The sequence below is a fragment of the Panthera tigris genome, chromosome A1 (genome assembly GCF_018350195.1).
Source record: "Panthera tigris isolate Pti1 chromosome A1, P.tigris_Pti1_mat1.1, whole genome shotgun sequence".
In the NCBI taxonomy this organism is placed as follows: Eukaryota; Metazoa; Chordata; class Mammalia; order Carnivora; family Felidae; genus Panthera; species Panthera tigris.
The window spans coordinates 219,026,345-219,098,433 of NC_056660.1; positions in this window are offsets into that span (position 1 = coordinate 219,026,345).

The following is a 72,089-nucleotide window of genomic DNA, read 5'->3' on the forward strand; positions in this document are numbered from 1 at the left end:
AGTGACAAAAAATGAATGATTATTGAATTTTTTATCAGGGTGTAAGAATTTAGTCAAGATTCCAAATATTTATCTTTTTTTTGAAAATATTTATTTATTTTTGAGAGACAAGAGAGCATGTGCACACGATGGAGGAACAGAGAGAGAGGGACACAGAAGATTAGAAGCCGATATGGGGCTCCAATTCATGACTTGTGAGATCATGATCTGAGCTGAAGTCGGATGCTTAAAACAACTTACCTTAATTATAAATGCTACACTAAATCTTGCATATATGTCTTCTCCTAAAAAATTAGGTTAATTTAGGAAATGTTAAGATAATATTCATAGAAAATTGACACATGTATTTTATTTTATTTTTTTTTTTTAGTTCTGCAAAACTATTAGTCCAGTTACAGATAACTCAGAGGGAAATTGTCTATCATAAAAGCCATGACAACCATGGCAAGTTTGTATTTCTTAAATGAAAATTAAAAAATTCTATCTCCATCAATATACTTTCTATCAATCTAGACAGCACGTGTAAAAAAGTCATGAAAATTCGTGATTCTCCAAGGGCTATCTTAACTGCAGGGATTGTGGGAAGTGTACAGTTTTTTTTTTTTTTCTTGAGATTTTCTTGGCATAAAAGATAGTAAAGTCATTTTGTTCTTTTCAACAATATTACTCCATTTCTACTTATAGCACAGCACATTAGCTTGTCAGGAAAAATCATCACCTAGCATATCCAAATATGTTTATAACATTTTTATGGGCTCCTTCTAATGGATGCATGTCATCAAGAAAAACTATTTTGATATCATTTTTATGCAGCACAATGATGTTTCATAGTCTATGTGAGATTTTCCATTTACAAGGGTTAGAGAAATTTACATATAAAGTGGGATAGTCCAAAAAGTGCCACATCATTAAGTTAAAGCATAGCACAACATACCCATTAGTTTAAGATTCTGTTGCATTTCTTTAGTTAAGCAATTTCTGCATGCTATCATATTTCCACAGATAAGCACAGGAAAACAAGAAGCCATAAAACTGATTATTTGAGATACACTGGTTTGTTTTGTAGGGTATTGTTTAGTTTTCATTAATGTTCGTAGGCCTCTTATTGTCTATCTCTAAAAGCTTCTCTATTTTCAGTGCTTTCCTGTCATGTTAGTAATGGGAACAGCACCTTGTTGGAACATATGGCACTCTGGGAAAGATATATTCTTCTCCAATGTGTCATCACCTTGAATGTTCACTAGACAATGTTGTGATCTTTCACTTTACTCAGAATATAAAAATGTTCATATGAGAACTGACCTCGGGATGACATTGGACTCAGTCTTTTTATTGCTTCAGCACAACAGTTAACCTGGATAACAGGGCATCTATGTGTTCCTTTTCCATTATTTACAAAATATTTGCATTTTGAAATGACCACTGTGAATAATTTACTCAAGCATGTCTTTCGTGTCACAGGTCCTTTAAGAGCTCAAGGAAGCATACAAGAAATGCTCATGGTGTTTGTATCAAACAATATGAAACCCAAGATTCTCAGTTGGGTCTCCAGAGTCTCACACTCCGTGCTCCTGAGATCAGTCTGGTCACTTTTATTCCTCATGCTCTCTCTCAATGAGCAAGATATTGGGGGAAATATCATTCTATGTACATGTGCCCTTCAGTTTTCCTGGTTCACTTTAACTATTACCTTCTTAAATTACTGTCATATATGCTTTAAATTGTTGAATTCCTTTGTCTAATGGTGTTATACAATATTTTCCTATTAATGGGACATATCCTATTTCTTACCCCCTTGTTCAACATTTGTTATTCTCCATCCTCCTTCTCTTCTTTTTTAACTCTTTCCCTTCTTTCCAACCCCATCCCACTGAGACTTTATTTCATACCTAAGATGTCATGGCTGTCCCACATTTTCTTTACGTATAACTGTTTTTATGCAATTAGATCCTCAGTGTGAAAGTCTTCTGTTTAAATGGCTAGATAGTGAATGTAGGCTCAGATTTGGGATTCCCTGAATAATTTCTTTACTCTATCAATTGTATTAATTTTTTTAAACGTTTATTTATTTTTGAGACAGAGAGAGACAGAGCATGAATGGGGGAGGGGCAGAGAGAGAGGGAGACACAGAATCCAAAACAGGCTCCAGGCTCTGAGCTGTCAGCACAGAGCCTGACGTGGGGCTTGAACTCACGGACCGCAAGATCATGACCTGAGCCGAAGTCAGCCGCTTAAACGACTGAGACACCCAGGCACCCCAATTGTATTAATTTTTAATGTATTCGTTAATATGTAACAGCACAGCTGATTAAGAGTGGCTCAAATTTCAACATGTGGCTTTTTTCTCATGATTTTAGTTGGATACTGCAGCTCTAAACACTGCATCCATTTTTGAGGCAGGGAGAATTGGGGAGAAGAATTGAGGGGGATAAAACACACAATGACACCTGTATCAAGAAAACAAACATATTTCTCAGAAATCTCTAGCAGATGTGGCTTATGCTTTATTCTGCAGGACTATGCCATAAAGTCACTGTGGCTGCAAAGGATGAGATGAGACATTAAAACATGACTCTCTAGAAAATATTCAGTGACTGTTGTTGAAAATGAATTTATAGGCAACCAGTACTAATGGTTATTGGACTGGTGCCCTAAGTATATGGATCTTAGAAGGAACATATAAATGTTGTTTAAGTCAGTAAAACATAAATATTATTATTATTCTCATATCAAATGATCCTAGCCTATGTCTTAACTACGTCTGCTCATTCAGAATATGTGGACAATTTACCATGACATTTCTCATTCTTCTTTTCCTTTTTTTTAAGTTTATTTATTTATTTTGAGAGAGGCAGGTAAGGGCAAAGAGAGAGGAAGAGAGAATCCCCGGCAGGCTTGTCAGCACAGGGCCCAATATGGAGCTTGAACTCATGAACCATGAGATCTGACCTGAACTGAAATCAAGAGTCACACTTAACCAGCTGAGCTACCCAGGTGCCCCTCATTCTTCTGTTTCTTAATCATGCAAGTCTATTTTTTAAAATTCCCTACTCATAAATTTAAAGATTGCCAAATTGAAGACAACTAATGAAGGTTTTATACGTGAGTGAATGTAAGAATGAATGGATCAGAGAATAAGTGAGTAAACTAATGAAATAGTAGGATTCACCTATATTTCCATAGTAGTTTCTATTCATATAAAATCAATTAAAAGAGTGGAGTCCAGCATTGGAATAGAAACCAATAAAAGGCACCATAGTAGGTGAGTGCTATTTATGGAAAAGCTGAGACTTGCCACTAGACTTCTATGACTATGCTTTATAAGAATAGATAAACAAGTATGAATTTAGTGCCTCTTTTTTCCCATTCTCCTTCTCCTCTTAGTGGTGTGTATCTCAATTTAATGACTCTCTCAACCTGCTAATATTGTATGTTCACATAATGGATATTCCACTCTGGTGACTAAACAACATTCCTCATCCTTCTAACTCAGTATCTCCTCTTCCTATTATTATTCCTTTTACACAAGAGAAGTCTGAGGGGCAGAACGCTTAAATGACTTGTCCAACGTATCCAGCTAGTAAGTTTTCTAGCTAGAATCCAAAGTAGGCTATCTAGTTCTGAATATCTCTTCTCAATCACTACCTCACTTTTCAACTTTTCTTTTTACCACTATGCCCTGTGAAGCTACAAGCGATGACTATAGGACAAGTATTTCTTTTAAATGGTGGAAAATATTATTTGCATCTAGGAAGGAAGGTATGAGTTCAAGAAACATACTTAGGAGCCATCAATATATAAGTCCCTGGGAAAATCACTGTAACAGAGGAGAATACTGAGAGAATAAACACAGGGAATACACAAGAAATATTAAGGAGAAAATCCTGGACTCTTCCTCCACTAAAGAGTAAGCAGATGCAGAAGAGACAGTGATTGAACTGAGATGGAAGAGAATAGATAAAGAAGAGAGTAGTGCTCTGTATTTCAAAATATGAGTGTTTCAAGCAGAGGTGATTGATATTCAAGAAACAATTATTAAAGCTTAAAAATGCATTTCTTAAAATGGAGAATACTATGAAATCAGGGTAGACAAATATTTATTAAACAGAACATAGAAAGCAATAATTATAAAAGAAAAGAAAGCAAAAATCATAAAAGAAAAGATGGGATTATTAGCACATCACTAAAATGGGTTACTTTTGTTGAACAAAAATTGCATGAAGACAAGGATCAAGGCAGAAAAAGAGAAAGTGTTTGCAATGCAAATACCTGAGTGAGATCTTTTATCTAGAGTTTTTTTTTTATCTCCTAACTTAATAAGACACTGAACAAATAACCTAATATAAATAAAATGAGTCAATGAGGTTGTCAAATGGCATGCAAAAATAAGAAAAAGTGATTCCAGAGCAGTACTTATTCAGTAAGTACATATCAGATAAAAAGAAGAACAAACATACACACTGGAATTATAATTAAACAGTGGCAATACCACATATTGGACAGAATATGAAGCCACAGGAACTCATAATTTTCTTGATGGAAGTGGAAATTCATACAATGGCTTTGGAAAACTCTTTGACACACTCTGTTAAAACTAAATATATGCCTATTTTATGACCCAGCATTTACACTTGTAGGTAAGTGCTCAAAAATATGATTGCCAGTGTCCACCAAAAACAAATGTGGAACTTTTTCATAGTATCTTATTCATAATAGTCAAAAAGCAAAAACAACCCAATTGTCCATTATTGATATAATGTGTCATTAAATTATGATAGATTCATACAATGCAACACCTTACAAAGACACTAAAACAAAGAAACAAACAATGAACTGTTGTTATACAAACAACATTGAAAAAGAAGTAAGCACAAAATAATATATACCCTATATCATTCATAAGAAATTAAAAAATAGTCAAAATGTATTCATAGTGTTAGAACCTACTTTGTTGGGAGACAATCGACTGAGAAAAACTTAAAAGATGCTGGAAATATTGGGGCATCTGGATGGCTCAGTTGGTTAAGCATCTGACTTCAGCTCAGGTCATGATCTCAAGGTTCATGGATTCAAGCCCCTAGTTGGGCTTTACGCTGACAGCTCAGAGCCTAGAGCCTGCTTCAGATTCTGTGTCTCCTTCTCTTTCTGCCCCTTTACCGCTTGTGTTCTGTCTCTATCTCAAAAATGAATAAATGTAACAAAAAAATTCAAATATGCGGAGATATCTTGAGATGGGTGATGGTAAAATAGGTGTCTATTAATATAACAAGTCATCTAGCTATACAATTATATTAAGGCATTTTATTGTCTCTATCTCCCAAGCTTTTTAATAAATAGAGCATAGATCATGAGTTATCAGTTTTTCTTCCTTCTAATATATGTATCTAATGATAAAAATTTTATGTTTTTTACAGTAAATCGGGCAAAACCAGCAGCTTGTAACAGATACTTCAGGTTACAATTCCTAATTAAGGCTATTATTCTCTTCAGTGTATTTTAAAACAATATTTAATATATTCCTTGCTAAGACATCTATTTTTCAAATACCATATGTTGTTTAATATAATTAAAAATAGCAGTGACTAGTGAGTTAACAGTTAAAACCTAGGGGGGGAAAGTGGTTTGAAAACATGCCTACTTTGCAATCATTTTAAATATAAATGCCAGTATTTGATTCTAACTTTAAAACATCGTAGTGCACATATTTGAATACGGTGGATACTTTTTACCTCATGGCAATTTCAATTGCTTTTGAATGTATCCGTAATTTAAATATTTGAAGAAAAGTACACGTTTCATTTTCTGCTCAGCAAACCTCTAAAATCCACAATATGATCTAACACTATGATGTCAATATTTCACAGATAGAGCATAAAGTCCCAAAAATACAAGTAAAACTGTGGCATTATATAAAAATAAATTAAATGATCAACAATTCAAAATATGTTAGGACATGTAGAGATGGGACTGTCCAAAAATCTACATAATACACCCAACTCAAAAATTGTTTAACATGTTCTATTTGGTATAACTACTTAAAGAAGACGTTTATATTGTAGATGATACACAATCATAAGCAAGAGTAAAAACAGGCCGGAGATAACCACACGCTCTAATAATTTATTTTTCTGAACAAATAAAAACACAATATCTTTATTTAGTTTTATACCTAACAATCTTTCCATGTGTTTAGTCCGGTGCAGAGCATAAAAATAGTGTGGGTGAACAAATAGTGTGGGTAATAGCAAACACTTAAGTAGGGTTATCAATAATAGGATATTTGAATGTGGGTGAGTAGTTAAAAGATTAAAGATAAAATAGACTTTATTAGAAAATGACTAAATCAAACAATCACTCATCTGCAAAGCTACCGATAGCAGTTAAATTAAACTGGCAGAATTTTAACTTAAACAGCAAGATGTATTAAATTAAGAAATGATTTTCAGGGCACCTGGGGGATTTAGTTGGTTAAGCATCTGACTTAGGCTCAGGTCATGATCTCGCAGTTCATGGGTTCGAGTTCCGCATTGGACTCTGTGCTGCCAGCTCAGAGTCTGGAGCCTGCTTTGGATCCTGTGTCTCCCTCTTTCTCTGTTCCTCCCTCGCTCACTCTCTCTCTCTCTCTCTTTCTCTCTCTCTCTCTCTCTCTCTCTCTCAAAAAAGAAACTATTTTCAAAATTGGACATGGAATACAAAACAAAATAGTAGTTATTTCTGGGTAGTGTAATTACGGGGAGTTTTAATTTTTCTTGTTTTTAATATATACTTTCCAGTTGTTTACATGGAACATAAATGCCTCCAAGACCAAAGAGCATCATGACCATGTGGACAATAACCATTGAAAAAACAATGGCAGCACAAAAATATCTGTCCCAATGGGCAATCCTAAAGACTCTTTCAAATATATAGAATTTAGTAGTAAAATATAACCTAATAGGAACGGAGATTATAAAGCAGTGAGAAACAGAAGGTCTATAGGTAGATGCTGTCATTGTGATATCTCTGTGGCGCTTTCTGTGCTGCGTTACCACCAGTGCTCAGTGACGTCAGTGCCAGCAGCAAGCAGGTTAGAAGCACCTGTAGGCCTGTTTGACACACTTATTATTCAGTACTGAATGTTTTTTAAGCATTAAGATATTGAGATGTGGGTGATGCTAGAGAGCAAGAATATCCTGTCCCTTTCAAGCTCCTTCTAGCAGCTGGACTAAGAATCAAACTGACATGGGACAGGTTAACAGGGGAAAATACACATTTAATTTCTTACTTACCAAATGGAATCCATATAAACAGGGAACTACCCAGACAGGCAAAATGAGGTACATACATCATTTCGAACTAAGAAGAAGGGGGTAGAGGCCTGGGACTTCAAAGGGAAGGAATGCAATTCACAGGAAGATGAAAAAACTGATAAACAAATATTTTCTGGGTCACTCAGGAACAATGGGGTGGAGAGGACTCTGTCATATAGGCCTTACTACGATCTGCCCTGTCTGCTACACCTAGCTCAGAGTATAATGTAGTTCTCCGTGGTGATAGCTGTCTTCCTGGAGCAGGTATTCTATTTAAATCCTTTGTAGCCAGTCGTGAGGAAAGTAGAGAGCTTTTCCTGAATCTGTTGGTGTTTGATTGCTTTTTAACTCAAAATAATCTTGACGCCACGGGGCCCATTTTGGGGTGGCCTGCCGTTGGCCCCTCCAGTGACTTGTTACCTTATCTTCTAGGGAGAATTTAGTGTTCTTATAAGCTGAAAACATAATAGAGATTTGTACCATGGTATTTTATTCTCTAAAAAAGATTCAAATGGGAATTGTAGAATTTATTAAATGAAATTAAGAGTTCGATATGTCATTTTAAAAGCAGGCTAGGGGCGCCTGGGTGGCTCAGTCGGTTGAGGGTCCGACTTCAACTCAGGTCATGATCTCACAGTCTGTGAGTTTGGGCCCCACTTCGGGCTCTGTGCTGACAACGCAGAGACTGGAGCCTGTTTCGGATTCTGTCTCCCTCTCTCCCTGTCCCTCCCCTGCTCACACTCTGTACCTCTCTCTCGAAAATAAATATTAAAAATTAAAAAATAAAAAATAAAAGCAGGTTAGACCCAGCAGAAGACGTCATTGCACTGAATGTGCAGAAATAAAGGGAAATGACAATGGATAGTACAGAAAAAAAATAAATAAATAAAGGTGTGTGTGTGTGTGTGTGTGTGTGTGTGTGTGTGTGTGTGTGTGGTGGTGGTGGTGGTTGTAAGAAACATGAGGAAGCAGGAAAAAAAGTGTCTAAAATACATATAATGTAAGTGAAAATACTTGAAGAATCACTAGCTAAACATTTTCTGAAACTCATGATAGACATTAACCCACAGACTGCTGAAGCACAATAAACCCCTGTGAGCATTTATTAAAAGAAAATCATACTTAATGCATCATAATAAAGCTACTGAAATCCAAATACATGAAAAAGAAAATACTGTGCATAAAAAACACTTATTTTTTAGTTGGGACACAGAAAATGTGAGAATAGGAAGATATAAAACATATATTGTGCAAATAACAGTCAAAATAAAGCTTTGTATATGTACTACTGTTTGACTAAGTAGGCTTTAGGTTAAGAAAAATATTAGTGTTACAGGGGGCTGGAGTGTATTTATATTTAATTTTGTAATATAAAGAATCTACCACAATGCCAAAATTATGCAAAATGCTCAGTATTTTGTGTATCTATGCCTGAGCATTGTACATAGACTAAAGCAAAAATTGTCTAGCTTTATGAACCTGCTCACTTTCTTTATTTTACTGAAAAGTAACCAGTAACATATTTGGGACAGAATTTCCAGTTCTACTGTTAACAGTAATCTAAAGCAATCTGCTGCACCAAGGACACAGGTATACACTTACATATATACTTAAATAGCATTTATAATTACTCCCAACAGCAAAGCCCTAGAAACAAAATGACTAGCAATATAAGTTGGATTAAGAAAATTCTGTAGTTTTAATATAGATGTACAATGGAGAACTATAAAGCAATATAAAAGACTATGGTAGATGTATATATAGTAATGTTAAAAATGAAAATGTGTATTAGATAAATTAGGCACAGTTGTAGAGAAATATTCAGTGTATAGCCTTGCATATCTAAAATACATCTGCAATTTTGTATGTATGGGTCTGACTCTATATATAATGTGTACATGCATATGGAAATGTATGTAAAATGTTGCAGTTATATAACTGAGCAGTTGGATTGCTTGGGAATGGTAAAGAAAGAATATTTTTTCTCCTTTATTCCTTTTGCATCTTTGTGTAATTTTGGTTTGCTGTGTGTGTGTGTGTGTGTGTGTGTGTGTGTGTGTTTCAAAGAGCATCTTTACTTTCATAGAAAATTAAAAATGTGTTCATTTTTTATAAGATTACCAATGTGTGCATACATACACACAGTGAAACAGTGTTCACAACAGTTGCAGTACCAGGATTAGTATAATTTTAGAATTACAATGAATTGGTTTATCCATTTTGGATAGAATACTACACGAAGCATATGTTACTATTTCCTAGAGCATTATGAAATTAGGACTGTACTTTGCCAAAATATGCCAGATGGCCATGATATATGCCAGTTGCTCATAGTGACTACTGTGCCACATTTCAAGCTTGGAGTAAGGCTGTAATATGGTACAAAATATCACCAATTCCCAAGAGCAGATTGTTAGAAGACACGGCCGATGTGATCCAAGCATCTCCACCACCCACATTTTCCTGGTTGTTTAAAATAATAATAAAATAATAAAGCAATTCTATTCCTTACAAGGCATAAGAATCATTTAACATGCCTTCTATAGCCTCAATGGAGGGTATAGAATTGTCTCTTAGATGACATTTTATTCATAACACTTTGTGGGTGCTTATGAAATTTGAAGTGATCTTCCATAAGAAAGCTTACTTATGTGATCTATTTGGATTCTAGTTCTCATCCTTAGAAGAATCATCCCAACTTAAATTTAAAAATTAATGTAAAATCATTTTTAAATGCTCTACTTCCTACTTCCATATGAAATAAACAAATCGTTTACATATAAAAATTTAAAAGCTATTTAATGAATAAAGTGCACAAAAATGTAGGAGAAATAATTTTTCCTAACGCCCCCCCCCCCGCCCCACCTGTTCTTAGATATCTAGTCCAAGAGATACTTGTAAGACCTTCTCCCCCAAGATGCTCCTGATTCAGGACATCATTCTTGCTGACCTACACCTTCAACTGTACGTTTTCCATGGTAAATCATAGGGATACAAAAATTGCACAGCATTGGGGCCCCTGAGTGGCTCAGTAGGTTGAGCATCTGACTTTAGCTCAGGTCAGGATCTCGCATGATCTGTCAGTCAGTACAGAGCCTGCTTGGCATCCTCTGTCCTCTTCTCTCTCTGCCCCTCCCCTACTTGATCTCTCTCTCTCCCAAAAATAAACAAACACTAAACAAATTAAAAAAAAAAAACTGCAAAGCATCAACTGAAAAAAAAAATCCAGGCTGGCACAACACTTCTCTGAACCTTACCACTCTCACTTATTTTATACCCAGGCTTCTTTTTCTTCTCAGACTCTACTTTCGCATCCCAAACCTCAAGACTATACCAGTGAAGTTTTTCTCTCACGTTCCTTAGGCTTGTGTATTGGTACGAAGGTGTATCTCTTTTAGATTTTTGATCGTGAAAAGTTTGAGTTTACTTAACACTGCTTGCTTACTTTTGCTGGCTTTATATATATTCAAACAGTATATTTTTTATAGCCAAGTCTCTTGCAAACTATCAAATGATATTTTTAAAAATAAAATATAGTTTTCAAATAATTAAATAGTTACTATTTTACTTTTCCATTTTCCTAAGTGAAGTACTAATAAAAATTTAAAGAATTTTCCATAAACTGAAATATATGGTTTAAATTATTTCATATTAGGTAAAATATTAATATCAGGACTCCATGGATGTGTCATTAGGTTCATAAGACATTTATCATCAAGGCTTTAGGAAATCTTTGATTTTCTTTTCTTTTCTCTCTCTCTCTCTCTTTCTCTTTCAATCTCATTTTTGGTCATGGGCTGGGTGGTAGCTTATGGTCATCTGCCTTTATTTTATATTTAAAAATTGTATCTTTAAATAAATTCTATTAACACTGATAAAATATATATCAGTGTCTCTTTAGGTTTCTTTTTATTTTTTTTTTATTTTACCAGTTTCATTGGGAAATGATTTATATAACTCTATAAGTTAAAGTTCCATACAGGATATAAATATATATGTATATATATGTATATATGTGGATATGTACATATGTACATATATGTATATATGTAAATTGTGAAATGATTACCTCAGTTTATTTCTCTTAAATCATATTTAGCTAATCTTAAGGACACTTTATTCATGTTTTTGTATTAAAAATCTCATATAAAACTGATAGCTTTAATATTTATACTTCACTAATTTAACACAATTTTATTATGCCCATATTTTGCTAACAATACATAACCAATTCATAAAGTATTGTTTAATAACTTCTAACTTTTGTTCTTCTGTTTTGAAAGTATTCTTCATCACTGGCTAAATTTTTATAAATAGAGAAATAGAGAAAAGAGCTTCACCATACAGACAACCAGATCCTTTTCTTCATATTCTATCCCTATGATAGATGGTTAAATTTTTATTTTAGTGTCAATATCAGCTTTTGACATGATAACACACTATCATAAAAAAATCATGTTTTTAAAATAATTTTTGAAACATTATTTGTGAATACTTTTAAAGCATATCAATTGATTTCAACCTTTTTCTATTTTTTTCACTTAACTTTAGGTTTTTTTTTCCAAGAGTTTTATTTTATAACTGTAATATACTGAAGTTAGATTAATTGGTAAATGTAGATATATGCCTTTAAAATATTTCCAGGGGCGCCTGGGTGGCTCAGTCAGTTGAGCGTCCGACTTCGACCCAGGTCATGATCTCATGGTCTGTGGGTTCGAGCCGCGTCAGGCTCTGTGCTGACAGCTGGGAGCCTGAAGCCTGCCTCAGATTCTGTGTCTCCCTGTCTCTCTCTCTGCCCCTGCCTGCTTGTGCTCTGTCTCTGTCTCTCAAAAACAAATAAACATTATTTTTTAAAAATATTTCCAAATTGCTATACAAAGAAATAAAATTATCTTACTTAAATTATTTTAAAAATAATTTATAAATATTATAAATATTAAAAACATAAAAGTAGCCATAGGAAAATATACAACTCATTAGAATAAAATATAAAATACTATGTATGTAACTAAAAGTAATACTTAAAGTACCAGTTCAGTATCAAAAATCTGTATTTCAAACCTCACTTCTCCATTTACCAGGTTGTGGGCAGGTTGCTTATTATTCTTTATGCTTTTTTTCTTATATGAAATATGAAAAATAACTTTATATTAATCAAAGTATTAACTTAAGAAGTAATAACTTATTAATAAAAATTCTAATTATAGCAATGGCATGTATTTTGTTCTGAAATATTGTTTTATTTTCAATGAAAATTTGCTAAATGTCATTTAAGTACAAGGTGTAATTTTTCAAGTTATAATTTGAAAAATAACAATTTCTAAAATTTAGTCTTGAGACTTTGCTTGAAAATGCAAACTTCAGAAAGATTCACTCACAAAATGTATAACTCTTCTGAATCCATAACACTGAAAATGGAATTTGTAAAACTATTTTATTTTATTGGTTGGGTTCATTGAATTGTGGATGAATTTTGGCTAATGGCATGTGGATTTCAGCAAAAATTTCAACTCTGTCCATGCAAGCTGAGTAACCAACAGACCCTAAATTCAGAATAGTCTACCAGTACCCTCTGCAAACCTTGAGGTCTGTCCTCAAGGCACCACTGAACCAAAGATGAATAAGAGCTATAAGCACATGTGTAGATAGATACAAAAGTAAGACAGTCCACAAAGCTTGTGAAAGTGTGAAGGTTTCATGAAGGAAGTGAAATCTGAGCTCATTCTGGAAAGAACTGCTGTCTCACAGTAAAGAGTGAGTACATGAGAAGTAGCATTATGAAAGGCATGGAAAGAAACATGAAATCACAAGTCAACTTGTGTTTGGGGATACAAAGATGAGTACAAGAAACAATGCATAACGACCCCACAGAGATATTAAGAGGCAGGAATCAGGAAAAGACTTCCTAGTCATACAAAGGAGATTATATAAAATATTGAATTTTAAAAGAAAGCTCTTAGATTTTAAAATAGAACATGCTTGGGGTGCCTGGGTGGCTCAGTTAGTTAAGCGTCTGACTTTGGCTCAGGTCATGATATCAAAGTTTAGGAGTTTGAGCCCCACGTTGGGCTCTGTGCTGACAGCTCAGAGCCTGGAGCCTGCTTCAGATTCTGTGCCTCCTCCTCTCTCTGCCCCTCCCCTGCTCATGCTCTGTCTCTCAATAATAAATAAACGTTAAAAAATTTGTTTCAAATAAAATAAAATAAAATAGAAGATTCTTTTTTTTTTTCTTAATAAAGCTTTGGAACAGCAGCTTAGGTAATTAATTTATATTGAATGTGATTAAGATTGGGACACTTTATTAGTATTTCATGTAGCCAAATCATGAGGGCCAAAATTTTTGGTAATGTTTAATGTAAAGAGAAAAAATGTCTTTACATTTTTTCTGATGGGAATCAGCATTATGAGTTCTTTTGTAAAAGAAGGTAATTAGGGGGAAAACTGGGTGACTCAGTGGGTAAGTGTTGAACTTCTGCTCAAGTCATGATCTCCTGGTTAGTGAGTTCCAGCCCCCCTAGTTGGGCTCTGTGTTGACAGCTCAGAGCCTGAAGCCTGCTTCAGATTCTGTGTCTCCCTCTCTCTCTGTTCCTTCCATTGTTTCAACTCTCTCTCTCTCTGTCTTGAAAAATGACTAACATAAAAAAAAAAAAAAAAAGAAAAAGAAGAAGGTAATTAGAATCTAGAATGTAGTCACACACAACTACCCAAATTCTTGCTTTAATGATTGGTTGGACTGAATTAATCTAAATTAAAGAATGGAGAGAGAGAGAGTAGGATTTGAAAGAAGCAGATGAGCTGACATTTGATCCCTGTGTATCAATGTATCTTTACAAGACACTAGTGGAGACACAGATGACTCTGAAGCTCCTAGAGAAAGAGGTCAGCTACTGAATTAGTGAACAATCAATACATAAGCATAGTAGAAATTATTAGACAAGATAAAACTGCAGAAGATAAACAGGTACAATGAGAAGTGTGCTAAATGCTTTTGAGAAAATACAGGATTATTTACATATTAAAACTGCTTAATTGCAATTCAAAATCCATCATAATTAATTCAGATCTACAGGGAAGTTGACTATTTGTGTGATTCCACATTAAGATTTTAATTATTTTAAGGCATCCAATACAATGCTATTAATGAAATGTTTAACAACAGAAATTTCAGTAATGTGAGGCAGCCAGTAGAGGGGGTCACATTTCAGTGTAAACCAGAGACCTCTGGCTTTATATAAATATTCACATTTGATCAACTTTTCCAGAAATAAGACTATGTAATGCAATTTTGTTTTGTTTTGTTTTGTTTTTACTTTTTTAATGTTTATTTTTGAGAGAGACAGGGGCGGGAGGGGGAGGATGACTGGGGGAGGGGCAGAGAGAGAGTGAAACAGAATCTGAAGCAGGCTCCAGGCTCTGAGCTATTAACACAGAGCCTGACAGGGGGCTCCAACTCACAAACAAGGAGATCATGACCTAAGTTGAAGTTGAACCCTTAACCTACAGAGCCACCCAGGCCCCCAGAGGTAATTCAGTTTTCACTAAAACATAACTCATTCCTACAATGCCCTGGGCGTTACTAAACATTTGGAATCTTTTTTTTTTTTCTTTTTTTAAATAAAAGGCAATTTTTGAGCCAAGAAAATATTAAAATTAGAAAAAAAATCATTTAACTTTTTGATATAGAAGACTTGCAGAGTAAATGCAATTCTTAAGAACATAAAAAATCACTCCATTTTGTAACAATCAACTTGTTCTCTGTCCCTTGAATATATTCAGTGTGAGACATCGCATGGTGTCAGTGTTTCCGAGCAGATCCCAGCAGACTGTGAGAAACACGGGAACTCTTGTCAATCTCTTCATAATAAATATTTCAAAGTCGGTATAATGTAGAATTAATGTTTTTGGCCTAAACGGTATACATTCATCTCCCAGATCAAAAGAGAGACACATCTATTTAACTGGAAATTCAGAGTTCTTATTCCAGCAAATCCCGAACATCTGACCTGTTCTCTCTGTTTGGAATCACACTGGAGAATCCCGTGGCATGAAAATTGGCCCAAGCCCTAAATAAACACTCTTATTCTACAATATTGCATTTTTCCTTTTGGAAGAATTTTACAGAACCGGCAAAATTAAGCAAAAGAAAAAAAGTAAAAATAAAAGTTAGTAAAGTCCCTCTTAAATCTAAGTTTCTTCTCGATTACAATCTCCTTTCATTGGCGAAGAGTTTCACATAATAAAATATTTTAAGGAAAATAGAGACATCGACATATAGTAAATTAATGTTTTTGAGACATTAAAACAAATAAAGGTACTCGGTATATGTTCTAAAATATCTGCTATATCCAAGAGGGCGGAATTAAAGATACTAGATTCTATCAAAAATAGAGATTTCATCATTGCGGCTTTCATGTACTCTGATCTAGCTTAGGGCAGTGAGAGATTCTTCTAAGACCAAGCTGAAATCTGTCTCCTGTAACATTTACCCTATATCCTTATTCTACTTTTTAAGCTACTTCGTGTTACCCATTCAAATACTTTATTTGTCCTGAATAAAAATGAGCCTATTTCTTTTTAAGCACAGAAAGACTTAGTACATTTTCTCAAGCTTAGTTGAAGAAATGGTATTATAATGCTCAGACTCATGTATCATTTGCAAATAAGTAAAATGACATCATTTACTTCTTGGCCACAAACTGCGTATCTGTTTTTCCTTCAACAATATGAATTCCTGTGCAATCTGGAGTAAGGGCTGTGCCCAAGTAGAGTGGACATGGTTTCCTCTTGGAGCAAGAACAACAACAAAAAGTCATTTTGGCTTGCTTTACTACGTTTGTGTGAAAGTGAGTGCTTGCTTCTTTCAGAATGATGGTGGATTTTCAGAATGGGAAACTGGAAATAATTAAAACTGGATTTCATTTTTGTTTGCTTTTAATGTTTACCATACATTGAAAAAATCCTTCTCAAGTACAAAGATTCTAATATATATATATATATATATATATTCTAATATATAATATAATATATTCCATTCTAATATATATTATATATATTATATATATATATTAGAGAGAGAGAGAGAGGACTTTGAGTATAGATTTGTTGTGTTTCCTTACATGTATATAACTCATTTGTGTGTGTTGTGCATTTCAGATTTCCTCTCTAAATAATTTGTAATGAAGCCCATGCTCTCATTCTATACTCAAAAATAAAAACCATCACTTCCAGTAAGATATTTGTTAATATTACTATTACCCATCTATTTAAAAATCATATTTTATAGCTTTTGTTACAAAAGAGAAAAAGAGAAGTTTACATAAGGAGCCATAAGATCTGAGAGTCCTTATTATCTTCTAATTTATTTTAATAAATATATTTAAAATACTGAATAGAAATAATTTAGCTCTATCAAAAAAAAGTTTGTGATCTCGTAAGATACACACACACACACACACACACACACACACACACACTTGAAAAAATGTCCTCCCTCCCTATATACTTACATACAGTAAAATGTACATTTTTCCTTTACAGAGCTTTTTATGGGTGAAAAGTTAAAAATGTATGTTATGCACTTTATAACCTACCTTCTTCCCCAACTTAATATTTTGAGAGTCATTTACGTTATCATGAGTTACAGTAGTCTATGCAATTCTTATTCTGTGTATTATTCAATTGTAAGAGGACCACTCTGATTATACCTGCTATAAGCATTCAATTACAAGTATTTTGTAAGACTATGTTTTTATTTCTCTGGGGTAAATACCTAAATGTGTACTTGCTGGGACACATGTTAACTGAATGTTTAATATATAAATAACAGAATTCTAGTTAGTCCACATTCTCAGAAATATGTTATCCTCATTCTTTTTCAATTTTATCCACTCAAGTGGGTAAATTTGTATCTTTGTTGCTTTTAATTGCATTTCCCTAATGATTTTGAAGATATTTTCATGGATTTGTTGGCCATTGGTCGTGTGTGTGTGTGTGTGTGTGTGTGAGCAAGTGTGTGTGTGGTAGCAAGAGGACTATTGCTGACACTTGATCTGCAGGAATGTTCTTCGTGTGTTTCATTCCTTGGTCGCAGGTTGTTACCTCACACCCCTGCGTTGATCAATACTCAGCTCAACATTCATGTGCCCCTCTGTAGACCTCCCTCGTTCTCTTTGTGTGCAGGCCTTTTCCTCTGAGCACTCCACTCTGTACAATCTCACTGCCTTCATCTCCTTAGTCTCCCAGCTTTGTTTCAATTTATAGACTCCATAGTGTCTGCCTGGGGTCACCATCCCCAAGCCAAGATCTAGAGACTCTCCAGGCAGGAATTTTGGGCAACTGAGGTGCTAACATGTGTTGTTTGTTTCTAGTCTCTTGGGATGTCCAATGTACTGTTTTGTACCCTAAAAATTATTGTTCCATTTATTTCATTTGTTTTGTGGGTTGCTACATGTGGGTGAGTAAATCTGGTCATTATTACTTCATCTTGGCCAAGAATGGAAGTGTCTGAATTTTAATTTTATTTAATTTTAATTAATTTATACTTAAATTCATATAACCCTATGACTAATGTCAACAGAACTTCACATACAGCAAAGTTCTAGATGCTCTGAGAGTACTGTATAGTTCACTCAATTTGACCACACAGCACATTTTATCTTCCTCCTGGAAAGTCCTAGGGAGGAAGTCCTGCAGTAAAGGAGACGGCTCAAATCAGCACTCACCATACTTTCTTTCACTCTAGAAACATTTCATTGTGTGATAGCTATTAACATCTTGTGGATGCTGTGTTCTGCTGAACAGTTTTGGGAAATGTTGCTTAGAGAAATTTTATATTTATATCTTTCTATATAGAGAAACTTTATATTAACACACTTACCTTCAGTGTGAAGAAAGGATTTTGCCCCAGTGTATTAAGAACAGACATCCTCGTTTTACTTATTTTGTGTAATCGGGATTTCTTCGGAATTCTCACTGCAGGAGTAGCTTTCCTGAGGGAATTAAAACTGATAAAAACTCCATATTTTGGAAGCCTTGAGATCCATGTTGCACATCTTCTGCACTTTATATGTTATCTGATGAAAAAGTGAATAAATATGTCATTTTCTCATTAAAAATAGTCCCTAAATATGTCCACTGAAGGATTCAAAATGTTGCCTAACCTAGAATCAGTGGGCTACCCTGGTATTCATACTGTAGTATTGAAACTATAATTTTCACTAAAAGGAACCAGGATAAACTGAAGATAAAATAATTACAGATCAGAGAAAGCAATTTAGTACATAAGCATGGGATATCTTGTTATGCAATACTGTTCCTCCCTTACTCACATCTATGTACAACTCATACTTCATTGTGAATTGTGATTTCAAAGTAGTAAAGAAAAATAATTACTGAAGAAAAAAATAACTGGCCATCCCATTAGCAGTGCTGAGTTGTGACCAACAGCCTTCAATTGTGTATCTTTTGTTGTTTCATATTAGCTATTTTAGTCTTCAGAGCATTAGCAGGCTGCACTCTATTCTTTAATTACCTTAATTTTACCTGCAACTGTGCCACCATACTTCTTCCCCAAACCCTAAATTTCTACCTGGATGTTGGTTTGAGAAATAAAGAAAAATCCTCAGGCATATGTATAAAAGTAGAATATTTTTATGCTAACATCATTAGCTCAAAGGAGAACATGCAATGTCAACACGTAAGAACAAAAAATATTTTTTCCTAGTAACAAAGTTTATTGAAACAGAAGTAAAAGGGGGTGCCTGGGTGGCTCAGTCGGTTAAGCGTCCGACTTCGGCTCACGGCATGATCTCGTGGTTCGCGAGTGCGAGCCCCACATAGGGCTCTGTGCTGACAGTTTGGAGCCTGGAACCTGCTTTGGATTCTGTGTCTCCTTCTCTCTCTGTCCCTCCCCCACTTGAGCGCTCTCTCTCTCTCTCTCTCTCTCAAAAATAAATAAAACTTAAAAAATTATTTTAAAAGAAGTAAAATGGGTTATGCAAACCTATTTATATATCTAATCACTATAAAGGACATTTTCCAAGTAGCATAGGAATTGGACTAAGGACTAGGAAAAAAAAAAAACTCACAAAAACTATTGTCTTGATAAGATCATTTCATAAACATTTAAATAATTTAGAAAGACTAATGTTTTAAACAATTGTAAAAGCTTTAGTCTAAGATACAGTGGTTACTGGGGCGCCTGGGTGGCTCAGTCAGTTAAGCGTCCGACTTCAGCTCAGGTCACGATCTCACAGTCCATGAGTTCCAGCCCCGCGTGGGGCTCTGGGCTGATGGCTCAGAGCCTGGAGCCTGCTTCCGATTCTGTGTTTCCCTCTCTCTCTGCCCCTCCCCCATTCATGCTCTGTCTCTCTCTGTCTCAAAAATAAATAAACGTTAAAATATTAAAAAAAAAAAGATACAGTGGTTACTAATCAAGATAAATTCTAATACTAGTAATATGCACCATAACAACAATAATGAACTTCCACATGATAGGTGTCAGGCAGTAAATTAAGTATTTATTATGAACTGCCTAATGTCTTAAATAAGTACATCCACGTAAGGATGTCCATTTTAGAGATAAAGAATTGGAAGCAAAGACAGCTAAGCAATTTGATTCAACTAGCTCAAGTCATAAAGTGCAGAATGACTATTCCCTGTTTGCTGGATTCATCTTGTGCTTTCCTATTATGTGCTATATTTTAATCATACAAAAATAGAGATGATTTTTTTTAAATAACCATGGATTATAAACCAATTTAAATTACATTTTCTCATGCCTTTCTCCACTTCATTGTCTGAAACACCCTCATTAACTGATACAATTTCACTACTCTCATCATTATGGTAATTAAAAAATTAACAAGTCAAGATAATATTCTCCATCTTGCACAGAAAGTTTCAGTACAGGTATCCCTCACTTCCCAAAATTTCTCCTTATGCCACTTCTCTCCTTTATGGAAGACTTATATTAGTACCTGCTTTCACTAAAGGAAATAAATCTGAATAGGAGTTTTGCTTTAAAAAAAAAAAAAAAAGCGGTTGCCATACAAATGAGGATCTGTCCCAAAAACAAACTTTCAGAAAAAGCAGAGATATTCTTTGCCTTAGGTCACTTAGCCTTGGCCACCTTTAGCTTACTAAAGGTTTCAAAGAAAAACACTACTTTCAGTTAAAAAGGGAAACTATTGTTTTGTTTTGTTTTTGTTTTATTGTTGTTTTTGTTTTCATTTACTTTGGTGCTGTATATATCCACATGCTGTACAAAACTTAAAAAAGCAAAAACCAAAAACAGACAGACATGGAAATATTTAAATAATATTATCAGTGATCATTATTCCATTAATGTGATAGTTTTAGTAACGCTTACTTATGCATAAATTACGTTCATTTCTTTTTTAAAAGCTTACCATCTACAAATTTATTTTGCCTCATTCATTCTTCTTTGTTTTCCATGAATTTTAATTATTTATTACATATATGTCTAGAATTATCATTACATTGTCTTATTGTTAGGATCAGCAGATAAAGTCAAGCTAAATAAAATAAAACTAAAAGCTTCAATAAATAAACTGTGCAAGGAAAAAATGACTTTTAAAAAGTAAAAATCATGTGTAAATAGTAAAATAATTATTAACTTTCAGAAGCAGCCATTACATGCCTTTGCAGATCACAGATTTGATTTCTAAAATAATTATTTAAATCTTCAATTATATACCATCCTAACATTTCAGATAAGATTAATAAGGGTAATAGGATGCATAGATTTTTCTCTGCATATTACAGGAGAAGACTTAAAAAGAACAAAAAAGAAGGAAGGAAGGAAGGAAGGAAGGAAGGAAGGAAGGAAGGAAGGAAGGAAGGGAGGGAGGAAGGAAGGGGGAAAAGGGAAAAAGAGAAGGAGCAAAAGGAGGAAGACAAGAGAAAGAGAAGGGACAGAAGCAGAGAAGACAGGGAAAGAAAATATTGGGAAAAATAAAGAGGAATAGAAAAAAAGTGAAGACAGAGGGTCTTACATGAGTGAATCAGACATATTTTTAAATATAAGAAATATGTGGAAGGAAAAATGGCAAAATTAACATAAACTACATTAAAGGTTTTAGATGAGAATGGATACAGATTGTCATTTATTTTATTTTTCATTTTTTTGATTTATTTTGTCATGTTGCATTAAAAAATATCTGCCCAGCTTTTGTTGATTACTCTTTAATTGAATATTGTTTCCTTTGGGTTATCTTGCATCATGCATATATTTGATAGTCTGGAAATTTCCATATAAGATTTATAGAAAACTAATATTTTTAGGGGCGCCTGGGTGACTCAGTTGGTTAGGCAACCAACTTTGGCTCAGGTCATGATCTCACAGTTTGTGGGTTCGAGCTCCATGTCAGGCTCTGTGCTGACAGCTCGGAGTCTGGAGCCTGCTTCAGATTCTGTGTCTTCCCCTCTCTCTAACCCTCCCCTGCTCACGCTCTGTGTCTCTCTGCCTCTCAATAATAAATAAACGTTAAAAAAATTAAAAAAAAGAAATCTGATATTTTTAAACCATTATGTATAAATGTATTTTATTTAATCTTTTTGATATTTAATAATATTTTATTGCATTTGTCCCATTTACTTGTTATAGACAAATAATGTTGAAATTTTTTTATGCAACTGCATTCTCTGAGTTTCTTTTATTTTTGTAATAGTTTATAGTTCTATATTATAGTGGTAGCTAATCTTGTGCATACGTAATGTTCACTGGTATATTTCTGTGATTTTATCCTAGTACTTTAATTTATATAAAATTCCTCATGTAATATTTAATAGGTATGCTCCTCAATTTTATTTGACATAATATTAATATTTATTGTGCCCTTTTTTTTGCTTCATGTTTTCCTCGTCCACTCTTGGTTCCCTTTCCTTACACTTCACTTTCAGATTCAAAGTGTCATATTACAACTTTGATAATTATTAAATAAATTATGGATAAAATATCTTAAAACTGTATTTCATCATATATAATGCACCACAATGCAAAGACACACTCTTATTTCATCTACCACAAGAAAACAAAACACTGCCAGTGTAACTGTAAGTAAATAATTCTTTATTACTGTATTTTCCTCAAATAACATTGTGTGATGGACAATTACAAGCATGTCTGAGGCATCATTCCTTTTTTTCCCCTCAGTTTTATTGAGGCATAATTAAGAAATAAATTATATATATTTAAGGTTTACAATGTGATGCTTTGATATACGTATACATTGTGAAGTAATTATCACAAACTAATTAACATATTCATTATTTCATATAGTTAATGTGTTCTTTTTCTTTTCCTTCCTTCTTTCTTTCTTTCTTTCTTTCTTTCTTTCTTTCTTTCTTTCTTTCTTTCTTTCTTTCTTTCCCTTTCCTTCTTGATTGCTTGCTTGCTTTTTCTCTCTTGGTTTCTTGCTTTCTTTCGATGAGAACCCTTAAGATCTACCCTGCCCAGTTAGCAAATTTCAAGTAAAATATTGTGCCAATTTTCACACAGCATTTTTAACTACAGTGACATTATTGTATATTACATCTCCAGATCTTATTCATCTTGCTTAACTGAATCTTGGAAGCCCTTTGAACCTCCTATTCATCTTGCATAACTGACACTGCACTCCTGTTTCCCTACTCTCAGCTTCTGCAACCAGCATTTTAATCTCTGTTTCCAGGAGTTTGACACTTTTAGATTCCACATATAAGTGAGATCATACAATATTTCTCTTACTGTAACCTACTTCACTTAGCATAATGTTCTCCACTCTACCATCCTCCAGATAACCAAAGTATCGTCTGTGTTGTTGCAAACAGCAGGACTGCACTCATTTTAAGCCTAAATAATATTCCATTTTATGTATATACCACATTTTTAAATCTGCCACTAATTAATTGATAGACATTTAGGGTCAAGATATTCCATATATTTAATATTGTGAATAATGCTGCAAAGAACATGAAGTGGAGATACCTTTTCGAGATACTTATTTTGTTTTTTTTTTGGTATATATGCCAGAAGTGTGATTGCTGGATCAAATGAATAGCTCTGTTTTAAATTTTTGAGGAATCTCCATACTGTTTTCCATAATGTCTACACCAATTTACATTCCTACCAACAATATGAAAGTTTACATTTTCTCCATATCCTTGACAACACTTGTTATTTCTTGCTCCTTTGTTTGTTTGTTTGTTTTGTTTTTTGATAATAGCCATTTTAACAGGTATACGATGAATTCTAATTTTTGTTTTGATTTATATTCCTTTGATAATTGTTGAGCTCCTTTTTAGGTGCCTGTTGGTCATTGGTCTGTTTTCTTTTATGTCTGTTCAGGTCGTTTGCTCATTTTTTAAATCTGTTATTTGGATTTTGCTATTGAGTTGTATAAATTCCTTATATATTTTGGATATAAATTCCTTGCCAGATATATGGTTTGCAAATATTTTCTCCCATTCCATAGGTTGCCTATTCACTTGTTGATTGTTTCTTCTGCAGAGACTATTTAATTTAATACAATACCACTTGTCTATTCTTGCTCTTGATACCTATGCTTTTGGTGTTATATCCAAAAAATTAAGGACTAAATTAATGTCAGGATTCTTTTTCCCATGTTTTTTTCTAGTAATTTTACTAGTTCAAGTTTTATATTTGTCTTTAATCCATTTTGAGGTGATATTTGTATACGATATAAGAGTTCAACTTCATTCTTCTACATGTGGATATCCTTTTTTCCCAAGACCATTCAACGAGGCTATTCTTTTCCTATTATATGTTCTTTCCAGTTAATTATAAGTGCATGAATTTATTTGTGGCTTCCCTATTCTGCTACATCGGTCTATAGATCTGTTTTAATGTCAGTACCATACTTTTTTGATTGCTGTAACTTTGTAATGTAGTTTGAAATTGGGAAGTGTGATGACTCCAGCTTTGTACTTAGTAAAAATTGGTTTGACTCTTCAAATTATTTTGTAGCTCCATGTACATCTTAGGATTGTCTTTTCAATTTTCATTAAAAAAATCCATTGGGATTTTGATAGAAATTACTTGAATCTATATATCATTTTGGGTAATATGGACATTTGACAATATTAATCCTTCTGTGAATGCAGGATGTCTTTTAATTATCTTTCTTTTCCTTAATTTCTTTCATCAATGTTTTATACATTTCAGTGAAGAAGTCTTTCACCTCTATGGTTATTTTCCTTCCTAAATATTTTATTTCATTGTTGTTGCTGTTTTGAATGTGATTGTTTTCTATTTTCAGTCTCAGATTGTTGTTTGCAGGTATATGAATGACTGCTTTTGTATGTAGATTGTTTATCATGCAATTTTACTGCACTTAATAGTTCTAGCAGTTATTTTGCTTAGATTTTAGGGTTTTCTACATATATAATCATGTAATCTGCAAGCAGAGGTAATTTTGCTTCTTCCTTTCCAATTTGAATGACTTCTATTTTTTTTTTTTTTTCTTGTCCAATTGCTCTGGCTAGGACATCCAGTACTAGGTTAAATATAAATGGCAACAGTGGGCATGGTTGCTTTCTCTTGGCTCTGGGGGGAGGGAAAGCTTTAAGTTTTTCCTCATTGATTATGATGTAAACCATGGACTTTTCATATATAAACTTATTGTGCTAAGGTACATTCTTCTATATCTGATTTGTTGAGACTTTTTTTTTTTAAATCATGAATGAATGTTGAATTTTGTTAGTGCATTTTCTGCGTCTATTCAGATTATCATGCATTTTTCCTTTACTTTCAGTTTGTTAATGTAGCATGTGTGACCCATCAGTTCTTAAAAAGTGTTCCAGTGTTGTTCCAAACATTTTCTCCCCATCTTGACAAACTTTGCTGAACTGTTAAGGCTGGTGGCAATATTATGAAACAAAAATTAAACAAGAATTTACTAGGGGCACCTGGGTGGCTCAGTTGGTTAAGCGACTTCAGCTCAGGTCATGATCTTGTGGTTCGTGAGTTCATGCCCCACATCAGGCTCTGTGCTGACAGCTCAGAGCCTGCAGCCTGCTTCACATTCTGTGTGTCCCTCTCTCTCTGCCCCTCCCCTGTTCTCACCCTGTCTCTCTCTCTCTCTCAAAAATAAATAGACATTGAATTTTTTTAAGAATTTATTTAAATGTAAGTGGAATCATTGATGCACACATTTCACTTGAGGTGAGGAAACATAAATAGCTGTAAGGTATTTCAGAGATATTTAGATAATCTCAACAACAATGTCTCAACCTGGCCATCAGTGATCATTAAATTTGGCCTGGTTTGGGAAATGTTACAATACGAAGAAAAATAAAGGTCTTAAAATTGATAAAATATAGAATACGAAGCACATCATTAAATGACTAACCTCCATGCACACCAATAGTACACATAAGTTAATGTTTTTAGTGTATGTTAGTGTATATATTGATTGGATCCATGTGGCATTTTATATCATTTTTTGGCACCCTTCTTTAGCCTTCTTTCAAATTGTAAAAAAGGTAATTTTAAATCCATGATGTGAGTTTCTCCATTCTCTCTCTCTCAAAAAAAATAATAATAATAATAATAATGTTGTAATTCATGCTGTGGTGTGTTTCCCAGATTCCCCCCAAAAGACATGGGGCCCCATTCCTCCAGTGTCTGGGAATGTTGGTGGTTGACAATTTTGCTCTAAATCCTTCTTTAGGAACTGTCCTCAGACCCCTTATCAGGGCACCCTGAACCCCATAACAGCACAATGTTTGCTTTATCACAAAATATAAAGCAAGATTTATCTTCTCCCATCCACACTGAATGAATTTTAAAACTGATAATAGCCATGAACAAAATAACTCTCGAAACAGTAGAGCCAGAAATCCATATAAGATATGCAAGCCAAAAGTGGATTCAATTATACCACGGGGGAGACATAAAAATACCCATTTTAGAAATGGCATATACAGAAGAACAGATGTTTTGATAATAGTTATCAAACAGACCTCATATTTATAGGACACAAAAGTGCTAGCTGCTACTGCATTAAAAAAAGACAAAATATGTCATAGCACTTGAATAAAAATAAATACAGACACATTTATTGCCTTTTAACCTGAGAATCTGAATGTTACATGCTGCCTGTTCTAATGGATTACCAATAACTCACATCTAGAATCTGTTGACAGAGCTATTCAGTATTTTCACCCCACATCAAAGAACCATGATAATTTGTAAAACTTAATTACAAAATTTTTTTTATTCAAAGTCTGAGGTAATAAATAATTAAATAGAAAGTTATCATAGTTACCAAAGCTTATTTTATAAGGAAAATATAAAGAAATGTTAGTAACATAAATCATATCACTTATTTCCTCACTATAATAATTATTTGCCAATAGAATTATTTTCCAGGGAGAATTGACAAGTATATGTGTATTTCAAAGATCAAATTGAAATACTACCTATAATTCTGTACAGGGAAACACAGTATTCCACATCACTTTAAATAATTTTAACCTAATTACCTGTTATTCTTTATAGCATAAAGCCACTGTTTGTTTTTTTCCCTTTAAAGCTCATGTATTTAACAGTATTTCATAGCTTTATTTCCCTGATTTTCCTAATACAGGTTTACCTATCAGCTTTTGGGAAATTAATATGAAACTAACTAAAAACTATGTTTATTAATGAGTAAGTGATCAGCCTCAGGGGTAGATTAACAATGAACGCTGCAATAATGCTCCAGATTTGCCTGTACTTTAAATGAAGTATAATAAAACTGCATCAGTTAACTTTTGTTACATAAAACCACCAAACATCCTGTGGCGTGTAACAATATTTATTATTACTAATGCACCTGCTGGTTACTGGGATTTGCTGCTGTAGGAGAATATTGGCTAGAATAGCTCAAATGTAGTAGCACTGTTCCCATGATTCTTCTCCTCTTCCTGGTCCCTGATCCTCTCATGGTGATGTCCAAAGTTCAAGGAAGCCAGTGAAAACACATAATTTTTCAGGCCTCACCTTGGATTTAGTGGACTGTGTATTGTCTTTAGCGAGTCATAAGGCCAAGCTTAGTCAAGGGGCTCTGCCTACAATGAGGTATGACAAGGTTATAGACACAGAGAGGGATAAAGAATCAGAGTCACAAATTCAATACATCTTACATACATACTGCCACTATCTACATAACAAACTATCTTTAGCCCACTATTATGGTTTTTGTGCTTGCTTTTTTTAAGCTATGAAGAATAAAGAGGGTTTTTACTGGGCTGGTGTTAGTTATACATTTTATCATCTTAGGAGTAAAAATCTCTTAATAAGCCAGACTTTTCCTTCCCCTAAGAATGCAAGGCATTTGAAAACTAGACAATAGACATTTATCTTATTTTTGATGACAAAAGGAGATATTGCCAACTATTTTATTGTATAAAAATGTACTAGAGTTCATTATTACTTCAATAAAGATTAATGGAATCTCTTACGTGATCATTGACTAGAACATGGGAATGCAAAGGAATGTAGAAGAGATATTCTTGCTGCCACACACAGGAAAGTCCAGGAAAGTTCATATAGCATAAGATATATGGGTAGTGCAAATATGGAGAGTAAGGACAACTATGTCATACTGTAAGCATGAAAGTGGAAATATAAGTCAAACATTTATCATATTCCGGCTTAAGAAATAGAATACTCTAAAATTTCTATATAAATATAAATGAAGATAGATAATATGAGTACCTACAATAAGCAAGGTGAGAGGTAATAATGGTGTGTTTTACAGCCGTAGTATTGGGAGAAGAGAAAAATGGACAATTTGAGGACCATATAATAAGCAGAACCAACATGAGTTTGTAACTGATTAGGAAAGAACGGTAGGGGTAGAGAAATAAAAATCAAGTACGGTCTATGGTATGAGATATATATATCATATCTAATTAGCGTTGTGTATAATTTTTATCCCTCCTCCCCCTATATTATTTTTTTATTCATTCATCTGTTGACAGATACTTAGGTTGCCCCTATCTTAGCTCAGGTGAATAATACTGCAGTAAACATGAAAATGCAGATCTCTCTCCAAGGTACTGATTTAATTTTCTTCAGATGTACTTCCAGAAGTGTGATTGCTAGATCATATGGTAGGTCTATTTTTAATTTTTCAGGAACCTCCACACTTTTTTTCCAGTGGCTATACCAAATACATTCCTGCCAACAATATACAGGTATTCCCATTTTTCTACATCCCTGCCAGCCCTTGTTATTTCTTATGTTTTTGATAATAGCCCTCCTAATAAGTATGAGGTGATATCTTACAGTTTTGATTTGTATTTCTCTAAGGATTAGTAATGTTGAGCACCTTTTCATGTACCTTTTGGCCATTTATATGTCTTTTTTCAAGAAATATCTATTCAAGTCCTTGCCCACTTTTGAATTGACTTATTTATTTTGCTTTTGAATTATATGAGTTTTTTACATATTTTGGATATTAATTCTTCATCAGCTATATGGTTTGCAAATACTTACTCTCATTCCATAAGTTGCCTTTCACTCTGTCAATTATTTTCTTTGCTATGCAAAAGATTTTTAGTTTAATTCAGTTCACGTGTTTAGTTTTGCTTTTGTTGCCCGTGCTTTTGATGCCGTATTAAAAATAATCATTGAAGGGTCAATGTCAAGGAGATTTTCCATGTGTTTCTTTTTTTGCAAAGAATGTTATGGTTTCAGGTCCTATATTTAAGCCTTCATTTTGAGTGAATTTTTGTGAGTGGTGTAGATAGGGGCCAAACTACACTTTTTTTTTTTTTTTTTTTTTTTTTTTTGGCATGTGGGTATCCAGTCTTCCCAACACTATTTATTGAAAAGACTGTCCTTTCTTGAGTGTGTGTTTGTGACACTAGTCTGTGACACACATTAGTTGTCCATATTTGTGTGAATTTATTTCTGGGTTTTCTATTTTATTTATGGGTTGGAAGAATTAATATTGCTAAAGTGTCCATAATACCCAAAATGATCTACAAATTCCATGCAATCCCTCTCAAAAACACAATAGCATTTTTTTTCACAGAAATAAAAAAAATCCTAAAATTTGTATCCAAATTTGACACAAAAGACTGAAATAGCCAGAGCTATCTTGAGAAAGAACAAAGCTTGCATTTCTGATTTCAATGCTCAGGGTAAATTCTAAGTTTTGAAAGACAACGGACTGTCACAGAAAGTTTGGGAGACTACAAAGTAAAAATATATATACATATTTGTATAGAATATATACAATACATTGTATATGTATATATATGTATACAACGTATATAATACAATATATGTATACATGTATACATGTATATAATACAATGTGTATAATACAAATATAATTAAATATAATATATTTTAATATATATCATGTATGAATATAATACACATAATATAATATATAATATATAAATATCTATAATACATATTTATATATATTAATTACTGTAGAAGTCACTTATCTCTATATTCTTCCTATTTGGGATTGTTATTAGCTATCTAGTTACATTTAGGGTACACTCTATTGATCCTAGCTAAAGTCCATATTATATTTCACTGTGGTAAATAATAGGGCTTGTTTGAGGCATTCACATTCACCTCACTCTGTAGTGATAGCATTATATCCAAGAGTCCAAGCAGCTACCTGCTAAACCCTACCACTGAGAGTATTAACGTATCTACTGACCAGTCCTTCAGTATAGGGGAAATAATTACCTAAAATATATCCATGATCAGTTAAACCACTAGGCAACAAATTAGCTTTGGTTCTGTAAAAAGATAATATAGTAAAAATATATCTTTCAAATAATGTGAATTTTCTTCATGGTCTAATATTATGTGTTTCCTAAACGATTTTGTTTGATGGCTTGCTCCTGGTTTCTCTTCCCTTTACTGCCACAGTCATTCCTGTATTTTACTGAATACTGGATGGAGTCTCCCTGTCAAGTCCAGAAAAAAAGAACGTGCTAAATATCAGTATCTTCTAGTTTCAAATTCAAGTTACCATATATGTATATTGTACTACCAGAACAGGGAGCTCTGTCCAGGTCTGATTTCATGCCTACGTTTCCACATACTAAACAACCCAAATAAATAGAATGGAAACCCGCTTATAAAACATTTTAAATTTCATTTTTTCTTGCTGTGTTTTTTTTAACCTACATGGTTGAGATTTTACTTTTTAATTTCATACTATATAAATTTTTTCCTTTCTTAACTAGTATGCCTGATGCATCAACTTAGTATTAGAGGATTTTTTTTCAAGGCTCCTTCCAACCGTCTTCCCAAGGGATGTAGCTGTATCTTGCTTCTTATTCACAGAACTAATAGAAAGAAATATTATTTGGTCTGCTGCATATTTCAACCATTACCTGAATTTCCTAATATTAAGTAATATTTAGTGAGAGCTTTCTAGTTTTCAGGCACCATTCTTATTATTTTAAGTGAACTATATAATTAAATTCACACAATAGCTCTATATCTTTGGCACTGTCTTTTCCCCAATTTTACACAAGTACCTGAGGCACATAAAGTTAAATCACTTGCTAAATGTAATGAAGTTAATAGTCAGTGGATCCAGAGTTTGAAATAGATTTCACTATCATAAATAATATGTAATGGTGCCTCTTCCTATATTTAAACAAAAATATTTTTGGCACCAATTACCTCAAGATCTTAAAAAAAATTACACTTCTCAGGCTGTGGGCTGCTGTCTCCCCTCTATCACTTTAAATTGGGTAACTACTCAGTTTTAATTCATGTATTCTATATCATTTTTATGTTTTTGAATTTTTACCAAATAATTGAGACATATTTTTGATATTTTTTTTCTAGTTTATCAAGCTAATTTTCTCTTAGCAAATTTTTCACATGGTGGTCATCAAGCCCTTTGATCAAGTCAGGATCATGCCACATGCACATAGCACAGTCAGTTATACAAATATTAAAAGAATGCTAGATAAATATCACTCTTTGGATTTCTAATTAATGCAAAAGCTACTGTTTTATCTTTATCAGTGCTATGGATAAGAACCTGAGAAACTATTATTGAAGCAATAGACAATGATTTTACTCAATTTACCAAACATGCACCAAATGCTTACTCTATTTATCTGACACTGCTTCAGTGGGCAATCAGGGAGTAATGACATCATCATATGGTGATAATCAAGGTGCCATTATACTTTGTTCCTGGGGGAGGAGCCAATTTACCACAAATTACGTTTGCTAAAAGCTGATGATAATACTGCTTTGAATTGGTTTTCTCCTTAACTTATATGAAAGTCAAAAGGAATAGATACATAAACTCTTAGGGGTAAAAATTCATTTTCAGTTCAAATACTTTTCCTTATTAAAGTGTGCTGCATTTTCTTCTTACATGTTTTATTTTCAAGCGTTTGTAATGCTATTATGCAATTATTCCTCTAGTTATATATTCCCGTTGTTATGGTCCAATATTTCGAAAGTAACACGACCTATGTTGTAAACAAACAGGACAAAGATGAACAATTAGATAATTCACGATTATGAAGAAATAATTGTTGGTTATTTAACATGGTTATAAAGGATGGGGGAAGAGAAGGAGGGTAAGAATGAGAGAAATGAGAACAAGGAGGAAACAAGCAGGGAATGTTCAAATTGTACTAAAATAAAACAGGCATGTTTATTATGATCCCATTTATTTAATAAATTATTGATTATATGGATAAATTTTCTCTATGTATAAACATTTTGAAGTTTCAAATGTATTCAAAATTACAAGTAGCCACCTTATAGCTACATTTCCATAGAGCATTCCAGAGAAATGTAAAGATTACATTTTAAAAATAATAACAAAAAAAAAGGATATTGTAAAGAACATGGAAGAATAAAATATATAAATGTTGACTCTGGCATCTCCACTGTCTTGCTGATTTTTATAATTGGCAGATTCTCTATAATCATTTTTCAGAATATGAAATTTATATTTTTAAATCTTTACTAGATATCTATCCCCTCCAGTAAGTCAGCTCATAGAAAATTAGTGTTAAGTGCATTTCACACCTTTGGATAAATAAAGGAGTGATCGATATTGGATAATTTTGGTTGGTATGTGCCAATGCATTAAAGCCTTTTTGACAAAGAAGAAGGTTGTCATAGAAATAGCTGCCTTCATCCAAAACAGCAATAACAACAACAAGCAAAAAAAAAAACACCTCCAACTGAACTCAAAGACAACAAATGAAAGCCCTTTTTGAGAAATATACTGATAAATGCAGTATACGGTCAGCAGATGCCATTGGCAAACATACGCTCTCCTTAACTCTCAGCACTGGACGGATCTATGGAATAACACATCAGAAATAGACATTGCTTAAAACTAAGTAATAACAGATTTTTAGACCATGCATACATGTTTCTGATATAAGGTAGTAATGATCTTTGTACTGATGAGGAGGGGGAAAAAAGAGAATCAAGAATCTAAACAAAACAAAACAAAACAAAACAACAAAAGAAACCAGGTATGGGAATAACATAATATTTCATAAACATGGTCAATGGAGTTCATCAAATATTAAAGGGGATAAAGTTTGAAAATTAAATGTCATCAAAAATTAAAGGCGATAAAGTTTGAAAATTAAATGTTTAAATTAAAATTAATTAAAAATTAAATGTCAGCTATATATAGTTCATTTTATATTATACTTTTTTTTAACTATCTTGGTTAAAGAAAATACTTGATTCAGGCATAAAATATGAAAATTGTTATTTAGATCATAGGTTGATATATACTAAGTACTATGGTCCACATTAAACAAAATAACATTTTTTTAAACGTTTCTTTTTGGAGTTGCAGCATATATCAGCTTCATTTACAACTTTTTTTTTTCCTAAAAAACTATTATGAGTAAACATTGATTAGTGCAATTTGAGTATTTAACATAGAAAATGAGAAGATGGACTTTTTTATTGTAGTGTAGTTGACATACAATATTCTACTAGTTTCTGGTGTATAATACTGATACAATGTTTATATGCATTAGGCAAGTAACACCAGGATAAATCTAGATACCTTCTGTCCCAAAGTGGTTGCATATTATTAAGTATATTCCCTATGTTGTACTTTGTATCCTCATGTCCAATTCCTACTTTTTTCCATATTTAACTGATCCCTCCACTCCCCTCCCCTCTGGCAACCACCAGATGGTTCTCTCTATGAGTCTGTTTCTGTTTTGTCTTGTTTGTTCCTTTGCTTAGTTTTTAGTTGTTTAGTTTTTCACTTATATGTGAAATTGTACAGTATTTGTCTTTTTCTGTCTGACTTATTTCACTTAATATAATATTCTTTTGGGTCATCTTGTTAAAAATGGCAAGATTCCTTTCCTCTTTATGGCTAAGTAATATTCTACAGAATATATATATATATATATCCCATCTTCTTTATCCATTCCTCTATTGTTGGACAATTCAGTTGTTTCCATATCTTGACGATTGTAAATAGTGCTGCAATGAACATAAGGATCCATGTAACTTTTCAAATTAGTGGGTTTTTTTGTTTGTTTGTTGTTCTTTGAGGATTTTTTGTTTTCTTTTGTTTTTTTTTTTTGTGGTGTTTTTTGTTTTGTTTTGTTTTTTTGTTTTGTTTTGTTTTGTTTTGTTTTGTTTTGTTTTGTTTTGTTTGGTTTTTGTTTGATAAATACCCAGGAATGGAATTGCTGGATTGTACAGTGGTTCTATTTTAATTTTTATGAGAAACCTCCATACCGTAATCTATAGTGACTGGAACATTTTGCATCCCCATCAGCAGACCAACAGTGCAGGAGAGCAGAAAATAGATCTTATTGTTGACATATCTGTCATGAAAGTCTCATAAGCTATATTTAATACTACTTTTCTCATACATAAGATGTCCTCAAATACTTATTTCCTCCAATCCACAAGTTTATCCAGTATGTGTAAGGATAATTCCTTCAATCTTAATCATATCTTCCTATCACAAAATCCTAAATGGCCATTGACACATTTTTGACTGCTTTAATTAATATATATTATTATTTTTTTTAATGACGAAAAATTCGCAAAAGTGAGATTCACTTTCTCATCAAGAATAAAATATTCCAAAGCTTTTTATATTACCATCACATCAAACTATTTTAAATTTCTCAAGGACTCATCTATGTATTTTATAACACATCATATACATGCATATGGATATTTACTAATCAAGCTGATTCATGCCATAGCAGCATTTATTTACTTAATATTAAATCCTTTAATCTTTAATATCAACAAATCTCATAGCATATTTTGTCTTAAATCATGAGGCAGCTTCCTTTAGCTGAGGACAATTGCTAGAAAGAACTCAGCGGTGCTCATCAGCAACTCACAGCTGGTGGAATGAGTGCCTTGCCTTGAAAGAGCATCTGAGTAATCCACCAAAGCTTTCACTACAGTCCACTCTTAGCACTTCTTCGATGCCCTGGCTTCAGAGAATCAGTTCATCCCATCTGTGAATCATTCCTTCGGTAATGTGGGTGGTCTGTTATTCTGGGGAAACTTATTAAATGAAAGGTAAAAAAAAAAAAAAAAAAAAAAAAAACAAAAAAAAAAACAACAACTCTAGCCCCTACAGTGAGGGTTGTCTTAAGCCTCAACTAATACAAGAGCCTCATTGTCTCCTTCTTCCACTATCCCTTCTGGATCCCCTCAGTTTCAGTTAGAACCTCTACTGACCTACATGATGTATTTGACAGAAGGACACAGACTCCCAATCCAGTAGAGTCTGCTCTCCTGATCACCATGTCCTTCTTGCCTGAGACTGCCAAAATAGGGTAAGGGAGTATCAGGAGACATCCTAATGGGCCAATTTGTGTCAAACATATTCTCCTCTCCCCTCTTTGTGTAAAGCACCCCTCCCTCCTTCTGTTGATCAGGATCTGTTCATGCGAAAATGTTTCCTTTTCTGAGACTTTTGATATACTTTTCCAGTATCAGTCATGGCATTCTGGCATATAACCATCACTTATTATGGCCATCTCATTTCCAAGCTTTCAAAATCCACTGTGACAGTGTTTTGCTGTCATCTCTCACAATCATTCTGATGGTGTTAAATTCCAGATCATAGCATCAGATCTTTTTTATACAATACTATGCTTCGTCCCCATAAGATCCATCCTATATATCCTCTATTGGATCTTCCTGATAAATATTTGTTAGATCTTGAAGAATCTTAACAAAGCAAGGGCTTCTGTGAAGAGTTATAATATGACATAATCCTTAATTAAGAGTCTCACGGTCTGAAGAGGAGGTGAGAGGAGATTCTGAAGGCACTGCACATTTCCTTTCAAGGCAGAAGCCTCTTTATTGTTTTCAAGATAGGGATTAAGGCTAGACTTTAACCAAGAGGAGGGAGATATGTCTGTAGTTCCATAGGGTTCTCAGCAATCTAGAGATTTCAGATTTTTCAAGTTACTGAGCCCAGATGTCTCTATTTCAAGTATGAAGTTCTCACTCCTTTCAAATCTGGGTCCCATCTTTGGTACAGAAGACTTACTAACGTTGAGAATTTAACTTTATCTTGAGCTTCACTAGCTTTATAATTAAATACTGGATCTGATCTTAAGTACTTTTCTTGCTCTGACTGTAGAAGATGAAAATCTTTTAACATGTGGCCAAAGAGAATGATTGTCTTCATACTTTTCTTTAAATTGGCAATTAATTATCCATAGCTTTTCTTCTTTTTGCAATACATTGACACACATAAGTATCCATTCAATACCATAATCCTTATAGTTACTATTACATGAACATATCAAATTCTGGAAACATTGCCCCTCTTAGGGAACGTTTTTACATTATGCTATACTACTTCACCACCAGTGAAATTTTTAACAACTACACTTATACAAACTTTCAGAAATTATGAAGATTCCATTTTCCAAGAGCCAGTGATGGAATATTCCATTGTCAGCCAGGTGATTATCAGCTTTAGCAACTTATTTTAGAATCTCCTTACTATGAAAACTCCTGGTACCAATTGCATTTGGTCAAGTTCCCTAGGAAACAGAATCTATGATTGTGATTTTTATGGAGATGGCTTAAAATAGTAACTGAAGTCAGGAATGAAAAAAATTAGGACTGAGCAAGGAAGAAGTTGAACTTCAGTGAAGTCTGGCAGTGTCCTGAGCAGATTCCACAGGACTGGGATGGCTCTGGTGCTTTACATTGCCATCACAAGCAGATATGGATGAGGGCTTCTTGCTAGGAGGAAGTATAACCCATCACACAGCTCTCTACAGCTGAAGGCAATGCCCAGAAAGAAAAGCAACTGTTATCCATCAGTATCCAATGTTCAGGGCAGCTGGGCAGATGATTGTCACAGAGTACCACAGTGCTGAAGGAAGAATCTGCAAAAGCACCATATTGATGCAGGCAGGCTGGGTCCAAGGACCCAGAGAAGGTTCCGCAGGACCAGCCAAGAAGGTCTCTGGTTTATGCTGGTTGGAAATCAAATGCCAACTGAGATGAAGTGAGAGCAGAGTGTATTGAAGACATAGAGAGTATAGAACCAGACAGAGCATCTGGGAGACTGGAAAAGAAAAGTGAGTCTCCTGTTCACACGGGGCCTGGGGTTTTTATTGAGGGTGGTGTCTGCGCATGTGTTTTCTCAATAATCCAGGAACAAGGATGGGTATGGAGGTCTTCTCCATAAGTCACATACGCCCTGGAGCCAGGTGTCTTGATGAGTCATTGGCTTTGGAAAACACTAATGATGACTCCACTCAGTCACCCCTTAGATGTTACCTATTGCGCTGGAAGACTTCAAAGAAATCATTAAATCCTTGTCCTTTACAAGAAGGATATATATTATCTGTTCTGTAAGTTGTGTGTAAGATGGGAATGCAGGTTCCAACAAAAATAGAAGCAGGAAAAGTCATGAGAAAAGCAGTTTTCCGTGGGGTCCCCTTAGTTTTCCTGTCTCAGTATCACTCAGGAAAACATTATTGAGCAAATTACATCTCTCTGAGACCTCATGTAACAATAAAAATCCCTTTGCTAATGACTTCAGAATTTGAATATTTGTGCTGTTGCGGAGTTTAACAGCCAATTTGGAATTCTACTTATTGTTTCACTTATAGGCCTGCTGCTCAGGATATTCTAAAATTTGATGAGGTAAGGAGTGGTAAAACACTTAAAAATATTGGAATGAGCAAGAATATAAGAACACATTAAAAACTTCAAGTTTATACAAAAAATTACATATTAAGCATGCTATAAATAATTAAGCACGGTTAACAAATCTATTTGTTTACTTTAGAATCTGTGCTTCCACTGTAAATATTGTCAAAAATCAAAATTCAACCAGTAAATTTGAAGATTTAATTGGCTTTATTACACAATTCATGAATAGGACAGCATTTTACTGCCAAGTAAAGGGGAGCTCCTAGGAGTTGTAGAAATGGGAGGTTTTTATAGGAAGGAAGGTAGTACAAGAAGTTATTATCAAAAGAAAAAAAAAAAAAGAATTGTTTCAGGCAAGGTCACCTTTCCTTAGGGGGAGGGGCAGGAAGTCTTACCATGCAGATGATCTCATTTTCCTTTGGTTGTGTAAGGGGGGGAGGGAGAAAGATGGGAGGACCCATGTGACAAATTACCAATTCTGATCAGAATTCTAGATTGATAGGTTTAAAAGTCCACTAAGGAGAGGTAGAAACCGAAATCTTGGCTTGATGTCCTGGGGGCAAGTGACTCTACTTTGGGCCTGTGGCTTTCTTTTTAACAATAGAAACAGAGGTATTTAGGAATCTGGGTTAATTAGAGCCTCTTGAAAAATCTGGTTTAATTATTTGTAGCTATTTCTTTCCAATGTAATGACAGGCAGGGAAAAACACTGGATTTATAATTTGATTTTTGTTCTGTTTTTATCTAACTTTTAAGCTAAGGTTTTTGAAATTTCTAAGCTTGAAGTTCAGATCTGTAAATAGTAATACATGTCAGTTCAACACCTAACACTGCCAGGAACTCAGCTGTCCTCAATTATTATTCGTTGAATGAATACATGAATCATTAATGCATTCATTCATTGTATTATCAGAATGAGAAAATAACTATGAACTTTGCAGATTTTTTTGGCTGTTCTATTTTAACATATTATTGCTTACTTTTCCTTCTATAATTGTTATCCCAGAGAATTAGAAAAGGAAAAAAATACTAGTGGATATGAAACAAATAGTCAAATTTTGAACTAATTAGTGATTACTGTAAATGCTTTCATTGGAGGAATAAGGTAGGAAATAAATACTCATTGAGGTTTGGGTACTAGTTATTACCCAACTATTAACTAGTTATCTGTTAATCTTATTTATTTTAGGCACACAATTAGCCTAAGTAATAAAGATTTGCTTTAGCTAAATTACATATGTTTCCATGTGATAGAACATTTGAAATAATTTAGTACAAATCTAAACTTTGACAGTGGAGGAAAATGTAATGTAGAAACATTTCAAGTGGGTTAATTTAGAACCACAAGATTGTTAGTCCTTCATTAGGAGTCCTAATTTCCCTCCTATTTATTACTGCACAGTTGGGAGTCTTATAGAAGTTGAGGGGTAAATTCTCTATTTTTTTCATTTTATATTCCTCATAGTCCTTTTTACCTTAAAACATGTTTATCTGTTTAGAGGTCGTAGCTTTCTTTGGGTGAAAGTGTCCCTGCCATAGAATGCTGCAATGATTCATTTTCCCCTTTCAATGTAGTGATAGTTTAACTCATGAAAGTCAACTAGCTAGATTGAACATTTAATCAAGTGTGGGAAAAAAAAAAAAAAAAAAACAGTTTCCTAATTAATCTGTTCATAGTTTTATTTAACATCTGGATTTATTTTTATTGTCTAACTTAGTGGTGTTTAATTGTTGTGTTTCTTCCCCTCATCTGTTAGATTGATTACTTTTTCTTGAATCTGTGTTCTTTTGTTGTGCTAGTTGGAAGTACCCATTCTATTTCTCCACAATACACTTCATTCATCTCCATTTCTTTAGAACTTATGTTATATTGATATGTTTTATAATTTTTTTTGTATTAGAAAATTAGTTTTTACATTACCCATACCTATCAAATTTACTCTTCACCATAGCTTCTTGCTTTTTACTTAAAAAAAAATTGTTTATTTATGAGAGAGAGGGAGAGACAGAGTGTGAGCAAGGGAGGGGCAGAGAGAGGGAGACACAGAATTCGAAGCAGGCTCCAAGTTCTGAGCTGTCAGCACAGAGCCCCACGTGGGGCTTGAACTCACAAACCACAAGATCATGACCTGAGCCAAAGTCAGACACCCAACTGACAGAGCCACCCTGGTGTCCCCCCTCCTTTTTTTTAATGTATTTTAGTTTTACCTTCATGAAGAACATCTTAAAAATATTTTTTTCAGGAAAAAATTGCAAACAGTAAATCATCTCATGTGTTTTGTATTTGTTATTGCTGTTGCTGTTTTAAAAATACTGTCTCTATTTTCTTCCGCAGCTCTTCTGTGATTCCTATGAGCCACACAGCTAGGACTTCATATCCCTGTCCCTGGTTTCTTACAAGTCCTCCATATTCCCTGGCTTTTCCTCTCTCTGTGCTGCATTCAGTGCATTTCTAGTCATGGTGGGTTGTGTTCTCCTAAGGTCTTAATAACACATTTAATTTTTGCTCACATTCGGTGGGCTTTCCTGTGAAAATCTCTTCTAATATGAGGATGTGGAGAATCACTAATCAAAAATAAATTTTATATTTAAAAAATTATTTGTTGGGGGTGGGGGGGAGTAGATGTTTTCACACAATGTGAACCATGTAAATTCAAACCCCCAAACAATATGAGGTCCAGTGTTTTTCAATGATTTGGAGACCAGCACCTAGGGAGAGAAGGATGATAGATGATTGTCCTAACTTACCCCTGTGATAGTAAAAATAGTTTGTGTGTGTGTGTGTGTGTGTATGTTTTTTTTTTGTTTGTTTCTTTTTGTTTTTGGTTTTGGATTTTTTTTTTTCTTTTCGTTTAGCAAGTCAATAGAGATATAGCTCAAGAGGGAATGTTTAAAGATTAACCTGATCAATTTTGCAATTATTGTTAAATTGATATTAATATACCCTTCGATAAAGCTAATAAAAAAAATTTAGAACTTTATTTACCCTGTATACATTCATACCACTATAATACTATAGTTTAAATTAAGTATTTTTTTTTGAAAATTGAAAAGAATATAAAATTACTCTGTATAATTAATTTACAAAACAAGTTTTCTTATTATCCTAGAGATTAAGCTATGGGCTGTTTTTTATTATAAGAATTTACTGACCATTTACACTTTGTAGAACTATATCATTATTGAGCTTGCAGTCATAACTTTTCCAAAATGTTTTTATTTTATTTTATTTTATTTTATTTTATTTTATTTTATTTTATTTTATTTTATGGAGAAATAAAATTTCTTGAATCGACTTCAGGTTACAATGATTTCTCTGAGTGTTATCGCACTGTTTGAACACACTAAAGAATTACTGAACACTGAGAGTGGTTGTGGGTTCAGTCCAAATACTAATTTTTGTAGAATTGATATATTGAAAAATTACTATGTTTCAGGAACCCTGTATTGCACTGAAGATACAGGTGTGAGAAACCCAAAGCCAGCCCTTGAACTCATAACATATTTCAAGTATAGGTTTTTGGTTTGTGTTTGATTTTAACGTAGTATGAACACCATTTCTCCAAAATCACAATGAGGATACTACTGTGTCTCAAATAATATGTGTAACTCCATCAGAAGGAAAGTATTCTTGCAAAAGTTCTGATCTACAAGTTACAGAGAAACTACCCAAGATTGGTAAGTTTTCTCTGACTAATACAATAAGACTGCTACTTGAGACAATGTAATATAAAATATTACAAAGAAATATAAAGAAAACTGAAATTTTACAAGTTTGCCTCTCTGACCCTTCTTTACAGGGCCTGAAGAAGGGTACTGATTTTGTGTTCATAGACTATCTATATTTATTTTTGGTGCTGTGATAGAGAGGAAGACAGGATGAAAGGAAGGAAGGAAAGAAGGAAGGAAGGAAGGAAGGAAGGAAGGAAGGAAGGAAGGAAGGAAGGAAGGAAGGGACCCATTAATTAATGACTCAGGCAATATACTGAAAATAAAATAACTCAATAAGTTAGTTAAATATGGCAAATAAATAAAGACTATAGTTGTCTACAAAAATAATATTTGATGTAGGAATAAACTAGAAAGGAATCTGAGAAGAGGCTTTGGATCTTGATTCCTTTCTCCTTATGCATATACAAAGCCTTGTTTCGTAACTAATAGTCCCAGAGAGAAAAATCTGGTTAGTTACTACAGCATATTAATTTTAAAAACTGTCATTAAAGCTATAATAATATGACCTTGGTAACTTCAATGACATAGTTTCAAAGCATGAAGGGAGTTGCTAGAAGCACATTACCACTGCACTGTTTCCAGTGCATTTGAAGCAGCCATATTTAACTGTTATATTTCTAGCACACAGCAGAGGGCTCTAGTAGCATTGCTCATAGAATTGAGTGCTGTATTAGTAATGTGAACAGAATATAGAAAGAGACATTTATTAAACACAATATTGGAAAATCAAAATGAAATGAGAAAGGACAATGGTAGTTATCATTTGAATTGGAATTGCTGAGCTTGTTCAAATGCCGTTCAGTGTTCTGTTTTGGTTTCTTTCTTTCTTTTCTTTCTTTATTGGTTTTTTGTTTTTTGTTTTTTTAGAACTGCATTAAACTTGCTCAGGTTTGCCTCTTTGCCAGTATTATTATATGAACATTATATAGATCTTCAAAGTAACCATGAGAGGCTATTGCTTCCTTCATAAATCATTTTAGCGATAAGACCATTAGGGCATCATTATTATCATAAAAATAATAAACAATCTTGCTCTTAAAGCAGATGGGATTATAGTTCATAAATAAAACATAATTATCGAACAATTGATATGTATCGGGCAGTAGACTAACCACTAAAGTGAGATGGTTGTGGACAAGATACAATGTCTTCTCTCATTGAGCATAAATAATATAGAAAGATAAATAATTATGTAAGACAAGATAGAATAAGAATCATGAGAGGTAAAACTAAGGCAGGGTACTGGAGCAGGTCCAATGAGAAGAGTCATGTAAATTGTTTCCTTAGGTGGATGACTGGTAAGAATGAGGGCAGAGAGCTTAGTAGGCAGAGAATAAAGCTCTACCAGGCATAGCATTAGGGCAAACAGGTAGGTACAGGTACACAGTTTGACAGAAGAGTAAGGTTCACAAAGGTGGTAAGAAACAGATAGGCAATGTGAGTGACAATGAATTGATTCTGTCAAGAATCTATAAATGCCTTGATGAATAGTTTTACTTAAAATTAGGTAGGCTTCAATATGGCCCCTACTAAAACCAGAAGAAGACTAAAATCCTACACAAGCCGGCTATCTTAAAGTCTACAAGTAGGTTCATGGATTTAAATATCCACATATCAGGGGCGCCTGGGTGTCTCAGTCGGTTAAGCATCCAAGTCTTGGTTTTGGCTCAGGTTATGATCTCATGGTTCAAGTGTTTGAATCCCACGTTGGGCTCTGCTTGGGATTCTCCCTCTCTCTCTGCCCCTCCCTTTCTTGTGCTGTTTCTGTTTGTCTCAAAATAAATAAATTTAAAATCCCCAAATATCCACATATCTAATGAAGTTCAATAGTTATAGATAGCATTATATGTGTAAGAATCTCTGCTGGAATATACAGAAATCATTTTAATTGGATTTTATAAATTGGACAATTAAAAAAATATTTTTTGCTTTGCTATGGTATCATAGTTTTATATAATAAACCTCATGTACATTCAAGAAGTTTCCATCATGTTTTTCCTTAAAACACATGATGGATTTCTGGTAGAGAAAGCAAACAAATAGCCATCTATATATAGTATTGGCTAAGTTTTGAAACGAAAATTCCATGAAATCTTTAGTCCATTTAAATGTAATGATTACAAGTTTACAGGTATGTTTTATAAAATTAATTGTACTGTAAAAACAAACAAAAAACCCACAAAAAAAAAACCCACAAAAATTAACTACACTGTGCTTACAGCCAGTTAAGTTTGTTATCTATCTCTTGAGATGGGTTTTTCAAATTAGTCTCCCAAAATATCCATGGGTCACAACATCTTACATATTTTAATTAAAGCCACCCTTCCTTACAAGATTTGTTTTTTGGTTGTTTTTTTTTTTGTTTTGTGTTGTTTTGTTTTGTTTTGTTTTGGTCTGTTTTATAGCATAGACCAGCAATAGGGTTTTTATCAATAAACTGCCTCCCCCTACCCCAAATTGGGCCTCTAGAAGTCCTACCCAGTTTCTAAGATCCCATAGTGATATAAATCTTTAATACTCCTTCCTGAGTGAGAATAAGGACCTCCTCCAGTGTTTTTAAGTCCTATCCACTCAAGAGTCATGGAATAGTCTTTTACAAACTCTTAGAAAAGTGCTCCCTCTATCGATGCTATTTGGTCTTTTTTATCTAGGAACATAATTTTGGGTTGATTTAGTAAGCCAAATTTAGCTCCTAAATTTGGGAACTAATTTTGGGGCCAGTGTTGATTAAACCTCAACGTGTCCCGTATTATTAAGTACACATATTTACACAGTAAGAACACTCAAATTGGTGTTCTCTATGAAGACCAGTATTGGGTGCTCCCTGAAACATTTAACAGGGCACGTTCTCTGATAAAGGCAGTTTGTGTGGGCATTCTTAGGACTCCCTATTAGTGACCTACACAAAACATCAGAGGATAATTGCCAATGATATTTGCCACTTTATTATCCATATGCTCCCTCTCCTCAAGGTGATACAGGTCCCATTATCTCTTTTCTTTTTTTTTTTTTTTTTAATGTTTATTTATTTTTGAGAGAAAAAGAGAGAGCATGAGTGGAGGAGGGGCAGACAGAGAGGAAGACAGAGCCTCAAGCAGGCTCCAGGCTCAGAGCTGGCAGCATAGAGCCTGATGTGGGGCTCTAAACCATGAACCATGGGATCAGGCTCTGTGCTGCCAGCTCGGAGCCTGGAGCCTGCTTCAGATTCTGTGTCTCCCACTCTCTCTGCCCCTCCCTGGCTTGTGCTCTATCTCTGTCTCTTTCTCTCAAAAACAAATAAATATTAAAAAAATTGTTTTTAAACAACCCATGTTTTAATTGTTTACGGGAACTTCAGGAGATCACTGCATTTGAGGGTGATAAGAAATGTACCATGTCCATGTAATATGTTTCTTAGACCATTTCTGTGTTTTGGGATTAGTAACATTTGAGGCCCAGTAGGAAGAATTATATCCAAGTGGGCCAAACCGATAGATGATTTTCTGTGTTGTCAGTTTGTTCTCCCATAGGATAAGCAAAGCCTAGAATAGAATAATTGTTATTTCCAATATACTCATGAGTATTGCCCTAGAACTACTGATACTTCTTTAGAACTACAGGATAAGCAAAGCCTAGAATAATCATAATCTCAACATACTCATGGTTACTCGTAACCCTTGTACTCCTTTTGAACTATATTCTACTTGCATGCTATTCTCAGATTCACAGTACTACTGAAATATTGCACATTTAATAAAAATACTGATATATTGATCATACTCTACTAGTTTGTTTTTTGTTTCCTGAGATATAAATAACATATAGCATGATATTAGTTTTAGGAGTAAAACATAATTATTTAATATTTGTATATATTTTGAGATGATCATCATGATAAGTGTAGTTATATTCTACTTCTTTTAAAATATAATTCACTGCAATAAGTTTTTCTGGAACAATACATGGCCTGCCATTCTGATGATCCAAAATGGGAAAAATGACAACATTATGAATTGTTATCCCATAACGTTATTCATATAGCTATGCGATTCAGGTATACTATTTTATATCAAATTCTAAAGTAACATTTTTTTAAACTAAAAACAATTATAAGGCTTCTTATAGCATATTTTACATGCTAGTTGACCTTCCCAACCATCTCTGTGGTGGCTCATATTACTCTACCCATTTTGAAAATGAGAAAACTAAGGCACAGAGAGGTATCTCACTCACTCATAGTCACTAAATTGGAAATTCATACACCTGACATCTAAATGTAGGTAGTCTAATTACCTGTGGGAATTGTATAGTATGTCATTTTAGTTTTAATTATGTAGAAAAAGTAAATAGTAATATTCAGTCATATGCGAGATAATTTTCCTAAGACTTCATTTTCATTTTTCTCACATCACCTATAATGTTTTTAATACAAATATTTGATTAATATTCTTCAAATTATTATTTATACCTCTTAACTGTGCTATTGACAAAATAATTGCAGTGGAACATACTAGTCAACAATGTAGGATTTTCAATACTATCTCCTTTTTTTATGTTTATTTATTTTTGAGAGAGAGAGGGAGGGAGGGAGGACCCGCACACAAGCAAGTGGGGGAGGGGCAGAGGGAGAGGAAGACAGAGGGTCAGAAGTAGGCTCTATGTTAACAGCAGAGAGCCTGATGTAGAGCTATCAAACTCATAACCAGTGAGATGAGGACCTGAGCCAAAGGCAGATGCTTAACTGATTGAGCCACCCAGATGCGCCTGACATTATCGTCTTAGAAAAGTAATGTAAGAAAGGAATAATCCAACTCACTTCTAACCTGAGATCTGACACACTAAATAAGAAGTCTTCCTGATGACTACTGAAGTTTCAAGGTTAGGGTCATAGTGATGAACACAGCAACATTTTAATAGTTTGATTAAATTTCCCAATCTGTAATATTTGAGATGTGCAGGGAAAAGAAAGGGAGACAAACAAACAGCTAGCCTTGGAATTTTCCATGCTTATTTCTTTGTTCCACTTTTAAAATGATTTAGAAACAACTGTGCAAGGATTTGTGGTCTGTGAATATACTTTATGACAGATGAATAAGCATAGATTTTGTAGTTGGCATGACTGCTACTTTAATAAGCTTTCTCAGTGACAGGATTTTATAACCTTGGGTGAAGTAAAACATTGTGAGGTACTGTCTTATGCAGTGCATTAAAACCTATAATAAGGCTGTATCATTAGGAAAGGTGATACTGACTGATGAACTACAGTAAGATCAATTTGTAGTGGCCATGAAAATTTGCCACTTAAGTCTTCACATAACTGACTGATGGCCATCACCATTGGCCATCATCAATGCTCCCATTTGTCCCCCACACTCCCCCTACTTACCCAGGGGAAATTATATATTCTTATTGGGGCTCTTGAAATCAAGATATACAAACAGCAGAGCAGACTTACACAATAGCAATACAATTAGAAAAGTATTAAGAAGAAGAAGAAGCAGATTCTTAAAGGTCAGCATATTCCCTATAAGTATATATACCTTTCTCGGATTCAAAATTATATATATATAATATAAATATATATATAGAGATGAGAGACTACACATTTGTTTTTATAAAATTCAGTTATTTCTTTAATAAAAATGAAATAATAAAACATCTCTATTTGTACTGTTAAGAGTTCTAAATAAAATGAAAAAAAGTTATTCCTTATGTAAAAGGTTTTAAAGATTACTAATGAATGGAGGTAAACAGAATTGTTACAAATTAATGCTTTTTTTAATCTGCTACAAAATAAATAATACCCAGAAACTTATTTTTATCAATCAAATATTTGCCATATGACGTCAAGATGACTAAAATTGGATATGTTTCCTAGACTGATCACACACATAAGAGTTGTGTCTCATAAACACAGAAGGCTGGATCAGCGAGTCCCAGAATAATTGCCAGTGAACATCACCTACTTTGTGGCCAGCACGTATGTGTAGCCTGAGCAAGCTTCAGGCCTCACCCAGGGCTCCTGTCCTGAGCAGGGCTGTATAGATCACTGCCTCCCACAAAGTCTAGGGAATAAATTTAGTGTTCTATGACTGTTTTCCAAGAGGTTTCCCTGAGACCCAAGAAATCATGAGTCCATTCTCACAGAATTGAGAGGAAGTCTAAAATAGGAAAATATCAAAACAGTCTCTCTTTTCATACATTGTTGCACTGAAATTCTCCCATCTTTGGCCTCCTTTTTGTCCTGGAATCATAAAAAAATCTCTGTCTGGTGATAAAGCAGGAAAGAGGCCTCAATCTCCCAAAATATTAGAGTATGAAAAAGAGGAAACATGATCTATAATAACTATAGTAGACAAACCTTAGTCTTATTCTGTGGAACCAAAACAAAACAAAACAAGTTTACCTTCAGAATTTAAACATCTGAATGTCACTAATAAGCATGCTCAATTTTATTTGGTTTATTTTGAATAAGTAACCTTTTTATATATTTTAACATCAGATAAATTACATCACATACATTGAAAGCTCTTCATCTACTTCTGTTCCCACTCACTCCATTGTCCAGTATTGCCTTACAGACAACCAACACCTTTATTTAGTCTTCAAAGCTTTTTTTTTTTTAATTTGAATACAACCAAGCATACATATGTAAAATTCTATGTATACATAATTTTCTACATTTTGATTATAAAAGATAATACAAATATGATAGAATATATGGTGTCCTAGCAAGGATCAATTAGAGAGAATGCTGCCACAGTGTGAATTGAGTACTTTAGGGGAGGATTAATCAGGTTCTCTAGAGAAACAGAAACAATAGATATATAGAAATTATATATAAGAGGAGATTTATTGTAGGAATTGGCTTATGTGGTTATGGAGGCCAAGAAGTCCCGTGGTCCAGAGAGAGTGCTTGCCCTCCCTCTGCCTTTCTGTTCTATTTAGGCCCTTAATAGATTGCATGATGTCTTCGTGTATTAATGATAATAGTTTTTCACTCAGTTTGCTGTTTCAAGTACTACTCCTTTCCAAACACCCTCATAGACATACCCAGAAGTAATATTTCACCAGCTACCTGGACATCTATTATGCTAGTGAGATTGACACGTAAAATTAACCATCACAAAGGTTATTGATGGGGTTAAGGGAAACCACAGAGATGGAAAAGTACCTAAAACAAGAAACACTGGGAAGCTGTTAGCACTGTTAGGTCTGAGGGGCTAAGGGGAAGGAGCAGTTTCTAGAACCCAGGTGTAGAAGGTACAGTGTTTGGTAGGAACCCAGGCACTGAGAAACATGGGCCCAGAAGGGAAGGAATCAGGATAATACATATCTCCACTTATCTTTCCTCCCACTGCCCAATATTCTTCATGTACTTCCAATTAGACAAACTCAGAGAGAAGCCAGAGGACAAAAGAGCAGAGCAGATTCAGTTTTCCTGAAGACAAACTTGTAAGATCATACCATAATCTTTCATAGCATGAATTTCAGTAGCTGTAGACTGACAGAGATTATAAATTTCAGAGACAGAAAAAAACTTGGCTCAAATCTCAGCTCTCCCACTTATAAATTAGGTGATTTGAGGCAGGTTATTTAATCTCTACAATATTTGGTATTCTCTACTGAAAATGAGATGTATATACTTTATGTTTGTTTTAATGAAAATGTTAGATGAAGCTCAAATATTGGTCTGGTATATGTAAGTTGCAAGAAACATTTAGATGACAATAAAAATGACTATCATCTCTCTCTCTCTCTCTCTCTCTCTCTCTGTCTCTCTCTGTCTCTCTCTGTCTCTCTGTCTCTCCATATCTTCACATAACACAAGAAGTTAGAAGGTACCATTTGCTAATTTGCTGATATGGGTTTAGCAATTTGACCATGGGGCCTATTTAATATCTTTGTGATTCTCTTGGTCTGTCTCCATGGTTTCAAGGTAGCTGACACAATTCTAGCTGTCATAGCTACAATCAATTCAGGAAAATAATAAAGGGGAAAAGGAGTGACTGTAGAGGCACCTGGGTGACTCAGTCAGTTAAGTGTCTGCTCTTGGTTTCAGCTCAGGTCATAATTTCATGGTTTTGTGGGTTTGAACCCTGCATTGGGCTCTGCACTGGCGGCATGGAGACTGTTTGGGATTCTCTTTCCCTCTCTCTCTGTGCCCCTCCCCCACTCACTTTGTCTCTCTTGAAATAAATAAATAAAATTTTAACAAAAGAATAAAAAAAGGGGTGACTCTAGCTGATTCTGCTTTTATCTCATTGTTTGGAACTGCATCATAAGGAATGTTCTGCAATCTAGGAGTGCTTAGAGAAAGCATATTCCAGCTGCTTTGGGATCTATAGTAGAGGCAGAGGAGGTAACAGACAGTCACAAATGGACATCAGATGAGCAAAACTGAAGTGTACATTTAAACATAAAATTCATTAACTCAGTGTGAAATGTATAACTGGGCATTGATATTTTCCAGCTAATACTATTATCATTATTATCTTGCATGAATATTTCATAATTAATTTATTTTAGTAACAGTCTATTTTTGACCTTTGTTTTTTTATTATAAAAATACCTCATAGATAAAAAACTGTACATTGCATGTGTTTATGTTTAATTCACAAGAACACATTTCTACAAGTAAAAGTAAAACTATCTGGGATATAGATAGATAGATGATAGATGATTGATATGTTTATATGTATGTTTATGTGTGCGTGTATATATGTACATACACACATATCTTGCATATATATGTGTGTGTGTATACACACACACACACACACACACACACACATATATATATATATATATATATATACATATATACATATATATATATGTATATATATAACCCAGGTATAGGAGCCTTAGCATTTGTAGGAATCCAGGCAGTGGATGGGAAACATAAGCCCAGAAAAGAAAGAATCAAGAATACATATTTCAACTTTATACTTACTGATGAATTTACATACATAAATATTTACCTCCTGGAAATATTACCAAATATATATATATATATAGATAGATAGATAGATAGATAGATAGATGTGTGTGTATATGTATATATGTGTGTGTATATATATATACACACACACACATACATATATACATATATATAGTTTCCTCTCATTAAAGAAAATTTATTGCCTCAGTCTTATTTTGCTTTATTCCAAGTTATTCCAACTTCTTCTATTTATTTCTTCAGTCTGTTTTTGTTTTATTCTGTTATTTGAACTTCTATTTTAATTCTATGCAAGTCTGCATATTCCACCCAATTGCTGTGAATAAGTGCATGTATTTAATGTAAGATTAGAACATCTTAAATTGAGGCTTACAGTAATCCAAATGTATGCAATAATTCCTCACCTCATCCTACTTGTTCTCTAAGGATAAGGAAAACTTAAATAGGTTCTATCTAATAAGTATATGCAAAGACATCAACTTGATTGGATTAATGTTCAAAAGCTAATGCCTATGTCACTCCAAATGAAACCCAGGAAAATTCAATTTTTAATTATATTCAAGAGAAGTTCCAGTTTGAAGCAAAATTTTCCATTGGTGAACCTAATTTCCTCCTGAGAACAATTTCATCTTTAGGTAAGAAAAAGTTTATTTTCAATATCTCAGCATTGGCTAAGGAAATTAGTTTTTCATGTCCAATTTTTTTATTGAGAGATTGGTACCTAATTTCTGGGAGACTACTTTTTGACTTTTTTTGGCTCTGCATTGTATAGAAATTTGTAATCCATTACAACATATATAGGAAAGAATTTGGGGGACTTGGGATCATCCATATACTGTTTGGTAAAATTTACTGTTTTTTAAAAATTATCTATTATGGAAACAAAAATAAAATACAGTTTAATGGATATACTAAATATTGAATATGGATGTAATACATGTCATTTTGTATCATGAATTTTAAAAATGGATTCTTGAAAGTTTAGATATAGACACAACTGTATGATTTTTACATAAGTAAATGAAAAATATTAAATCTCTTCTTTAACCATCTTTTAAAAATTTACAACAGATGAAATTAAAAGAGTTAATACCTTCCCTTTCTTTCTGTGAACAACTGTAGTATTTCAATTTACTTGAACTTCTAAATGAATTGGAATCCATTAAGTGCATTCATGAAATTCATTTGAATATTTTAATATCAAAAATTTCAAAATAACTAGAAGCTCCAATTTTCAGCACACCTGTCTTGGCAGAGCAATAACCCTGGAAGTTCGTTGGAATAAAATTAAAAGGGACTTCAGCTACACAAAGACAGGACTGCTGCCTGAAATTGAACGAGCTAGGAGACCCCCACCAGTGGCCACATTTCTTGGACGATGTGTCATTCTCCCTGGCTCCTGGAACATAAACCCATCTGTTAACTCCAGGGGTCATTTGTCTAAGATGGTTCTTGAAATAAATGTTCTGGGGGTGGAAGTTTGTTCATCTATAGTCGGCATATAGTGACAAAGCCCAGAGTGCCCAATCTAGCTCACATGCTCTTTAATTTCTGGGCTCATGGGGCACAGTGTCAGACCTTATTCTGATGGCACCAACACAGATGATCCTCTTACATCATTGCCAGTACCCAAAAGCAACATACCTAGAGAATACCTGTTACCTTGGAGCCTTCCAAGCTTTCTGAGATAGCCTGGATTTGTAGTCTATGTACAGATCAGTACAGTAAAAGTGATGTCAGATCAGTAAAAATGATGGGTTAATTTCTTATTGAATAATTGTTGATATTTTGAAGAGACAAAATAGCGTTTTTTAAAAGTATGTATACGTCTTGCCTGAAATGATTATGTTATGTTTTAAAAGAAGCTTACTTAATGTCCTCACAAATTACTACAAATTATGTATTTTTATTAGCTCTGTTTTACAAAGTGGGAAACTGAGGCACAGAAAACTTGAGGAACAACAAGACAACTGAGTTAGGAACTATCTCAGGCACTATGCTCATGGGGTATTTATTTTAACCAAAAAGCAAAGGGAGAAAATCTGTTTAAGGAGAGCTGAATGAATCCACATACTCCACAAAGACAGTTAGAAGGGGGAAATATATAGATGTTATTAGATATATACATATATAGATATTATTAATATTAGAACCATTTCTGGCTCTAATCACAGCCCAATCCCACCCTGAGTTTGATAAGCAGGGTACAGAGCAGAAAATGTTCACAGTTTGCCTCATTTTCCTTAAAAGTATTTTTCATCATGGTCTCATCTTGCCTCACCATTAGTTTGCCTTTCTCAAATCTTGTCATCCCAGTACTAAGCCAGGTTGCTCCATTCCCAATGTCAATGGCTAGTCCAATTACCACACTTTTTATCTAATTACATCCAAATGCCTTGATCAACCTCTTTGAATTCTTAAATTGCATATCATCCACAAAGAGTTATACTGAATACAGACTGAGTGAATCATTAGCAAGGAGTTCTTCACCTCTCATGCACTGCATAACAAAGAAGTGCATACCTAAAGCTGATTATCCGTGGCCATATGTTAATAACTTACTGCATGATCCATCTGTAGTTTCTTTTTCATTCTTCATTATTACTGGGAGTTTGGTGATTTAGTTCCAAAAGTTTTAAAGTTGACAAGGTAAGTAAATGATATATTAAATGAAACTTTCTCAAATGATCTGCTAAATGTGCAAACACACAGTGTTTCCTAGACTAGGTATTAATCCTACTTAATCTATCAAAATTACATATTTAGCATTCTGTTCTGATTTACTGTCTCTTTTCTAACAAGGAGATTAAAGATTCTTCTTATGCTATCTATTGAATAATGTCATAGTTATAAATGGGAAGAACATCCCTGCCTTCTGGATTCTTATTTCTGCAAGATAACATCAGAAAGATACAAATATATTGATTATCTAAGAAACTTCCCTTGAAAATCTAAACAGATTACATGAGTGGATGTAATTATTTCTCAATTTTAAATCTCAAAATTAAAAAGAAAAAGACTCCTTACTAACAAAAATTTTACATAACAATGTCAGAAATGAAAAAAAATAATTAAATTTCAGAGATATAATGTAAAGGTAATGTAATAATGAGATATTACCAAATATCTCATCAAACGATCTAATAAATATGTAATGCTTAAATAATAAATTTCTGAATACACTGTAGAAAACATTTAACAAATCAAAATATTGATGAAAAATGGGTATTCTCATCTTCATTAACATGAAATGATAATCACTATGAACAGAAACCAAATTTATCATTCTAATGAGAACTCAACAAACTAGAAAATATAGAATGAGCAGATATATTATGTGAGAGTCAAGTGAATTTTTTTTAATTGTGGTAAAAACATATAACATGAGATCTGCCTTCTCACATTTTTTCAGTGCATAATACAGAATTGTTAACTACAGGCACAATGTTGTACAGCAGATCTCTAGAATTTATTCATCTTGCACAACTGAAACTTTATACCCTTTAAATGGTAATTCCCCATTTTCCCCTCACCTTGGCCCCTGGCAACCAGCATTCTAGTCTCTGCTTCTATGAGTTTGACTCTCTTAAATGCCTCCAAAAAGTGGAATCATGTACTATTTGTCCTGTGACTAGTTTATCTTACTCAGCCTAATGCCCTCCAAGTTCATCCAAGTTGTCCTATATGGCAGGATTTCCTTTCTGGTTTTTTAAGTCTGAATAATATTCCATTGTCCATTTTATTTTAGTTTTAGTTTTCTAATGTTTATTTATTTATTTTGAGAGAGAGAGAGAGAGAGAGACAGGGAACATGAGCAAGGGAGGAGCAGAGAGAGAGAGAGAGCGAGAATGCCAAGCAGGCTCTACGCTGTCAGCACACAGTCCGATGCGGGGCTCAATCTCATAAACCATGAGACCATGACCTAAGCCCAAACAAGAGTCAGATGCTTAACTGACTGAACCACCCAGGTGCCTCTCCACTGTATGTTTTCAAGAGGGCTCACAAAACTGAGATATAATGGAATGTACAAGCACTTATATAGAAATATTTCCTATTTTGTTTTTATCATTACTACTTTGTTTTGCATACAGTTGGATGCATCTCACATATCTTCAAATAAATGGATTACAAAGTTTGTGTACTCACTAAACAGAATTAAGAGCCCTCTTGTGGCCATGGTCATGTATTCACATTAGATCAGTCAGCACTGGTTTGTGTTTTCTCCAGACACTTTCAGCTGAATGGATACTAGCAAAAGAGTTGGATTTAATCAGGGTTAAGGCTTTTCCAAGAAAAAAAGTAAAATACAAGTAAGAGGCACAAGCGCTGACAGGATATTAAAGGAAAAGAGCCTATGGCTTCCATGATATTTGATCTCAGAAGAATAGATGTCAATACATAAGGGGCAGATGTGTAAAAAGGGGCTGAAAGCCAGAGAAGGGAAAGATTGTAACCTGCACACAAATCCAATGTGAAGCCTCTCCTGGACAACAGATATGAAACTTAAATACATTACCAGAGATCTTTATTGTGCCCTCTGATTTATTTTTCTCTATAGCATTGACCAGATTAATATATTAAATAATATTTATTTTTCATAAACTCTATATCCATCCCCTCATTCTCGAGAAATATAAGCGAGATTTTATCCCCAGCAATGTTTTATCCACGAGTTTCAAGAATATAATACTGTACTCTAATCACTATACCTGTCATAATATTAGCTGGTAGACTCGAGGTTACCTTTTGTTCTAAAACCTAAGGATAAGTAACAAGCAGAGAAGCTATGACAAGAATTGTTTAGTTTATTAAACTGAGAATAGAATGTGGATTCATTCTCTTCCCTAGGCCTTGAGAGCAGGCATTTCTTGAGAGTTATGGCAAGGGTGAGGCTAAAAGAACAAAAGGGGCAATTGAGACTGGCCATAAAGACCTTGCAGGTGGGGAAATTCCGTTGGTAATCAGGAAATTAACGTTTTTGTCACTAGAGATATTTCCTAATTACATTTACTAATCATGCATGCACCCTCTTTGTTCTCACCAAATTGTGTCTCTTTCGAAGCTCCTTCCATAGGAAAAAAATCTCTGAGTAAGAACAGTAAAATAATAGATATAATTATTTTTCTGAACATCTATTCTTAGTTTTATTAACTTGCCTTTATTTTCATTTAGTTGGAATCAAATTATTACCTCATAAAACAGGACAATGATACTATTACTGCTTTTATTTTATAGAGTTTGCAGACATATTCTACGTTATCAGACCCTGAATTTCAGTCTTTGTAAAGTCAGAAACACATAATTTTAAAAGGAGGGGTGAAGTGGAAAAACAACTCTTTCACATCACCTTGGCTTCATTATCTTTTAATAGGTAAATAAACATCTCAAACTTGCATTGTTGTGATTAGTTTTGGATGTTCAAAAGGGTGCAAATATAATTCAATAATCCGATTCACATTACACTATCAAAATGGTTACAGGAGTCTCTGGGCATTCAGGGTTCCATTACCTTAAAGCTAAGACAGTGAATGTCATTAATCACAAAACTATTTTTTTTTTCTTGCACTGCCCTCTTTGTAGGCATTAGAAGCTGAATCACAGACATCTGGATATTATGTGATTATTTCAAAGCAAATATGGATTAAAATTCATTAAATTCATGACTCACATGGAGCTTCCTGAAGTATTATTTCATATTTCTGGAATTTCAAAATGACTATATATTCAATAACGTAGCTATATAAGCATGTAATTTCCTGGAATTTTTGCATCATATTGCACATGTATTGGCAGAGGAATTTATGAAATATGCATAGCCATGCTCAAATTATCTTAAGTACAACCAAACGTTATCTTCAAATCTTTCTCATAAGTGTTTTATGTACATATGCAAATAGTGTAGAAAACTATTTTAATATGTGAATTATTTACTAGAATAGCAATCATTTGGGTATTTAAAGAGTATATATTAACGGCTCCTATGGATTTATTGTGATTTACAGCGGGAGCTTGCAGACAGCACAAGAAAGATGATTTTACATGTTTTGTTCCTCCACATTTCAATTTAAGAACTTCAATAATGTTTGCATAATTTTGTACTCTTTCTTCATGTATTTGATTGTTAAAAAGACCCATGCTGTTATCACCAACTAGTCTAGATGATATACTTAAGACAGAGAATAACATAAATGCCTGCCTTAGTCATCTTGGGCTGCCATAACAAAACACCACAGTCTGGGCAGCTTAAACAACAGAAATGTATTTTCTCACAATTCTGGAACCTGTAAATCTGAGAACAAGGGACCAGGATGGTCAATTATCTGGTGATAGCTCTCTTCCTGGTGTGTAAATGGCTGTGTTCTTGCATGTCCACATATGGCCTTTCCTTTCAGAGAGAGAGTAAGCTCTCTGGTATCTTTTCTCATAAGGACACTAATTCTATCCGTTCAGGGCCTTTCTTTCAGCCTAATTAAATCTTAATGACTTCCTTAGAAATCCAACCACAAATACAGCCCCATTGACAGTTCAGGCTTCAACATAGGAATTGTGGGAATAGGGGAACACAAACATTCAGTCCATAACAGTCCCAGAGTATATTGCTTTTTTAATGTTTATTTACTTTTGAGAGAGAGACAGAGTGCAAGCGGGGGTAGGGGGGGGCGGTTAGAGAAAAAGGGAGACACAAAGTCCAAAGCAGGCTCCAGGCTCTGAGCTGTCAGCACAGAGCCCAATATGGGGCTCCAACCCATGGAGCCATGAGATCATGACCTGAGCCAAAGGAAGTCAGACACAACCAACTGAGATACCCAGGCACCTCTGGAGTATATCATTTTAATTATAATATTAAATGACAGGAGTCATATTGGAAAAACTCAGGTCATCTTGAATGCACAGAGTGGATATTATGCTGAAGATTTCTTTGGCAAGTCCAGGGAAATTTTAACTATGATGATGGATTGTCATTTAGAACATATATTATATTTAATATGACTGACTCCATTTTCTATTTGGATTACAGCCATAGTCACCTAAAATCTATTTACTACATTTAAATAGTATTGTTATATAATCATCTTCTTGCTAAAAATAATCAAAATCATATTTATCTTTTTTTAATTATAATTAGCCCAAAAAGACATTTTCTTTTCATACATAAATTTAAAATGATTTCAAAGTTTTCTGACTTATAAGTGTATTTTTATTAAATTTCTATAATATCATATTTGCTTGCCTTGGTTTTAGGCATACCTTTGTTTTGTTACTGAACAGTGTTAGTAAGGTTATTACCAATCATCTGTGTTTCTATGCAGTTACCTTCAAGTCACAATGGTTCCCAAGCTACTAGCTCTCTTTCTGCTTCTAACTTCTGTCTGGAGTGAATTAATGTCTGTCTTTTTCCTTCTTCACCATAGGAGTCTCAATACTGTTGTGCAGGAATTACATTACCACCTATGAATTTTCTAGTAGATGTTTTTGGGGCTCTTACTTCGATACATTTCTGTTTGCTAAAAATGTGCATATTAAACATATTGGATAGTTGAGGCACCTGGGTGTCTCAGTTGATTAAGCATCTGGCTCTTGATCTCAGCTCAGGTCATGATCTCACTGTCACAAGATAGAGCCCTGTGTTGGGTTCTGCACTGAACATGGACCCTGCTTGGGATTTTTTCTCTCTCTCTCTCTCTCAAAATAAATAAATAAACTCAAAAAAATATATTGGACAGTTAAGATATAGATACTCTACATTCATGAGGTAGAAGTGTTTTAAGGAGAAATTGCTGTGTAGGAAAGAAGGACTCCTTGTCTGAGGGGATATTCATGACTGGATAGCTCAGGAAGTAGGTGAACATGATTAACATGGATGTGTAGAAATAAGTCAGTCATTCATTTCTTTCAACGTCCACCATTTTCCAATGGACAATGGGGAAAAGTTGACCAAAAAACAAACAACAACAACAACAAAAATCATAACAGTAACCTGTGGATTTAAGTAAAAAAGAAGATAATTATAATTTTCATTTTGGGAGGAGTTTGTATAGATAGATAAACACTATTCATAGGAGGCATAGGAAGTAAGATAGTTCTTGTCACCTGAAAGAAGACAAATTGGCCAAAGAAAAGCTCAACTATTTCTCTAGTAAAAAAATAAGACAGATTACCTTAGGAGAAGATTTCTTTCTTTATTTCTTTTAGCAAAACCTAGCTGTTTTCTGTGTCTATCATTATTTTCAATAAAGACTTTACTGTGGAAAATAACTGATTTTTAAAGTATTTTGCATTTTATTTCTTGTTGAATGTTCCATGCTCACAGTTTTTCCTTGACTGCTTCCTTTATTAACCAAAATATTTTCTTAATATATAATATATGCCAGAAAGTTTGACAAAAACATTAAAAAATAGAAATGAAATATACTAGATCTACCCAGAAATATACAAGAGTTCTGTGTCTTCTTGCAAGAAATAGTAAACTGGAGAGAGTATAATGATTTGAATGTAGAGATAGAAATAAAGACACTTTAAATAGAAAGATCATGCAAGAGAGCACCCAACATTATATTAATCATCTTACTGCAAACAGCAGATACTAGTTTAATCAGGAAAATAATTAATTGGAAGAATGTATTAAAAAAATCCAGTCTCTAAGAAAGTGACAGGAAATAGCATTGACAATGGCAGGAACATAGGAAGGGGGCCTGAAACAGGTACCCATATGCTGCTGAGTAGGTGGTAAGATCCCCCCCTCAATCCCGTCCTAATCCCTCCAGGCATGGTGCACCTTCTGTGTGTTCAGCCTCGCTTCTGCCCTGTGCCTGCACGCCCTTGCTTCATTCCCATAGGACAGAAAATAATAATTGTCAGTCTTAGGCTACCCTTCTTCTAGCTTCAGGGATGCAGAGAAGGATTTTTCTAATATTGGATAGTAAACATTGATATAAATAAATTTTTCTTCATTATGTAAAGAATATAATCTGATACTATGCAGAGGTTATCCTGAGTAACAGTTTTGTTTGTTTGTTTGTTTTTTAAGAATATAGAATACAAGCAGGGTATGTTAAAAAGTGATATGGAAATGCAAAGATAGATTCAGAGGGTTAAATCCAAATCAGATATGGGAGATTTCAGAAGTTGAGATTGAAAAAAGAGTAAAAGAATAATAATTATTATTATTCATTTCTCAATTGTACAAAGACTTGACTCAGTCATATTTAAAATTATTATTGAGATTATTATTTAAAAATAATCACTTTTGGGGCACCTGTATGGTTCAGTCGATTAAGCAGCTGACTCTTGGTTTCAGCTCAGGTCATGATCTCATGGTTTTTGAGATCCAGCCCCATGACTTTCGGGCTGTCATGACCTTGCGCTGTCATCAAGAGCCTGTTTGGGGTTCTCTCTCTCTATGTTTCTCCCCCACTAGCACTCTTTCTCTCTCTCCCAAAATAAATAAACTGAAAAAAATTAATCAATTTTATCTGAAAAATTATCAATATAAAATAAGGAAAAAAAATGATTGTCCCCAAGGGAACAAAAGATAGTTTGACCTTATTCTTTACTACAAATCTCACTGCCTCACCCAAAATATAAATGAAATGCAGTTTAGAGGAATCATAAATTATTTAATAATAACAATAGAACTGTTGACTACAAGAAAATATTTTCAGATATAAAAATAAAAAAAGTTAAATAGGTCCTTTCTCTGAAAACTACTTTGAAAATAAATTATAACACTAATCAATAAAATTTTAAAGAATAAAAAGAGAATGAAAATCCTTAAATATTTAAAAACAAAACACAGATTATAAATGATCCCTGTAAATGTAGTCATAACACTGAATGAAAACAGGTAATATTTTAGAAGTAATCATTACATCTTAAAGTAATTTAAGTAGGTTAAATTAGACCCATTAATTACAAAAATAATTTGATGTAGAGTTATTAAATGTAAGGCATATTTATTTTATTAGCAAAGGTTTGGGACAAGGAGTTCATCTTTGGCTCTTAAACACACATGTATTGTGTTTTTATAAAAAACTACTAATAGCTACATTAATTACATTTTTTGTCCCTACCAAATTAGTCTAGAAGTTTAGAATTAGGGATGGTACATATAGAAAAAGTCATAAAACAAAAAATAGTAATTAAAATAATATTTAAATATATTAAGAAAAAATAATAAAAATTAAAATTTTGACTAAAACTAAGGTAAAATTTTCTTGTGTCAATATGGAAAGATGAACAGAAATGTTATCATGTTATTTTTGGATAGTAGAATTAGACTTCTATTAATATTATATGTTCTAAATCTTAAGTTTTTCTACACTTTTCCTACTCTGCCATTGTATTTATGTTTTAATCAGAAAAACAATAAATAGGAAAGGTGTTAAATTAATATAAATTTTATAAAAGTATAAAATTAAATAGTAAAGGTATGTATTTATATTGCAAATTTCAATATCATTGTTTTATAAGAAAAGAAATCCAGATCATTCTTAGGTCATTCTTTATTTCATATATTTTTACTTAAGGATGAATATCACAAAAAATGTTTCTAAGTAAAGTGCCTAATTTAGAGATCATATGAATAAAAAAGAAAATTGATATTTTGCAAATAAGTAATTAATATAATAAATAACTCAAATCACTGTTTTGTGAATCCAGTATGACAAAGAAAGGACATTTTCTTTCTTTCTAAATTGGATTCACAAAACAGTGATTTGGTTTGTTTACTTTCGCCACCTAGACATTTTTTCATAAGAACATTTGATGTTTATTAGTCACATTATTAATCAAATCAGGTGCTTATATGCATATATATATATATACATATATACATATATACACATACACACATATATATATATTATATACTTACACATTATATACATTATATACGTATGTGTGTATATATTTTTTGTTTTGTTTTGTTTTGTTTTGTTTTGTTTTGTTTTGTTTCTGTTTTTGAGAGAACACATAAGGTGGGTTTAGGGGCAGAGGGAGAGAGAGAGAATCTTTAAGCAGGCTCCATTCTCAGGCTCAGTACGAGCCCCATGTGGGGCTCAATCCCACAACCATGGGATCATGACATGAGCTGAAACCAAGATTTGGACATTCAACCGACTGAGCCACTCAGGCACCCCAGGCTTATCTATATTTGTATTCACCAAACTCTACCAAATACCTGGAGAAGTACTATGCAATAGAATTTTCTAAAGTGATGGGAATGGTCTATATCTGTACTGCCCAATGCAGTAGCCACCAGTCCTTCTCAGCTTCTGAGCACTTGAAATGTGGAACAACTAAGGAACTCTATTGCTACTTTTCTTTCATTTTAATTCATTTACATTTAAATTTATAACAGTTACATGTGGGTATAGCTACCGTTTTGTGCCGTGCAAGTCCCGACAATGGTCTTCATGAATATCATGTGTAAATGCTATATATGATGTTCATATATAACATTATAATTAAGAGCCCATAATGTCTTTTTGTTAAATAGCAGTTCGATTCTAAAAGTTTTGTTTCATCATCCATATTTCTTGAATTGATTCAGATAGAGCTATATAGTCAGATACAACTGAATGTAATTATTCACTAAGGCAGTATCTCTAAAAACCTACAATTATATGATATATCAGTAAATATGTAGTAATAATAATAAGAGTTTATAGTTCTTGAATCTACAGTTGGGTAAACCAATATGTACATTATACCCAAAATATTGGCTAAGATTGCTCATTTCATAAACACAGAAAATAATGAGTTGCTTATAGATAGTAGATGTTGATCTAACACAGTTCCTGGAACATAGTAAAAAGTTAATAATTCTATTTTTTTTTACCTATGCTAATTTATCCACTAAATTTTCTCTTCTTTATTGTAACATAACTACTGAATTCTTGCAAATGCAGTTCTCACCTTGATTTGTAAACAGTCCTGACTTTATGACTAATAATGGCCAATTATGACTAATTATGGCCAGTGTGGGGAAATGATATTCACAGATTATAGGTCACCTCCTTAGATAGAATATTGCCTTTTACATTATCGTACAGGCTAGAAGGTAGAAATAGTTATCTAGGTGGCAATGCAAACTATGGTAACACTTCAGGGAGTGTTTCACAAAATAGAGATATCCCAAGAACTTTTTGATGTTCTTGTGGAGAAGAGGTTTCTACCAACGCTGCACCATCAAATATCCTCTGAACTATTACATAAGAAAGAAAAATATCCATCTAGTGTTGTACTTTCTGTTAGAGAGGCTTAACTTACACTCCATGAATATGTGAAAATGATACTTGGAAGTATAATGCTGTCATAAAAATGTCTAAAATACATGATATTGGCTTAGCATGCAGGCAATATATATGATACAGGATAAAAAATGTACCCTTGTTTTGGCAATACGGGTGGTACTTTGGTCATCCATGATTACTTAGAAGATAGAGCATGTGCATATTGAGCTTGTAGTTCTATAAAAGTGATTGGAAAAACTAAAATTACTAGGAAGTGACTGATTTGGGCAAAAATCAGTTAATTCAGAAGTAGAAATGGGAGGGAATTCAGCTCTGCAGTAGGAAAATTTCTATGCATATGGCCTACAATTTAAATTGGTTGAAATTTTAGTAATGTTGGTCCTCAGAGTTGGAAAAGCCAAAGGCTTCTGAAGGCCAAGCAGCAGGAGATAGGATTGCCATTCAGTGTCTTTTTCAAGAGCCTCTAGTTAAATGCCAGACAGTAGAAGCCAGCTCAGCTGCAAAGAAGAGATTAATGGCACTAGTCTCCCAGTTCACTCCAAGCCTGCTGTTTCAGCTGGCCTCTCAAGAATTGTGACCAGATGTGATCTGTGACTGTTGAAATCATGGGAAGCAAATAAACCAAAAGCCTCTGAGGGGATCTATGTCCTCAAGGATAACATAAACCTGCAATCACTAGGTTTAAAAGGCTGTTCAGTCTATAGATACCAATGCCCACTTTAAACGGGGCCAAAGAGAATAATGGACTTGAAAGATCTTTCTATGGGGGAAAGCCAGGATCCATGGAGGATAATGAAAAAGAGGAATCCGAAAGGATAGAACTAAAGTTGCCAGATGGGTAATCATGAAAAATTTCCCATGCAGAACAGAGAGTTTTCACGATTTCTGCCAACCTGACTGAATATGCTTTCCATTCTGCTCGCGACTCGTACATTTTTTTTAATCTCCCTCCCCCTTCCCCAATTTATACTGGATGGAGTAGATAACTTGTCTTTTTATGGAAATGTCTTCAGGAAATGAAGAGCCATATCTTGATTGGCTACAAAGTATAGTGCCTCCCCCAAGAACCTGGATGATGAGTTACATTCAGTAACTATTAAGTTCTTTGGAAAGTCATTGGCATTGACATATATAGAAACTTGAATATATGGAAACAAACACTTCGGATTCCTTTTTTCTTTTTTTTTTTAGTAATAGAATCCCTAAGTCACAAGTGAGCACGTGGCCACACAGCATTGGTCCAATCCTACTCTACTTTGTAATTATTGACTATGTATTCTGTGAGTAGGATACAGAAATCAGATATGCAACTTTTGTGGATCATATCCATCAGAGAAAGCTGCTTGCCCTCTATTCTCTCTTTCCTTCCTTTGCAAGCTGCAACAATGACACATTATGAGTGATTCAGTTTTGACCATGTAAATGAATAAAACACCCTCAAGTCGTTACGGAACTACAAGACTGGAAGACACCTAAATTCCAGGACAACCCTATAGAATAGAGCCAGCTATTCACTCTGGTCTGTCCGTTTATCTACCAGGTTCCTTCCTAGAATTTTGTAAATATGTACCCTCTCTTTTTTATCAATGACTGTTAGTTGGGAAAATTCTAACATGACTTTCTTGTTTTGATCATGGCATACCAGGACACCTTCGTAATTGTCAGTTGAGTGTCTGACTCTTGATTTTCACTCAGGTCATGATCTCAAGCTTGTAGGATCAAGCCCCATGTCAGGCGGGCTCTGGGCTGAGCATGGAGCTCAGATAGAGATTCTCTCTCTCTCCCCCTCTGCTCCACCTCCCCCACTCACTCTCTCTCTCTAAAATAAAAAAAAATAAGAAATAAAAAAAATCAGGGCATACCATTCAACTACATACATGACAAATTCTTTCCTTATTCTGAAGTGTAAGTAATTTATAAAGCTATGCTTATGGGTTATTCTGTATTAGGTGTTCCTACAATGCTGTATGAAATTTCAATCTATAGACTCAAGGATTTTTTTCTTGAATTTCTAAATGTATTATTGTTCTAGTAGATACATATGTGCTCCCAGCCAATATTCCCATATTCTCAAGTGTGTTAGCAAGGCTGCAGTGCTTTCTGGAGTCTCTAGAGAAGAATCTGTTTCCTTGCCTTTTAGAGATTCTAGAAGATTTCTGATTCTTAATTGGCTCATGACTGTTTCCTCCATCTTCAAAGCCAGCAATTCTTTTTTTTTTTAATATGAAATTTATTGTCAAATTGGTTTCCATACTACACCCAGTGCTCATCTCAGCAGGTGCCCTCCTCAATGCCCATCACCCACCCTCCCTCCCTCCCACCCCCCATCAAACCTCAGTTTATTCTCAGTCTTTAAGAGTCTCTTATGGTTTGGCAAAGCCAGCAATTCTTAAATCTCTGATCTTTTTCTCTTTCTCACATTTCACTTTCTAGCCACAGCCTGGAAAGGCCTTTTGCATTTAAGGATTCTAATTAGATTAGGCCCAGATGGGTAACTGAAGAAATCTGTCCAACACAAGGTCTATCCTTAATCACATCTGCAAAGTCCCTTTTGTCATGCAACATACATATTCACAAGTTCTGAAAATTAGGACATGAGTATCTTTTCAATGCTATTATTGTGTCTCAGACACAGGGTTTATTATTTACTATTGTTTCAAACATTAAGGAGGAAATAGAAACAGTTCTATCCAAACTTTCCGAAAGTAGCAGAAACATGAACACCTTCTAACTAATTTTACTCTTTCAGAGTTACCTGAATACCAAAACCAGACAAAAATATTCAGAAGCAAATTACAACAACCCAGTATCGCTCCAACACAGATGCAAAAATCCTTGGGATGATACTTCTCTTCCTCTGTACTGTCCAAGAGTCTCCTAAAAGAAGGCCTGAACTAAGTTTGGGTTTTTAATGTCTTCATGTGTAGCATGTAAAAACACTACTGGGAACTTTATTCAGGTAGCATGGACAGTCTTTTGGATCTGTACAATTTTTTTTTTTGTACCTTGTTTTTCTATGTTGAATGTACAAAAATATTTGGTTCCTGTGATCAAAAGCATGCAAAATCTTCACTTTCTGTTGTACCTTACAAAGATCAATGGGTTTTAAAATTATCTACCTGTTTCTTTGTCATAGATTTATAGTTATAGGATTTTTATTCTTTTATTTTGTATTGTAGCTTCCTCCCCCTACTTTTTCTAAGTACTGCTACTTTCATCATTAATTTGCTCCTCCTAAACCAAAAGTGACCCAAAGACACATCAAAATTAAAGCCTAAGCAGCATCTTTAATCCTTAGCTAGGAGGAAATATTTCATTCCCTTTCTCACCTCTTCATATACACATGAAAACCTTTCTTGCTAAATTTGCTTACTTTTTTTTTTTTATCCTGTCAGAGCCATTTTTTTTTTCTACCTATACTCAGATTTGCATTATTAAATTTAGAAATCAGTCTAATTGAGATAAATACTTTTTGGATAGTAGGAGGGAACAAACAGATTTTTTTTTACCTCAAATTTTTTTACTCAATAATATGCGTTCAAATAAAATGTTGTTTAAATTTACGTAAGAATTGCTGATTTGCCTGTTTCCTGGCTACATAAAAATGTTTAAACATCTATAATGGATGTTACAATGATTGTATGCCAGTGGTTCCAAAAGAAGGAGTCAGTAACCATGGATGGTAGGAATATAGATGTGTCTTATTGCTGCTGGGGGTATTATCAACTGTTAATAAGAACACGGACAGGTATATTGATAATGAAATTAAGAGAATCTAGGGGTGCCTGGGTAGCTCAGTCGGTTAAGTGTCCAACTTTAGCACAGGTCATGATCTCACTGTTTGTGAGTTCGAGCTCCACGTCAAGCTCTGTGCTGACAGCTCAGGAACTGGAGCCTGCTTTGGATTTTGTGTCTCCCTCTCTCTGCCCCTCCCTCACTAGTGCTCTGTCTCTATCTCTCAAAAATAAACATTAAAAAATTAAAAAAAAAAAGAAATTAAGAGAATCTCAGAGAACAACTTTAGTTTTCTAATATACATTCTTCTCTTCAAAAGAAATTACACACTTCCTTGAGAGTGGTGATAAGACAAAATTTCCAAGTAAATTGAAAGTTAAAACAGAGAGTTTTAAACATCTGGATGATAATCAATTGCTGAGCAGTAAACAGCAAGAGAAAATCATAAATCATAAAAGACCAATATAATTGCCTTTTTTATATAATTCTAAACTTAGATGTTGATTTTAGTACACTCATTAACTATACTGTCGAATTTTGCCGTTACTCTGAATATGCATGATCACTTCCATATGGAATAAACATTAGTGTAGCTGTTAAAAATAATTACTATCAATGTTAGGATATAACAATGTTACATGTTAGGATACAACTAAATTATCTAATAACAAGGGCAGCAATGAATGTTATGTGAAAAGTTAAGATTTTTCCCTAGTTTTAGAAAATAATTCTCACTAATGGAGTTTAATAGGATTTGGGGCAAAAATACTAATTTATTGAAAAGCGCTTCTTTTCAAGTTAAAAATTCTGATGAAAATAATTGGTCTTGGAACATATGCCCATTCATATTGTGTGGAGTGTGGAGTTTATTGGTAGAGAAAATGATGGTGGAAATAAAATTGTCAAACAAAAGTTATAATCATTGTATTATGTTATGAAATATAAAGGATGCTAAAATCCCAGAAGTGAAAAAAGAATCAGAATACATGTAAACGTTAATAAAAAAATAACAGTATCTTTAAAACAACAACAACAGGGGCGCCTGGGTGGCTCAGTCGGTTAAGCGTCCGACTTCAGCTCAGGTCACGATCTCACGGTACGTGAGTTCGAGCCCCGCGTCGGGCTCTGGGCCGATGGCTCAGAGCCTGGAGCCTGCTTCCGATTCTGTGTCTCCCTCTCTCTCTGCCCCTCCCCTGTTCATGCTCTCTCTCTGTCTCAAAAATAAATAAACATTAAAAAAAAAATTTAAAAAAAAAAAATAAAATAAAATAAAACAACAACAACAAAAACGGTGAATGTGGAGTCCTTTAAAACTGTGCAGCAATTAAAACAAAACAAAATAAAACAAAACAAAACTGTGCAACATTTTTGACCATGACCTACTTGAATAACTCTTTGTATGGCTCTTCATGACACTATGTTCACCTGGTTTTCCTCCTACTTGGAGGAATTTGGAAAGTTCTTCTGAATAGTTTAAAGTTTCACTTTCCTAATCCTGAATTTGGAGAGAGGGAGGTCTTTTTACCTTAATTCCAGGCTCTTTTTCTCAAGCTACAATCCCTAAAATGGCTTAAATCACTTGTATTGATGCTTTTAAGTTCATATAACCAATGCAAACTTCTCATAAAAACTGTATTTCCATATACCTGTTGAATAAAATATCTACTTTAGTAGTTTAAAATCATCACCTATACAAAGGTTTTGATTGGTACTTAGACTACATCTCTGACCCAAGGGTTAGAATATTTCTGTTGCCCAGGTTTGGATCTTATTTTTAAAATGATGGATGTTTTTCCCAGAAGAAGAACAACAGGAAATTATTTTCCCATATGGAAACAATATATATGTTCTGTGACAATACCAAGTGTGGACAAGAAATTTTTTGATCTATACAAATTAAAACGTCCCTATGAGTACATTTTCACTTGACTCTTTTATATAATTTCCATCCTTCTACTAATTTATTATATAAACATGTGCACTTTTCCACTATTATCATTGTTTACTAATTGTGTATGTGTGATATGATGTAATGTCAGACATTGTGTGTAAAAGAATAACAGAAGGTAAGGTAAACAATACTTACGCCCAGACGTAGGCATGCCCCTCCTTCTATCATCCTGCTCATCGTGGGATTCAGTCCATTTGACCCAGTTGTGCTGGATCTGGGCTTTGATTTTTCATCCCCCATCACATTCTAAAGCTCCAGATTTCTCTGTTAATTTCACTGTCACTTTTTTGAATGTAGAGTACTAGAGGATTTCTCCCTACTCTCAGATTTTACACAACAGGCCTTGTGTACCAGGCCAGCATAAGATGTCTCATCCCACACTGCTCCTTCCACAAAATAGACTGTCTAGTCTCAGGTTTGGACATTCTTAGAGTTCTTGCCCTTAAGAATAAGGAACACGTTCTTTCTCCTACTGAATGCAGGGTACAGAGCACAGGCACGCTTCCAGCTCTGCCCCCAGTGACTTAAGGTCTCTACCTCTCTACCTTGTTATCAGAGGTTTCCAGTCTAGTGGCCATGGCTTCTTCCTTCTATTGGTAGAAGATGTAGTTGTTTCTCCACCCTTGCCTCTGGTGGCATCCAACCTGTGCCTAGTATCATTGAGGAGTTCGTCTTCTTTTGTTTTAGTATAAGTCTACATTACATGTATCCAATACTCATCAACTGTCATTTTGCTGATGTCCCTTCAGTCAGCCTTTGTTTGAGAAGACTGATCTTTGATATTAGTTTTCAATCCTTAGCATGCTTTAGAATAACCTGGAGGTTTGGTGACACGTATTGCTAAGCAGTTCCTCTAAAGTTTCAGATTCAGTAGGTTTGAGAGAGAATGTGAAACTTTGTATTTCTGTCAAGTGTTATGGATGGCTGCTCATCTGGGGAAAACACTGAAAATCACTGCTCTAGATCAAAATCAGCAAACTATATATATACAAACCCATAGGCTTCCTGTTTTAGGAAACAAAGGTTAATTGGAACAGGGCCATAATTGTGCCTTGACCAGTTTTCTATGGCTGCTTCCATGTTTTAACAGCAGAATTCAATAGTGGAGACAACGGTCATATGATCTGCAAAACCTAAAATATCCACTATCTGCCCTTCACCAAACAGAACCAGAAAACCCTAAAACCTTTGCTCTAGATGATACCTCAGAACTTCAGAAAGAAACTTTCCCTGAGTTCTTGAGTGTGTAAATTATCTTTTTAACTACTTCAATACTTGAAGAAAGTAATTTCAGATATAAAATCTTTGACTGAGACTCTCTTTTCTGGTCTTTTAATACCATTACTCTAGTGTTGTCTTACATTATTTTGTTGTAGCTGATTTTCTATCCTTAATAAGCAACTTGGTATTTTGAGCTAGAAGTGCAGATTTTTTTTTACCTTAAAATCTAATAACTACAGCAAAATATGCATCAGAGTTGAGCATTTAGGGTAAGAATCCCCTCAAAACTATCTACAGATTACAAGCAAACCTAATCAAAATCCAACAAGATAATTTGTGTAATTTGTAGAAATTAACAGGCTGACTCTAATATTTACATAGAAGTGAATATAATCTAAATAGTAAAAAATGTAATTCTTACACTCCCTTAATTAAAAAATTACCCTAAAGTTATGGTAATCAAAATAGTGTGGTATTGTCAAACGAATACCCTCAAATAACTGAATACAAAATAAAATACAAAAATGAACCATCACTTACCTGCTCAATAGATCTTTTTGCAATAATTATGGACCAAGTTTATGGGAAAAAGATATGCTTTCAAACAAATGGTAATAGGACAACTGGATATTTATATTGAAAATAAAAAGAACATCAAGAACATCAACAATTTCTTCATAGAATATACTAAAATTTATTTGCATTGGACCATCGATCTAAAGACAAAAACTAAAACTGTAAAACTCCTTGATGAAAATATTAATAGCTTTGGAATTGGTATGGTTTTCACAGATAAGACTGCAACAGCTAAGTGATAAAAGCCATAAATACTATATGATTCAATGTTTAAGAAATTCTAGAAAAGACCAAATTATAGTAACAGAATGCAGAAAAAGATTTGTTCTGGTCCAGGGGTAGAGGGCAAGATTGCAGAGAGGAATGAGGAAACACTTTAAAATAATGGAACTTTTTCATATCTTGTTTGTGGTCAAGGTAACATAACTGTACAAAAATGAACAAAACTTATTAAATAGAGCATCTAAAATGAGTAATTTAATGTATGAATATTATTCCTCAATAAAGCTGGTGAGACAGAAGCATATATTATCTGAAAGCAGAAATATATCTTCACTGACTATATATCTAATATAATCTGTAGAAAATTAAATATATACACACATTCTATGATCTAGAAATGCCACTCCTAAATATACACCAAAGAGAAATGCAAATACATGACTGCAAGTAGGTTTTCAAAGATGTTTCTGGTATTCTGAGTCACAAAAGACAAAAACTAGATACAAAGAATTTCCAAAAAGGTAAACCAATAAACACATCGTAATACACTCATACCATGGAATACTACTCAGCTTTAAAAATGTTACAGACAACTGATATATATATATATATATATATATATATATATATATATATATATATATATAAAATCATGAACATCTCTCAAAAATATGTCGTTCTGCAAAAGAATTGGGGCTTTAAATGGTATACAGTATCTTCCTAACTACATGAATTTTCAAATATGTAAATTAGAGAAAACTAGCCTGTAAAGACAAATCAGAATAGTGTCCTCCCTTAAGAAGATTGACTGGGAAGGCACAAAAGATATTTCCGGAATGGAAAATAGTCTGCAGGTTGATAGTGTTGTGTCAAGTATACACATCATCAAAACTCATAGTATTGTGCAATTAAGATTGGTACTTTTCACTCTATGTAAATTATATCTCAATAAAACATCTTCCAGTTATCCACAAGTAAAAAAATATAAATTATATTTGGTGATGTAAGTAATATTACTTTGAATTTATTTGTTTGTATGATTTTGTTTTTTATTTGTCTGTCCTTAAGGAAGAATTGGCAAAGGTCTTTACAGGTTATTTTTAATGAATACAGATATAGACATGATACTGAGAGCATTTGTTATTACTAAATTTCATAATCACATAGTATACTAACCAGAACACACCAAAAATTCTATCTGGAGGGATATATAGAATATCTCTGTACATTATTATTAATCAAATATATGAAATTCTTTCTAAACTTGGCATTCAAAATATATTAGTAAAGGTAATATCTACTTGCAGAAGAAATAATATTCCATTTTTAAACTTTTTTTGGTAGTTAATATTTCACCCACTTTTTTTATATCTTATTTGTGTTGTGTGAACTTAGGACTATATGTGAATTTTCATATCTTAATTTGGATTTTAACATCAGTATTTTGTATTCAGTAGCCAATTCTTGGACCTCTAAGATTGTTTTCTTGTGACACAGCAAAAGAAGCATTATTCATTGAGTACTCAAAAGATTAAAAAACAGGACACTGAATAATTTTTTTATGTAAAATATATGGGTGTTTGTGTGTATAATTTACTTCATCGGTTACCTTCAATCATCAATTTATCTTTATAATTGTTAGTATAACTTCAAAAAAGATATAGAGTAAAGCAGATGCTTGTGTCCCTAGACCCTTAACAATTCAACAATCCATATAATAGGTTCTAAACCATGGGAAGTCTGTAAAAAAGTCCTGTGTGGATCCCTGGCTCTCGCAAGTTGGAATGTATGGTTAATAACCTATAAAAACTATTGCCGCTTCTTCCTTAAGGACAGACAATAAGCAAATTTTGATGGATACTTCTAATGCTGGAGGCCAAATTACTGATTTTAAAAAGTGAAAGAGAGGACAAAGAAAGTGAAACGATTCACTCAATGAAACCTTCTATTTGATTAATTCAAAGCTATTTTGTTAAAAGAATCTTTTACCGAAAACTTC